We start from the raw sequence: 72,089 nt of genomic DNA, 5'->3' as shown, positions 1-72,089 counted from the left end.
GATCACGTGATCCAAATCAACTAAACCATGTCCGATCATCACGTGAGATGGAGTAGTTTCATCGGTGAACATCATTATGTTGATCATATCTACTATATGATTCACGCTCGACCTTTCGGTCTCCGTGTTCCGAGGCCATATCTGCATATGCTAGGCTCGTCAAGTTTAACCTGAGTATTCTGCGTGCGCAACTGTTTTGCACCCGTTGTATTTGAACGTAGAGCCTATCACACCCGATCATCACGTGGTGTCTCAGCACGAAGAACTTTTGCAACGGTGCATACTCAGGGAGAACACTTCTTGATAATTTAGTGAGAGATCATCTTATAATGCTACCGTCAATCAAAGCAAGATAAGATGCATAAAAAGATAAACATCACATGCAATCAATATAAGTGATATGATATGGCCATCATTATCTTGTGCTTGTGATCTCCATCTCCGAAGCAACGGAATGATCACCATCGTCACCGGCGCGACACCTTGATCTCCATCGTAGCATCGTTGTCGTCTCGCCAATCTTATGCTTCCACGACTATCACTACCGTTTAGTAATAAAGTAAAGCATTACATCGCGATTGCATTGCATACAATAAAGCGACAACCATATGGCTCCTGCCAGTTGCCGATAACTTGGTTACAAAACATGATCATCTCATACAATAAAATTCAGCATCATGCCTTGACCATATCACATCACAACATGCCCTGCAAAAACAAGTTAGACGTCCTCTACTTTGTTGTTGCATGTTTTACGTGGCTGCTACGGGCTTAAATAAGAACCAATCTCACCTACGCATCAAAACCACAACGATAGTTTGTCAAATAGACTCCGTTTTAACCTTCGCAAGGACCGGGCGTAGCCATACTTGGTTCAACTAAAGTTGGAGAGGCAGTCGCCCGCAAGCCATCTCTGTGCAAAGCACGTCGAGGGAACCGGTCTCGCGTAAGCGTACGCGTAAGGTTGGTCCGGGTCGTCTCGTCCAACAATACCGCTGAACCAAAATATGACATGCTGGTAGGCAGTATGACTTGTATCGTCCACAACTCACTTGTGTTCTACTCGTGCATATAACATCAACATCATTAACCTAGGCTCGGATGCCACTGTTGGGTTTCGTAGTAATTTCAAAAAAATTTCCTACGCGCACACAGGATCATGTGATGCATAGCAACGAGAGGAGAGTGTTGTCTACGTACCCAACGCAGACCGACTGCGGAAGCAATGACACGAAATAGAGGAAGTAGTCGTACGTCTTCACGATCCAACCGATCAAGCACCGAAACTACGGCACCTCCGAGTTCGAGCACACGTTCAGCTCGATGACGATCCCCGGACTCCGATCCAGCAAAGTGTCGGGGAAGAGTTTCGTCAGCACGACGGCGTGGTGACGATCTTGATGAACTACAGCAGCAGGGCTTCGCCTAAACTCCGCTACAGTATTATCGAGGAATATGGTGGCAGGGGGCACCGCACACGGCTAAGGAATCGATCACGTGGATCAACTTGTGTAAACTTGTGTGTTTAGAGGTGCCCCTGCCTCCGTATATAAAGGAGGAGAGGAGGGGAGGCTGGCCGGCCAAAGAGGGAGGCGCAGGAGAGTCCTACTCCCTCTGGGAGTAGGATTCCTCCCCCCAATCCTAGTCCAACTAGGATTCCTCGGAGGGGAAGGGAGAGAGGGGGGCCGGCCACCTTCTCCTAGTCCTAATAGGACTAGGGGAGGGGAAAGAGGCGCAGCCACCTTGGGCTGCCCCTTTCTCCTTTCCACTAAGGCCCATGATGGCCCATATGGCTCCCGGGGGGGTCCGGTAACCTCCCGGTAACCCGGTAAAATCCCGATTTCACCCGGAACACTTCCGATGTCCAAACATAGGCTTCCAATATATCAATCTTTACGTCTCGACCATTTCGAGACTCCTCGTCATGTCCGTGATCACATCCGGGACTCCGAACAACCTTCGGTACATCAAAATGCATAAACTCATAATATAACTGTCATCGTAACCTTAAGCGTGCGGACCCTACGGGTTCGAGAACAATGTAGACATGACCGAGACATGTCTCTGGTCAATAACCAATAGCGGGACCTGGATGCCCATATTGGCTCCTACATATTCTACGAAGATCTTTATCGGTCAGACCGCATAACAACATACGTTGTTCCCTTTGTCATCGGTATGTTACTTGCCCGAGATTCGATCGTCGGTATCCAATACCTAGTTCAATCTCGTTAACGGCAAGTCTCTTTACTCGTTCCGTAATACATCATCTCACAACTAACATATTAGTTGTAATGCTTGCAAGGCTTATGTGATGTGTATTACCGAGAGGGCCCAGAGATACCTCTCCGACAATCGGAGTGACAAATCCTAATCTCGAAATACGCCAACCCAACATCGACCATTGGAGACACCTGTAGCACTCCTTTATAATCACCCATTTACGTTGTGACGTTTGGTAGTACCCAAAGTGTTCCTCCGGTAAACGGGAGTTGCATAATCTCATAGTCGTAGGAACATGTATAAGTCATGAAGAAAGCAATAGCAACATACTAAACGATCAGGTGCTAAGCTAATGGAATGGGTCATGTCAATCAGATCATTCTACTAATGATGTGACCTCGTTAATCAAATAACAACTCATTGTTCATGGTTAGGAAACATAACCATCTTTGATTAACGAGCTAGTCAAGTAGAGGCATACTAGTGACACTCTGTTTGTCTATGTATTCACACATGTATTATGTTTCCGGAAAATACAATTCTAGCATGAATAATAAACATTTATCATGATTATAAGGAAATAAATAATAACTTTATTATTGCCTCTAGGGCATATTTCCTTCAGAGTTCATCTAGCAATGAGTGATCGGATTGCATCTACATACCTTTGTAGATCACGCGCGGAAGCGTTCAAAGAACGGGGATGAGGAAGTCGTACTCGACGTGATCCAAATCACCGGAGATCCTAGCGCCAAACGGACGGCACCTCCGTGTTCAACACACGTACGGTCAGCGTGACGTCTCCTCCTTCTTGATCCAGCAAGGGGGAAGGAGAGGTTTATGAAGATCCAGCAGCACGACGGCATGGTGGTGGATGCAGCAGTCACCGCAGTAGGGCTTCGCCGTTCTTCTGCGAGAGGGAGAGGTGTGGCAGGGGAGAGGGAGGCGCCAAGAATCAAGGGTGCGGCTGCCCCTCCCTCCCCCCTTTATATAGGCCCCCTAGGGGGTGCGCCGGCCCTAGGAGATGGGATCTCCTAGGGGGGGGGGGCGGCCAAGGGGTGGAGTGTCCCCCAAGCCAGGTGGGGCGCCCCCCACCCTAGGGTTCCCAACCCTAGGCGCATGGGGTGGGCCAAGGGGGGCGCACCGGCCCACTATGGGCTGGTTCCCCTCCCCACTTTAGCCCATGGGGCCCTCCGGGATGGGTGGCCCCACTCGGTGGACCCCCGGGACTCTTCCGGTGGTCCCGGTACAATATCGGTGACCCCCGAAACTCTCTCGAGTGCCGAAACTGCACTTCCTATATATAATTCTTCACCTACGGACCATTCCTGAACTCCTTGTGACGTCCGGGATCTCATCCGGGACTCCGAACAACTTTCGGGTTACTGCATATTCATATCTCTACAACCCTAGCGTCACTGAACCTTAAGTGTGTAGACCCTACGGGTTCGGGAGACATGTAGACATGACCGAGACGGCTCTCCGGTCAATAACCAACAGCGTGATCTGGATACCCATGTTGGCTCCCACATGCTCCTCAATGATCTCATCGGATGAACCACGATGTCGAGGATTCAAGCAACCCCGTATACAATTCCCTTTGTCAATCGGTACGTTACTTGCCCGAGATTCGATCGTCGGTATCCCAATACCTCGTTCAATCTCATTACCGGCAAGTCACTTTACTCGTACCGTAATGCATGATCCCATGACCAGACACTTGGTCACTTTGAGCTCATTGTGATGATGCATTACCGAGTGGGCCCAGAGATACCTCTCTGTCATACGGAGTGACAAATCCCAGTCTTGATCCGTGTTAACCCAACAGACACTTTCGCAGATACCTGTAGTATACCTTTATAGTCACCCAATTATGTTGTGATGTTTGGTACACCCAAAGCATTCCTACGGTATCCGGGAGTTACACGATCTCATGGTCTAAGGAAAAGATACTTGACATTTGGAAAAACTCTAGCAAACGAACTATACGATCTTGTGCTATGTTTAGGATTGGGTCTTGTCCATCACATCATTCTCCTAATGATGTGATCTCGTTATCAATGACATCCAATGTCCATAGTCAGGAAACCATGACTATCTGTTGATCAACGAGCTAGTCAACTAGAGGCTTACTAGGGACATGTTGGTGTCTATGTATTCACACATGTATTACGATTTCCGGATAACACAATTATAGCATGAATAAAAGACAATTATCATGAACAAGGAAATATAATAATAATCATTTTATTATTGCCTCTAGGGCATATTTCCAACACTCATAAATAATGATGCTATGGAAAGACCTACCAGGGTTATCAATGAGAGTTTAGATAATTTTGATGAAGATGACCCCGGAATCTTTCATTATTTGCTTGATGAATCTTTGAAAGATGCTTGGGATAGACTGTTAAGGATCCGAGCCAGCTATGTACCCCAATATCAAATTGAGATATACTTGAAAAGCTTTTATGTTGGCTTGCCCCCTTCTTTCAAGCAAGTTTTAGATTCTATCTTTGAAGAAGGTTTTCTTGAGGGGGATGCCATCGATACCTATGAAAATATGAAAACTATATTTGGGCACCCCATGAATGAGAAGGTTGAATCCACCTCTCTTTTGTGCTTTTATCAAAATGAAATTATCAAAGAGATGAAGGCTAGCTTAGATGCAAATTTCCGTCGCGTGCTTAATCTTTTTTCCTCCATTAATGGCCACGTGCTTTCTCAAAATAGAAAGATAAATTCTATAGACAACAAATTTTCTCTTTTCTTTCCCAACACCAAAGATGGCAATACCTAGATCTATTCTTGCTTTTATGCCTAGCTAGGGGCGTTAAACGATAGCGTTTGTTGGGAGGCAACCCAATTTTATTTTTGTTCTTTACTTTTTGTTCCTGTTTAGTAATAAATAAATCATCTATCCTATGTTATGATTGTGTTTTTATGTTTTAATTAGTGTTCTGCCAAGTAAAGCCTTTAGGATTTTCTTGGGTGGTTGTTGTTTGATCTTGCTGAAATAATAGAAAGTATGCGCTCACGAGAATAATTTTCAGTTTTTACCAGAGAGCGATAAAATACCAATTCCAACTACAGTAGATCAATATATGAATTATTTAGGACGTCTTAATTTTCAGGATTTTTGGAGTTATAGAAGTATTCGAAACCTACAAATTACTACAAACAGTTCTGTTTTTGATAGATTCTGTTTTTCGTGTGTTGTTTGCTTATTTTGATGAATCTATGGCTAGTATTGGGGGGTATGAACCATAGAGAAGTTGGAATACAGTAGTTTTAACACCAATATAAATAAAGAATGAGTTCATTATAGTACCTTAAAGTGGTGGTTTGTTTTCTTATACTAACGGAGCTCATGAGATTTTCTGTCGAGTTTTGTGTTGTAAAGTTTTCAAGTTTTTGCGTAAAGATTTGATGGATTTTGGAATAAGGAGTGGCAAGAGCCTAAGCTTGGGGATGACCAAGGCACCCCAAGGTAAAATTGAAGGACAACCAAAAGCCTAAGCTTGAGGATGCCCCGGAAGGCATCCCCTCTTTCGTCTTCATCTATCGGTAACTTTACTTGAGGCTATATTTTTATTCACCACATGATATGTGTTTTGCTTGGAGCGTCTTGTATGATTTGAGTCTTTGCTTTTTAGTTTACCACAATCATCCCTATTGTATACACCGTTTGGTGAGACACATATGAATCAGAATTTGTTAGAATACTCTATGTGCTTCACTTATATCTTTTGAGCTAGATAATTTTGCTCTAGTGCTTCACTTATACTTCCTCCGTCCCATAATATAAGAACGTTTTTGACACTAGTGTAGTGTTAAAAACGTTCTTATATTTTGGAGCACGGTGGTGGTTTTATTTTATAGAAATTATTAATCTCTCATGCTTCACTTATATTATCTTGAGATTCTTTTAGAACAGCATGGTAATTTGCTTTGGCTATAAAATTAGTCTTAATATGATAGGCATCCAAGATGGGTATGATAAAAACTTTCATAAAATTAGTCTTAAATCATATGAGAAGTTTGATACTTGATAGTTGTTTTGAGATATAAAGATGGTAATATTAGAGTCGTGCTAGTTGAGTAATTCTGGAATTGAGAAATACTTGTGTTGAAGTTGGCAAGTCCCGTAGCATGCACGTATGATAAACGTTGTGTGACAAATTTGAAGCATGAGGTGTTCTTTGATTGCTTTCCTTATGAGTGGCGGTCGGGGATGAGTGATGGTCTTTTCCTACCAATCTATCCCACTAGGAGCATGCGTGTAGTGCTTGGTTTTGATGACTTGTAGATTTTTGCAACAAGTATGTGAGTTCTTTATGACTAATGTTGAGTCCATGGATTATACGCACTCTCACCCGTCCATCATTGCTAGCCTCTTCGGTACCGTGTATTGCCCTTTCTCACCTCGAGAGTTGGTGAAAACTTCGCCGATGCATCCAAACCCCGTGATATGATACGCTCTATCTCACATAAGCCTCCTTATATCTTTCTCAAAACAGCCACCATATCTACCTATTATGGCATTTCCATAGCCATTCCGAGATATATTGCCATGCAACTTTCCATCGTTCCATTTATTATGACACGCTCCATCATTGTCATATTGCTTTGCATGATCATGAAGTTGACACCGTATTTGTGGAAAAGCCACCTTCATAATTCTTTCATACATGTCACTCTTGATTCATTGCACATCCCGGTACACCGTCGGAGGCATTCACATAGAGTCACATTTTGTGGTGATTTTTAGAGCAGTGTCCCATGTGAGGAAAGGATGATGGAGACTATGATTCCCCCACAAGTCGGGATGAGATTCCGGATGAAAAATTAAAAGAAATAAAAAAAATTAAAGAGGCCAAAGAAGCCCAAATATAAAAAAGTGGCCATAAAAAAGAGAAAAAAGGCCCCAAAAAATAAGAGAAAAAGAGAGAAGGGGAAATGTTACTATCCTTTTTCCACACTTGTGCTTCAAAGTAGCACCATGATCTTAGTGATAAAGAGTCTCTTATTTTGTCACTTTCATTTACTAGTGGGAATTTTTCATTATAGAACTTGGCTTGTATATTCCAATGATGGGCTTCCTCAAAATGTCCTATGTCTTAGTGAGCAAGCAAGTTGGATACACACCCACTTAGTTTCTTTTGTTGAGCTTTCATATATTTATAGCTCTAGTGCATCCATTGCATGGCAATCCCTACTCCTTGCATTGACATCAATTGATGGGCATATCCATAGCCCGTTGATTAGCCGCGTCAATGTGAGACTTTCTCCTTGTTTGTATTCTCACACAACCTCCATCATCATCATATTCTATTCCACCCATAGTGCTATGTCCATGGCTCGCGCCCATATATTGTGTGAAATTTGAAAGAGTTTGAAAAGGCTAAGTATGAAACAATTGCTTGGCTTGTCATCGGGGTTGTGAATGATGGGAGCATTTTGTGTGACAAAAATGAAGCATGGCCAAACTATATGATTTTGTAGGGATAAGCTTTCTTTCGCTATGTTATTTTGATAAGACATAATTGCTTGGTTAGCATGCTTGAAGTATTACTATTTTGATGTCAATATTAAACTTCTGTCTAGAATCTTTTGGATCTAAACATTCATGCCGCAATAAAGAGAATTACATTGAAAATTATGTTAGGTAGCATTCCACATCAAAAATTCTGTTTTTATCATTAACCTACTCGAGGACGAACAATAATTAAGCTTGGGGATACTTGATACGTCTCCAACGTATCTATAATTTTTTTATTGTTCCATGCTATTATATTATCTGTTTTGGATGTTTAATGGGCTTTAATATGCACTTTTATATTATTTTTGGGACTAACCTATTAACTGAAGGCCCAGTGCAAATTGTTGTTTTTTTGCCTATTTCAGTGTTTCGCAGAAAAGGAATATCAAACGGAATCCAAACGGAACGAAACCTTCGCGAGGATCTGATGCGTCCATTTTGCATCATGCTTTTATATTGATATTTATTGCATTATGGGCTGTTATTACACATTATGTCACAATACTTATGCCTATTCTCTCTTATTTTACAAGGTTTACATAAAGAGGGAGAATGCCGACAGCTGGAATTCTGGGATGGAAAAGTAGCAAATATTAGAGACCTATTTTGCACAACTCCAAAAGTCCTGAAACTCCACGGAAGTTATTTTTGGAAATAATAAAAAATACTGAGCGAAGAAAATAGCAGAGGGGACCCACACCCTGGCCATGAGGGTGGGGGGCGCGCCCCTGCCTCGTGGGCCCCCTGGTGGCCCTCCGATGCCCATCTTCTGCTATATGAGGTCTTTCGTCCGAGAAAAAATCATAAGCAAGCTTACGGGACGATACTCCGCCGCCACGAGGCAGAACCAATATAGGGCTCCGGCGGAGCTGTTCTGCCAGGGAAACTTCCCTCCGGGAGGGGGAAATCATCGCCATCATCATCACCAACGCTCCTCTCATCGGGAGGGGGCCAATCTCCATCAACATCTTCACCAGCACCATATCCTCTCAAACCCTAGTTTATCTCTTGTATCCAATCTTTGCCTCATAGCCTGGGATTGGTACCTAGGTTGCTAGTAGTGTTGATTACTCCTTGTAGTTGATGCTAGTTGGTTTACTTGGTGGAAGATCATATGTTCAGATCCATTATGCATATTAATACCCCTCTGATTATGAACATGAATATGCTTTGTGAGTAGTTACGTTTGTTCCTGAGGACATGGGAGAAGTCTTGCTATTAGTAGTCATGTGAATTTGGTATTCGTTCGATATTTTGATGAGATGTATGTTGTCTCTCCTCTAGTGGTGTCATGTGAACGTCGACTACAGGACACTTCACCATTGTTTGGGCCTAGAGGAAGGCATTGGGAAGTAATAAGTAGATGATGGGTTGCTAGAGTGACAGAATCTTAAGCCCTAGTTTATGCGTTTCTTCGTAAGGGGCTGATTTGGATCCATATGTTTCATGCTATGGTTAGGTTTACCTTAATACTTCTTTTGTAGTTGCGGACGCTTGCAATAGGAGTTAATCATAAGTGGGATGCTTGTCCAAGTAAGGACAGTACCCAAGCACCGGTCCACCCACATATCAAATTATCAAAGTACCGAATGTGAATCATATGGACGTGATGAAAATTAGCTTGACGATAATTCCCATGTGTCCTTCGGAGCGCTTTCCTTCATATAAGAGTTTGTCCAGGCTTGTCCTTTGCTACAAAAAGGATTGGGCCATCTTGCTGCACCTTATTTACTTTTATTACTTGCTACTCGTTACAAATTACCTTATCACAAAACTATTTGTTACCGATAATTTCAGTGCTTGTAGAGAATACCTTGCTGAAAACCGCTTATCATTTCCTTCTGCTCCTCGTTGGGTTCGACACTCTTACTTATAGAAAAGGCTACGATAGATCCCCTACCTTTGTGGGTCATCAAGAGTCTTTTCTGGTGCCGTTGCCGGGGAGTGAAGCGCCTTTGGTAGGTGGAATTTGGTAAGGAAAAATTTATATAGTGTGCTGAAATTTACTGTCACTTGTTACTATGGAAAGTAATCCTTTGAGGGGCTTGTTCGGGGTATCTTCACCCCGACCGGTAGAGCAAATAGTTGCTCCTCAACCTACTGAACCTACTGAAAATGTTTACTTCGAAATTCCTTCGGGTATGATAGAGGAACTGCTAGCTAATCCTTTTGCATGAGATGGAACATTACATCCCGACTTACACTTAATCTATGTGGATGAAGTTTGTGGATTATTTAAGCTTGCAGGTATGCCCGATGATGTTATCAAGAAGAAGGTCTTCTCTTTATCTTTGAAGGGAGATTCATTGACATGGTATAGGCTATGTGATGATATGGGATCATGGGACTACAAACGGTTGAAATTGGAATTCCATCAGAAGTTTTATCCTATGCATCTTGTTCATCGTGATCGTAATTATATATATAATTTTTGGCCTCGCGAAGGAGAAAGCATCGCTCAAGCTTGGGGGAGGCTTAAGTCAATGTTATATTCATGCCCCAATCATGAGCTCTCAAGAGAAATGATTATTCAAAACTTTTATGCTCGGCTTTCTGACAACAATCACTCCATGCTTGATACTTCTTGTATGGGTACCTTTATGATGAAGACTATTGAATTCAAATGGAATTTATTGGAGAGAATTAAATGCAGCTCTGAAGATTGGGATCTTGGCGAGGGTAAGGAGTCAGGTATAACACCTAAGTTTGTTTGTGTTAAATCTTTTATGGATACCGATGTTTTCCATAAATTTAGCACTAAATATGGACTTGACTCTGAGATGCTAGCTTCTTTCTGTGAATCCTTTGCTACTCATGTTGATCTCCCTAAGGAGAAGTGGTTTAAATATCATCCTCCCATAGAAGTAAAAGTAGTTGAACCTATTAAAGTTGAAGAAAAGACTATCACTTATAATGATCCTATTGTTCCTACTGCTTATGTTGAGAAACCACATTTCCCTGTTAGAATAAAGGATCATGCTAAAGCTTCAATTGTGGTTCATAAAAGTAATATTAGAACTTATGCACCCCCTGAGCAAGTTAAAGTTGAACCTAATATTGCTATTGTTAAAGATCTCTTGGCTGATAATATTGATGGGCATGTTATTTACTTTTGTGATGAGACTACTAGAATTGCTAAACCTGGTGCTAAAGATAAACATAGACCTGTGGTAGGCATGCCTGTTATTTCTGTTAAAATAGGAGATCATTGTTATCATGGCTTGTGTGATATGGGTGCTAGTGCTAGTGCAATACCTATTTCCTTATACAAAGAAATTATGCATGATATTGCACCAGCTGAGATAGAAGATATCGATGTTACCATTAAGCTTGCTAATAGAGATACTATTTCACCAATTGGGATTTTTAGATACGTTGAAATCTTGTGTGGTAAGGCTAAATATCCTGTTGATTTCCTTGTTCTTGGTTCCCCTCAAGATAGCTTTTGTCCCATTATATTTGGTAGACCCTTCTTGAATATTGTTAATGCTAAGATAGATTGCAAGAAGGATGTTGTTACTATTGGTTTGGATGTTATGTCTCATGAGTTTAATTTTTCTAAATTTCGTAGACAACCCCGTGATGAAGAACTGCCTAGTAAAGATGAAATTATTGGTCTTGCTTATATTGCTTTGCCTCCCAATGATCCTTTAGAACAATGTTCGCTAGACCAAGAGAATGATACGTTTATGAATGAAAGAAGGGAAATATATGAAGTATTCTTTTAACAAGGACCCATTCTGAAACACAATTTGCCTGTTGAAATCCTAGGGGATCCTCCTCCACCCAAGGGTGATCCCGTGCTTGAGCTTAAACCATTGCCTGATACTCTTAAATATGCTTATCTTGATGAAAAGAAGATATATCCTGTTATTATTAGTGCTAACCTTTAAGAGAAGGAGGAAGAAAAATTATTGAAAACTCTGAAGAAGCACCGTGCTGCTATTGGATATACTCTTGATGATCTTAAGGGCATTAGTCCCACTCTATGTCAACACAAAATAAATTTGGAGAAAGACGCCAAACCAGTTATTGATCACCAACGACGGCTAAATCCTAAGATGAAAGAAGTGGTAAGAAATGAAATATTAAAGCTCCTTGAAGCAGGTATAATTAATCCCGTTGCTGATAGTCAGTGGGTAAGCCCTGTCCATTGTGTCCCTAAGAAGGGAGGTATTACTGTCGTTCCTAATGATAAAGATGAATTGATTCCGCAAAGAATTATTACAGGCTATAGGATGGTAATTGATTTCCTCAAATTAAATAAAGCTACTAAAAAATCATTACCCTTTGCCTTTCATTGATCAAATGCTAGAAAGATTATCCAAACATACACATTTTTGCTTTCTAGATGGTTACTCTGGTTTCTCTCAAATACCTGTGACAGCTGATGATCAAGAAAAGACTACTTTTGCTTGCCCTTTCGGTACCTTTGCTTATAGATGTATGCCTTTTGGTTTATGTAATGCACCTGCTACCTTTCAAAGATGCATGATGGCTATATTCTCTGACTTTTGTGAAAAGATCCGTGGAGTTTTCATGGATGATTTCTCTGTTTATGGATCCTCTTTTGATGATTACTTGAGCAACCTTGATCGAGTTTTGCAGAGATGTGAAGAAACTAACCTTGTCTTGAATTGGGAGAAGTGCCACTTTATGGTTAATGAAGGTATTATCTTGGGGCATAAAATTTCTGAAAAAGGTATTGAAGTTGACAAAGCTAAAGTTGATGCTATTGAAAAGATGCTCTACAGGTGTCTCCAAAGGTACTTGTTGGGTTGGCGTATTTCGAGATTAGGATTTGTCACTCCGATTGTCGGAGAGGTATCTCTGGGCCCACTCGGTAATGCACATCACTATAAGCCTTGCAAGCATTGTAATTAATGAGTTAGTTACGGGATGATGTATTACAGAATGAGTAAAGAGACTTGCCAGTAACGAGATTGAAATAGGTATTGAGATACCGACGATCGAATCTCAGGCAAGTAACATACCGATGTCAAAGGGAACAACGTATGTTGTTATGCGGTTTGACCGATAAAGATATTCGTAGAATATGTGGGAGCCAATATGAACATCCAGGTTCCTCTATTGGTTATTGGACGGAGACGTGTCTCGGTCATGTCTACATAGTTCTCGAACCTGTAGGGTCCGCACGCTTAAAGTTTCGGTGACGATTCTATTATGAGTTTATGTGATTTGATGTACCGAAGGTAGTGCGAAGTCCCGGATGAGTTCGGGGACATGACGAGGAGTCTCGAAATGGTCAAGACATAAAGATCGATATATTGGACGACTATATTCGGACATCGGAAAGGTTCCGAGTAATTCGGGTATTTTCGGAGCACCGGGGAGTTACGGGAATTCACCGGGAGAAGTATTGGGCATTATTGGGCCATACGGGAATAGAGGAGAGAGGCCAAAAGGAAGGAGGCGCCCCCCCACTCTGGTTCGAATTGGACAAGGGGTGCAGCCCCCTTTTCCTTTTCCCTCTCCCCCTCTTTCCTTCTCTCCTACTCCGGAAAGGAATGGGGAATCCTACGTGACGCCCCCAAGACCGGAGCTTCAGATGCCTTCCACGTTTCCGAGTGTTGTCGGGTGATTTGTTTTGGTTCGTTGCATTATGTGCATTGCATCATGTCATCATGCCATCATTTTCTCAAAGCCAACTAAAAACTCACTTAAATAAATTGCATGGATCTTCGGTCCATTTAAACCGAGGGAAGGGTGACTTCTCTTTATAACATATCCTCCCGATATTAGGCAGCTATTATAAATATTTCCATTCTTGTGGAATTACCGTGACACACTTGCAATTTAAACTCTCAAGTATTTCTACTTCGAGTTTCTCCTCAAACCTTGCCATATATTCTTTCATCATTTTTCGGAGCTCCACCAAAAATCCAAACATTTTTGGACCTTCCTAACCCTCACTTCCTATTTGAACCATTTGAATTTAAATCAAATGAGTTTGAATTTAAACTTTCAAAAATGGCCACTCCATTTTTCTTGGATCATACACATTTTTGCGAGTCTGGGAATATTATCCCCATGCGCAAAATCCTTCCCTAACCCTCTCTTTCTTTTCCTCTCTCTAATTTATTTTCTGTTAAAGAAAATAAGTTTTTTTAAGAGAAGAGGGAGGGAGAAGGGAGCCCAGCCGCCTCTGGCCACTTGGGCCTCCTAGCAGCGCCGGCTTCCCAGGCCCATATGCCCCTCCTAAGCCCACCGAACCTTCCTAACCCTAGCGCGCACCCCACTCCCATCGATCGTTCCTTCGTCCTCCTGCGCCGCCAGAGACCACGTATGCAGCCCGATCCCCCTCGTTTCCTTCCGCTCGATCTCCTCTCTCCCTTTGTCCTCCTCCTGCGTCGCACCTACAGCAGAGGGAGAGAAAGAGAAGCTCTCCGCCTCTGCCGCCCGCTCTCCGGTCCGTCGCCGCCCTGTGCGCACGATCATGTCGGCCTCCCCGTCCTCAGTTCCTCCTCCACCTCGCCTTGGCGCGCGAACCCCGCGCCCCGCCTCCTCCTTCCACCAGCGCCTCCGGTGATGGCCGGCATCGCTGAGCCCCAACCTCTGGCAACCCCTCCTGCGAGTCCGGCACCCTGCTTCTTCCTCGTCAACAGCGAGCCACGCCGTCCCTGACCACAGCAAGGCCGCCGCTCCGGCCATGTTCTTCGTCAGATCCGGCGACCTTCGCCTTGAACCCGCCGTCTCCGTCCCATTCTGGGCCTGCTTCGCGCAGTCCCTCCTCTGCCTTGGCCTCACCAAGCCCCGGCTCACCGGAGCGCCGCCAGGCGCCTGCGTCCTCGCCAAGTCCGTCGCCGCCTCTTGCATCGTCCATCTCCGCTCGGTACATGGCGCCGAAGACCAACAGCTCTGTCCGCCTCCGTGCGCCTCACTTGTTGCATGCCTCTGTCACGAGCGCCTCGTCGAGGTCGTGGTTCGCCTGGGGCCGACCTTTCCCTTCGCGTGCACAACCAGATAGCCTCGTCTCCCTCCATTCCGCTGCTGCACTGGAACCTGCCAAGACCACGACGACCATCGACATGTACCCCTGGTCGGCTACCTCCACACCAAGTACGACTACACCATGGTGATACGTGAACGACTACACGGCTACGACAATTGTACCTCTACATCCTGGAATCGCTAAGTACCGCACCGAGACACAAGTACAACAGGGAACCTCGAAGGACTTGGATGCGCCAAGTCCCTCTCCGACACGTGTACGACTACCGTCGCCGAAAACCCATGAACCAAAAACTTCAAGTTCGACTACCGTTGCAAGGACGATATCGGCAAGTCCGAAAACCCAAGTACCACGACGCCGAGTACCCCTACGCGTGAAGACGCCAATACCGTTTCGGGATTCACCATGTACCGCTACCGATGACTCGAACATCTATGGAAACTCATGTAACTATGAACGTGAACGACTACCATCGACCCCAAGTTACTCGGATTCGTCAAGTTCCTCTTCGAAACGTGTACCACTACCGTCGAGGACCGTTAGTACCGCTACTTCCACGAATGTCCCGAGAACGTCTACTTCCCCTACACCGCATCGAACTCGAACCGCTCCGATAACGCACGCTTCGAAGGTATAACCCCAAGACGACCGCCCGTGAACGAATGCATGTGTGATGTATGAGATGCTCGTGCTTGCACCGTGATCGAATTGTCGGTGCACGTTGCCCCTCTTTTGCCTTGTCACCAACATGTGGAAACCCGGTAACCGGGATCAGCCCACCATTTTTGCATGCTCCCGTCACTTTTCCTTTCGCACCGGTATCTCCATGAGCTACCGGAACCAATATGTTGCTGTGACATCATTTTTGGATTCGTTGCCATGGCACCCCTTTCGTTTCCGCCACGATGACAAATGCTTCATAAAATGCTCTTATCAACATTTTCGTAATTTTTGCATAACACTTGAACATGTCATCCGAATCATGATAACAACAATTAAAATGGTTTAAATTGTTGTTTGCCTTAAATTGCTAAATGCATATGGGGTTTTACCGGAATTGTTGTTTAGCGTTCCGGCCTCATTTAAACTTGCCTAAATAGATAATTTCTTTATGCTTCTCCTCTTGCCATGTTTAACAACATTTAATATTGTTGAGTACCTAAACGAGAGAGAACTAAATACTTGTTGCGGTGTTTCGTCAATATGCAACTCGTTGCATATTGAGATCCACTTAATTTGTAGTATTGTTTGTGCACTTTGCCATGCCATGCCTCTTTAAACTGGACATGCATCATACTTGGTTGTGCATCATGCCATGTTTATGTGGTGGTTGTTTACTATGTTGTTTGCTTCTTTCCGGTGTTGCTTCTTCGGGTTAGTTCCGATAACGTCGCGCTGTGAGGATTCGTTCGACTACGTCCGTTTGCCTTCTTCATGGACTCGTTCTTCTTCCTTGCGGGATCTCAGGCAAGATGACCATACACTCAAAATCACTTCTATACTTGCTTGCTAGTTGCTCGCTCTTTTGCTATGCCGCGATACCTACCACTTGCTATATCATGCCCCCCATATTGCCATGTCAAGCCTCTAACCCACCTTTCCTAGCAAACCGTTGTTTGCCTATGTTACCGCTTTGCTCAGCCCCTCTTATAGCGTTGTTAGTTGCAGGTGAAGATGGAGTTTGTTCCTTGTTGGAACATAGATATTTTGTTAGGATATCACCATATCTCTTATTTAATTATTTAACGCATCTAAACACTTGGTAAAGGATGGAAGGCTCGGCCTTATGCCTGGTGTTTTGTTCCACTCTTGCCGCCCTAGTTTTCGTCATACCGGTGTTATGTTCCTTGATTTTGCGTTCCTTACGCGGTTGGGTTATAATGGGAACCCCTTGACAGTTCGCCTTGAATAAAACTCCTCCAGCAAGGCCAACCTTGGTTTTACATTTGCACTAACAACCTATCACCTTCCCTTGGGTTCTGCAGACTCAAGGGTCATCTTTATTTTAACCGCCCCCGGGCCAGTGCTTGTCTAAGTGTTGGTCCGAAACAGAGCCACTTGCGGCGCCACCTCGGGGAAACTTGAGGGCTGGTTTTAGCTGTACGTAGTGTTCATCCGGTGTTGCCCTGAGAACGAGATATGTGCAGCTCCTATCAGGATGTCGGTGCATCAGGCGGTCTTGCTGGCCTTGTTTTACCATTGTCAAAATGTCTTGTAACCGGGATTCCGAGTCTGATCAGGTCTTCCTGGGAGAAGGAATATCCTTCGTTGATCGTGAGAGCTTGTGATGGGCTAAGTTGGGACACCCCTGCAGGGTTTTGAACTTTCGAAAGCCGTGCCCGTGGTTATGGGCAGATGGGAATTTGTTAATGTCTGGTTGTATAGAACTTGACACTTAACTTAATTAATGCATCAACCGCGTGTGTAGCCGTGATGGTCTCTTCCCGGCGGAGTCCGGGAAGTTAACACGGTTCTTGGGTTATGTTTGAACGTAAGTAGTTTCAGGATCACTTCTTGATCACTTCTAGTTTCACGACCGTGGCTTTGCTTCTCTTCTCGCTCTCATTTGCGTATGTTAGCCACCATATATGCTAGTGGCTGCTGCAGCTCCACCTCACTACCTTTTCCTACCCATAAGCTTAAATAGTCTTGATCTCGCGGGTGTGAGATTGCTGAGTCCCCGTGACTCACAGATTACTTCAAATAGTTGCAGGTGCCGATGATAACTGTGCAGGTGACGCAACCGAGCTCAAGTGGGAGCCCGATGAAGTTTGTGTTCATTGTGTTGTTTCGTTTTTCAGTTGATCAGTAGTGGAGCCCAGTCAGGGCGATCGGGGATCTATTGCATTAGGGGTTGTCTTTCTTTATTTGGTTCCGTAGTCGGACCTTGATTGTATCTGGATGATGTAATGATATATTTATGTATTGTGTGAAGTGGCGGTTGTAAGCCAACTCTTTATCCCTTTCTTATTCAGTACATGGGATGTGTAAAGATTACCCCTCTTGCGACATGCCTACTATGCGGTTATGCCTCTAAGTCGTGCTCCGACACGTGGGAGATATAGCCGCATCATGGGTGTTACAAGTTGGTAATCAGAGCCTTCCCCGACTTAGGAGCCCCCTGCTTGATCGAATCGCTGGCGTTGTTGAGTCTAGAAAAATGTTTTGAGTCTTAGGATTATATATATCGGAGAGTAGGATTCTTTTTACTCCTCAGTCCCTTTGTCGCTCTGGTGAGGCTTCCTGACGTAGAGTTTTGAATCTTCTCTCCTCAAATTTCACTAAAAAAAATTTAGGATCATGCGGGTATCTTGGAATCATTTTGATGGTTTTGTGATGAGAACATTGTTCTTGGTGCCTCCTGACATTTAGGGGTTGTGGCAGTGTCCTGGGGAGTTGAGCTCCGAGGTGTCGTCGTCACAATTTTATCTTTGCAGTTCTGGAATACCTGAGTTCGCCGACATAAAAAATCTCTTTTATGCAGTTGTTTGTGAGATAACCTCGATGCCACCCAGTACTGGGGCGGGAGTTCGGGAGTATTGCCATAACTCGTATAGCGGATTCTTTTCAAAGGTTGAGGTAAATGATTTCCGAAGGTTTCTTGGTTATGTGTTGAAGGATGGATACAGCTGGATGTAGGATTTGTTAGTTTGGGTGAGATATTATGCTTCCCCTGTATCCCCAACACCTGATTGCATAACCAGAAAGTTTCAGGAGTTTATAAGTGGGAATTCAAGTAGCTCCTACAATATCTTTCCAACAGACACATGATACGATATGGGATCTATCATATGTTTGTTTCTGGCTTATCTTGCAAGCCAATCCTTATTTTGTTTTGAGTTGTGGTATTCGAGTTGCTTCAATGTCAAGTGTTGATTCCACACCTTCCCTAAACAGTGTTCTCATACTCCTATGTGAATACCAATCCTTCATGATAATCGAGATTGTCATGTCAATCCTTTTCAACCGGCATGTTTCTCTTTAAGTGGATCCGACCATTTTCAACATCCGTAAGATCAACTCAAAGTCTTCTCAACGTTATTTGTTTCATCTGTCCCTAGTTTCCTTTTGTTTCCCGCCCTCCCACCCTTTTTCTTTAAGGACTCAGATTTCTTAATCAAGTATCCATCTTATTGATGTGAAGTCTCTCCATTCTTTTTTGTCAATATTCTTATCCGGTGATTTTCATGAATATGCTCTACAAGTTCATCATTATTCGTTTTTTCTCTGGTGGATTCAACTCAAGTTTTGTTGATCATATACTTTCCTCATTTTAAATGTTTTCTCATACCGGTGCACCTTTTAATCGTTCATCTCTCACTGTTCATTTGTTCCGGAGTGCTGAAGATATCTCAGAAGGTTCGTCTTTTCATTCAAGATCCGCTCAACCTATTTCGAGGTTGTTATCTCATTCAAGCCACTTAATTCAACCAACGCAGTCTATCTTTTAAATCATCAACGGTGTTTCTTGAGTGGGCCCTAACCCATAGGTCTTTTCTCAGTATCTTACCTGACTCTTCTTATTTTCCCGGAGTTATTATCAAATTCATTTCAAAGTTGACGTAAGAATGAGTTATCATCAGTCAAATGTATTTCTCCAAGATCTGTCAAATTCTTTTCATCATGGGCTCAACCTTTCTATTTGTCATCCTGGAGTATCTCAACAATTCATGGTGGTGTTTCTCGTCGTCATTCTCGGATTTGAATACCGAAGAAGATTTTTCCTCTAAATCTTGCTCCTTTCTCTTCAAGATTCGTGGTTCTAGTTTGAGGCCATCCTCTCATAATTGTTTTTAATTGTGAGAATTCTTTTCACCTATCCGGAGCAATTCAAGATTCTTTTCAGTTTGATTCGTCCAAAGCCCATCATCTCAGAATTATTCATTCCAGCTTTCAACTCTCGTTCTCCAAATCTTACCGGTGCGTCATTCAAGTATTCTCTTATCAGCTCGTGATCTATTCATACTCATGTATCTAAATTCCCTCAAGTATCTTATTTCGTTTTCCAATTCTTCCCGGTGAATTGTCTCTTTGCTACTTTCCTTTTCAATCCTTACGGTGGTTCGTTCAAGAGTTCTCTTCATTCGTTATCATATCAATTCATTCGTTCTTTCCAAGCCTACCAGTGGATCGTTGAAGACCCTCTCAAGTTTGTGCTATATCTATCTTAATCCTTTCTACGAGAATAAGTAGTATGCCAAATCAGTTGCTTGTCATCAATCTAAATTGGTGAGGGATGAGCATAACATAATTCTTATTCTTGATTCACCCAAATGATTAATTCTTTATTCCGGAGGCTCATCAAATTCTCGGTTTCACTTGATTCATCTTTTCTTTTCTCGAAGTTCCAAGATCTCTCAATTTTCTCGTCATGAAGATCCATATAATCATTGCAAGTCTTCACCTTGTGTTTTCAACTTCTCTTTCCTCTCGTTTGATCATTCTTTTATTACCGGAGTTCTTCATGGAGGCTCTACATGTTGGTTCATCAAGGACGTAATTCCTTCTCGAAGTGGTCATCGAGATTCTTTTCAGAGGAGCTCAAGTATTATTCATCTTGCATTCCGAAGTGCAATTCTTTCTAACTTATCTTTTGAGATGGTGTTATGTCTTTCTTGACAATTTCCCTTCATGTTTCATGATTCAAAAGTTGTCAAGAATGAGATATTTAAACCCATCAATCTCTTAATTGGAGTTATCTTGTGTCTTATTTCACCTAAAGCCTTCCCTAAGGAATGTTGATATTGTGGTGCTTATCAATGATTCAAGTTATCTCTCTATCATCTTGGTGGAAGAGGTTTCCTTTTTTTCATCTCTTCTTTGTTCCCGATCAATCATTGCTTTCGGTGGCAGAATTTCTCCTCAGTTTTGAGATGTTTTCCATAAGCCCACTACAAGCATTTTCGTTTTATTGTTGGTTTCCCAACAACTCCGTTTTAACCTTCTTCGAAGGGTGCTTTCCAAGCTCATTTGTGGCAGAAGTTGTCATTTTCTTCTCCATTTTGTTATTCCAATGATATATGTTCTATTCTTCCTTCCGGAGGCATTGTGTTGTTGCTCTCTTCGTCACCTCAACTCATTTTGCCAAGATCATATTCTTTTCTAGCTAATCCATTTAACCGGAGTGTTGTCGTAATTGATCTTATCGTTCCTTGTACTTTTCGTTTCTATCGGAGTGCTTGCATGTACTTCTTGTCCATTGAAACCCTTTTCTTATGTCTGTCAACCTACAAGGTTCCCGTAATGTTCCTTGTTCCTCTTTTCTAACGGAGTATTCTAAACTTCATTCATCTCCGTTGTATTCTTTTCTCGAAATGGTTTAAACTTTCAAGGTTCTTTGGTTTCACTCGTTTGTCAAAGAAGCAACTTAGTTTTACCTCTCCTCTTCGTCTTCCATTTTCCCTCTGGTGCCATCCTAGATCTCGGGACGAGATCCTCTCGTAGTGGTGGAGTGTTGTGACGCCCCAAGACCGGAGCTTCAGATGCCTTCCATCTTTCCGAGTGTTGTCGGGTGATTTGTTTTGGTTCATTGCATCATGTGCATTGCATCATGTCATCATGCCATCATTTTCTCAAAGCCAACTAAAAACTCACTTAAATAAATTGCATGGATCTTCGGTCCATTTAAAACGAGGGAAGGGTGACTTCTCTTTATAACATATCCTCCCGATATTAGGGAGCTATTATAAATATTTCCATTCTTGTGGAATTACGGTGACACACTTGCAATTTAAACTCTCAAGTATTTTCTGCTTCGAGTTGCTCCTCAAACCTTGCCATATATTCTTTCATCATTTTCCGGAGCTCCACCAAAAATCCGAACATTTTTGGACCTTCCTAACCCTCACTTCCTATTCGAACCATTTGAATTTAAATGAAATGAGTTTGAATTTAAACTTTGGAAAATGGCCACTCCATTTTTCTTGGATCGTACACATTTTTGCGAGTCTGGGAATATTATCCCCATGCACAAAATCCTTCCCTAACCCTCTCTTTCTTTTCCTCTCTCTAATTTCTTTTCTGTTAAAGAAAATAAGTTTTTTTAAGAGAAGAGGGAGGGAGAAGGGAGCCCAGCCGCCTCTGGCCACTTGGGCCTCCTAGCAGCGCCGGCCTCCCAGGCCATTATGCCCCTCCTAAGCCCACCGAACCTTCCTAACCCTAGTGCGCACCCCACTCTCATCGATCGTTCCCTCGTCCTCCTGCGCTGCCAGAGACCACGTACGCAGCCCGATCCCCCTCATTTCCTTCCGCTCGATCTTCTCTCTCCCTTCGTCCTCCTCCTGCGTTGCACCTACAGCAGAGGGAGAGAAAGAGAAGCTCTCCGCCTCTGCCGCCCGCTCTCCAGTCCGTCGCCGCCCTGTGGGCACGATCACGTCGGCCTCCCCGTCCTCAGCTCCTCCTCCACCTCGCCTTGGCGCGCGAGCCCCGCGCCCCGCCTCCTCCTTCCACCAGCGCCTCTGGCAATGGCCGCCGCCGCTGAGCCCCCAACCTCTGGCAGCCCCTATTGCGAGTCCAGCACCCTGCTTATTCCTCGTCAACGGCGAGCCACGCCGTCCCTGACGACAGCAAGGCCGCCGCTCCGGCCATGTTCTTCGTCAGATCCGGCGACCTTCGCCTTGAACCCGCCGTCTCCATCCCATTCTGGGCCTGCTCCGCGCAGTCCCTCCTCTGCCTTGGCCTCGCCAAGCCCCGGCTCGCCGGAGCGCCGCCAGGCGCCTGCATCCTCTCCAAGTCTGTCGCCTCCTCTTGCCTCGTCCATCTCCGCTCGGTACATGGCGCCGAAGACCAGCAGCTCTGTCCGCCTCCGTGCGCCTCACTTGTTGCATGCCTCTGTTGTGAGCGCCTCGTCGAGGTCGTGGTTCGCCTGGGGCCGACCTTTCCCTTCGCGTGCACAACCAGCTGGCCTCGTCTCCCTCCATTCCGCTGCTGCACTGGAACCTGCCAAGACCACGACGACCATCGACATGTACCCCTGGTCGGCTACCTCCACGCCAAGTACGACTACACCATGGTGATACGTGAACGACTACACGGTTACGACAATTGTACCTCTACATCCTGGAATCACTAAGTACCGCACCGAGACGCATGTACAATAAGGAACCTCGAAGGACTTGGATGCGCCAAGTCCCTCTCCGACACGTGTACGACTACCGTCTCCGAAAACCCATGAACCAAAAACTTCAAGTTCGACTACCATTGCAAGGACGAGATTGGCATGTCCAAAAACCCAAGTACCACGAAGCCGAGTACCCCTATGCGTGAAGACGCCAAGACCGTTTCGGGATTCACCAAGTACCGCTACCGATGACTCGAACATCAACGGAAACTCATGCAACTATGAACGTGAATGACTACCATCGACCCCAAGTTACTCGGATTTGTCAAGTTTCTCTTCAAAACATGTACCACTAGCATCGAGGACCGTTAGGACCGCTACTTCCATGAACGTCTACTTCCCCTACAGCGCATCAAACTCGAACCGCTCTGATAACGCACGCTTCGAAGGTATAACCCCAAGACGACCGCCCGTGAACGAATGCATGTGTGATGTATGAGATGCTCGTGCTTGCACCGTGCTCGAATTGTCGGTGCACGTTGCCCCTCTTTTGCCTTGTCACCGACATGTGGAAACCCGGTAACCGGGATCACCCCACCATTTTTTGCACGCTCCCGTCACTTTTCCTTTTGCACCGGTATGTCCATGAGCTACCGGAACCAATATGTTGTCGTGGCATCATTTTCGGATTCGTTGTCGTGGCACCCCTTTCGTTTCCGCCATGATGACAAATGCTTCATAAAATGCTCTTATCAACATTTTCATAATTTTTGCATAACACTTGAACATGTCATCCGCATCATGATAACAACAATTAAAATGGTTTAAATTGTTGTTTGCCTTAAATTGCTAAATGCATATGGTGAAGGAAATATGCCCTAGAGGCAATAATAAAGTTATTATTTATTTCCTTATATCATGATAAATGTTTATTTTTCATGCTAGAATTGTATTAACCGGAAACATAATACATGTGTGAATACATAGACAAACTTAGTGTCACTAGTGTGCCTCTACTTGACTAGCTCGTTAATCAAAGATGGTTATGTTTCCTAACCATGAACAAAGAGTTGTTATTTTATTAACGAGGTCACATCATTAGTTGAATGATCTGATTGACATGACCCATTCCACTAGCTTAGCACCCGATCGTTTAGTATGTTGCTATTGCTTTCTTCATAACTTATACATGTTCCTATGACTATGAGATTATGCAACTCCTGTTTACCGGAGGAACACTTGGGGTGCTACCAAACGTCACAAGTAACTGGGTGATTATAAAGGAGCATTACAGGTGTCTCCAAAGGTACATGTTGGGTTGGCGTATTTCGAGATTAGGATTTGTCACTCCGATTGCCGGAGAGGTATCTCTGGGCCCTCTCGGTAATACACATCACATAAGCCTTGCAAGCATTACAACTAATATGTAGTTGTGAGATGATGTATTATGGAACGAGTAAAGAGACTTGCCGGTAACGAGATTGAACTAGGTATTGGATACCGACGATCGAATCTCGGGCAAGTAACATACCGATGACAAAGGGAACAACGTATGTTGTTATGCGGTCTGACCGATAAAGATCTTCGTAGAATATGTAGGAGCCAATATGGGCATCCAGGTCCCGCTATTGGTTATTGACCGGAGATGTGTCTTAGTCGTGTGTGCATTGTTCTCGAACCGTAGGGTCCGCACGCTTAACGTTACGATGATAGTTATTATGAGTTTGTGCATTTTGATGTACCGAAGTTAGTTCGGAGTCCCGGATGTGATCACGGACATGGCGAGGAGTCTCGAAATGGTCGAGACATAAAGATTGATATATTGGAAGCCTATGTTTGGATATCGGAAGTGTTCCGGGTGAAATCGAGATTTTACCGGAGTACCGTGAGGTTACTGGAACCCCCCGGGAGCTATATGGGCCTTAGTGGGCTTTAGTGGAAAGGAGAAAGGGGCAGCCCAAGGTTGGCCGCGCGCCTCCCCCCTCCCCAAGTCCTATTAGGACAAGGAGAGGTGGCCGGCCCCCCTCTCTCTCTTTCCCCCTCGGGGAATCCTATTCCAACTAGGATGGGGGGGGGAGTCCTACTCCCGGTAGGAGTAGGACTCCTCCTGCGCCCTCCTCCTGGCCGGCCGCCCCCTCCCCCTTGGATCCTTTATATACGGGGGCAGGGGGGCACCTCTAGACACACAAGTTGATCCTTGAGATCGTTCCTTAGCCATGTGCGGTGCCCCCTGCCACCATATTCCACCTCGATCATATTGTAGCGGTGCTTAGGCGAAGCCCTGTGACGGTAGAACATCAAGATCATCACCACGCCGTCGTGCTGACGGAACTCCTCCCCGACGCTTTGCTAGATCGGAGCCCGGGGAGCATCATCGAGCTGTACGTGTGCTAAGAACTCAGAGGTGCCGGAGTAACGGTTCTTGGATCGGTCGGATCGGGAAGATGTACGACCACTTCCTCTACGTTGTGTCAACGCTTCCGCAGTCGGTCTGCGTGGGTACGTAGACAACACTCTCCCCTCTCGTTGCTATGCATCACCATGATCTTGCGTGTGCGTAGGAAATTTTTGAAATTACTGCGTTTCCCAACAGTGGCATCCGAGCCTAGGTTTTATGGTTTGATGTTATATGCACGAGTAGTACACAAGTGAGTTGTGGGCGATATAAGTCATACTGCCTACCAGCATGTCATACTTTGATTCGGCGGCATTGTTGGACGAGACGACCCGGACCGACATTACGCGTACGCTTACGCGAGACCGGTTCTCCCGACGTGCTTTGCACATAGGTGGCTTGCGGGTGACAGTCTCTCCAACTTTAGTTGAACCAAGTGTGACTACGCCCGGCCCTTGCGAAGGTTAAAACGGAGTCTATTTGACAAACTATCGTTGTGGTTTTGATGCGTAGGTGAGATTGGTTCTTGCTTAAGCCCGTAGCAGCCACGTAAAACTTGCAACAACAAAGTAGAGGATGTCTAACTTGTTTTTGCAGGGCATGTTGTGATGTGATATGGTCAAGGCATGATACTGAATTTTATTGTATGAGATGATCATGTTTTGTAACCGAGTTATCGGCAACTGGCAGGAGCCATATGGTTGTCGCTTTATTGTATGCAATGCAATCGCGATATAATGCTTTACTTTATCACTAAGCGGTAGCGATAGTCGTGGAAGCATAAGATTGGCGAGACGACAACGATGCTACGATGGAGATCAAGGTGTCGCGCCGGTGACGATGGTGATCATGACGGTGCTTCGGAGATGGAGATCACAGGCACAAGATGATGATGGCCATATCATATCACTTATATTGATTGCATGTGATGTTTATCTTTTATGCATCTTATCTTGCTTTGATTGATGGTAGCATTATAAGATGATCTCTCACTAAAATTATCAAGAAGTGTTCTCCCTGAGTATGCACCGTTGCGAAAGTTCTTCGTGCTGAGACACCACGTGATGATCGGGTGTGATAGGCTCTACGTTCAAATACAACGGGTGCAAAACAGTTGCACACGCGGAATACTCAGGTTATACTTGACGAGCCAAGCATATACAGATATGGCCTCGGAACACGGAGACCAAAGGTCGAGCGTGAATCATATAGTAGATATGATCAACATAGTGATGTTCACCAATGAAACTACTCCATCTCATGTGATGATCGGACATGGTTTAGTTGATTTGGATCACGTGATCACTTAGAGGATTAGAGGGATGTCCATCTAAGTGGGAGTTCTTAACTAATTTGATTAATTGAACTTAAACTTATCATGAACTTAGTACCTGATAGTATCTTGCTTGTTTATGTTTGATTGTAGATAGATGGCTCGTGTTGTTGTTCCGTTGAATTTTAATGCGTTCCTTGAGAAAGCAAAGTTGAAAGATGATGGTAGCAATTACACGGACTGGGTCCGTAACTTGAGGATTATCCTCATTGCTGCTCAGAAGAATTACGTCCTGGAAGCACCGTTGGGTGCCAGGCCTACTGCTGGAGCAACACCAGATGTTATGAACGTCTGGCAGAGCAAAGCTGATGACTACTCGATAGTTCAGTGTGCCATGCTTTACGGCTTAGAATCGGGACTTCAACGACATTTTGAACGTCATGGAGCATATGAGATGTTCCAGGAGTTGAAGTTAATATTTCAAGCAAATGCCCGGATTGAGAGATATGAAGTCTCCAATAAGTTCTATAGCTGCAAGATGGAGGAGAACAGTTCTGTCAGTGAGCATATACTCAAAATGTCTGGGTATAATAATCACTTGATTCAGATGGGAGTTAATCTTCCAAATGATTGCGTCATTGACAGAATTCTCCAATCACTGCCACCAAGCTACAAGAGCTTCGCGATGAACTATAATATGCAAGGGATGAACAAGACTATTCCCGAGCTCTTGGCAATGCTGAAAGCTGCGGAGGTAGAAATCAAAAAGGAGCATCAAGTGTTGATGGTCAACAAGACCACTAGTTTCAAGAAAAAGGGAAAAGGGAAGAAGAAGGGGAACTTCAAGAAGAACAGCAAGCAAGTTGCTGCTCAAGAGAAGAAACCCAAGTCTGGACCTAAGCCTGAAACTGAGTGCTTCTACTGCAAGCAGACTGGTCACTGGAAGCGGAACTGCCCCAAGTATTTGGCGGATAAGAAGGATGGCAAGGTGAACAAAGGTATATGTGATATACATGTTATTGATGTGTACCTTACTAATGCTCGCAGTAGCACCTGGGTATTTGATACTGGTTCTGTTGCTAATATTTGCAACTCGAAACAGGGACTACGGATTAAGCGAAGATTGGCTAAGGACGAGGTCACGATGCACGTGGGAAACGGTTCCAAAGTCGATGTGATCGCGGTCGGCACGCTACCTCTACATCTACCTTCGGGATTAGTATTAGACCTAAATAATTGTTATTTGGTGCCAGCGTTGAGCATGAACATTATATCTGGATCTTGTTTAATGCGAGACGGTTATTCATTTAAATCAGAGAATAATGGTTGTTCTATTTATATGAGTAATATCTTTTATGGTCATGCACCCTTAAAGAGTGGTCTATTCTTATTAAATCTCGATAGTAGTAATACACATATTCATAATGTTGAAGCCAAAAGATGCAGAGTTGATAATGATAGTGCAACTTATTTGTGGCACTGCCGTTTAGGTCATATCGGTGTAAAGCGCATGAAGAGACTCCATACTGATGGACTTTTGGAACCACTTGATTATGAATCACTTGGTACTTGCGAACCGTGCCTCATGGGCAAGATGACTAAAACACCGTTCTCCGGTACTATGGAGAGAGCAACAGATTTGTTGGAAATCATACATACAGATGTATGTGGTCCGATGAATATTGAGGCTCATGGCGGATATCGTTATTTTCTCACCTTCACAGATGACTTAAGCAGATATGGGTATATCTACTTAATGAAACACAAGTCTGAAACATTTGAAAAGTTCAAAGAATTTCAGAGTGAAGTTGAAAATCATCGTAACAAGAAAATAAAGTTTCTACGATCTGATCGCGAAGGAGAATATTTGAGTTACGAGTTTGGTGTACATTTGAAAATTTGTGGAATAGTTTCGCAACTCACGCCACCCCGAACACCACAACGTAATGGTGTGTCCGAACGTCATAATCGTACTTTACTAGATATGGTGCGATCTATGATGTCTCTTACTGATTTACCGCTATCGTTTTGGGGATATGCTCTAGAGACGACCGCATTCACGTTAAATAGGGCACCATCAAAATCCGTTGAGACGATGCCTTATGAACTGTGGTTTGGCAAGAAACCAAAGTTGTGGTTTCTGAAAGTTTGGGGCTGCGCTGCTTATGTGAAAAAGCTTCAACCTGATAAGCTCGAACCCAAATCGGAGAAATGTGTCTTCATAGGATATCCAAAGGAAACTATTGGATACACCTTCTATCACAGATCCGAAGGCAAGACTTTTGTTGCTAAATTCAGAAACTTTCTAGAGAAGGAGTTTCTCTCAAAAGAAGTGAGTGGGAGGAAAGTAGAACTTGACGAGGTAACTGTACCTGCTCCCTTACTGGAAAGTAGTACATCACAGAAAACTGTTTCAGTGACACCTACACCAGTTAGTGAGGAAGCTAATGATAATGATCATGAAACTTCAGATCAAGATACTATTGAACCTCGTAGATCAACCAGAGTGAGATCCGCGCCAGAGTGGTACGGTAATCCAGTTCTGGAAGTCATGCTACTAGATCATGATGAACCTACGAACTATGAAGAAGCGATGGTGAGCCCAGATTCCGCAAAGTGGCTTGAAGCCATGAAATCTGAGATGGGATCCATGTATGAGAACAAAGTATGGACTTTGGTTGACTTGCCCGATGATCGGCAAGCGATTGAGAATAAATGGATCTTCAAGAAGAAGACTGACGCTGACGGTAATGTTACTGTCTACAAAGCTCGACTTGTCGCAAAAGGTTTTCGACAAGTTCAAGGGGTTGACTACGATGAGACCTTCTCACCCGTAGAGATGCTTAAATCTGTCCGAATCATGTTAGCTATTGCCGCATTTTATGATTATGAAATTTGGCAAATGGATGTCAAAACTGCATTCCTGAATGGATTTCTGGAAGAAGAGTTGTATATGATGCAACCAGAAGGTTTTGTCGATCCAAAGGGAGCTAACAAAGTGTGCAAGCTCCAGCGATCCATTTATGGACTGGTGCAAGCCTCTCGGAGTTGGAATAAACGCTTTGATAGTGTGATCAAAGCATTTGGTTTTATACAGACTTTCGGAGAAGCCTGTATTTACAAGAAAGTGAGTGGGAGCTCTGTAGCATTTCTGATATTATATGTGGATGACATATTACTAATTGGAAATGATATAGAATTTCTAGATAGCATAAAGGGATACTTGAATAAGAGTTTTTCAATGAAAGACCTCGGTGAAGCTTCTTACATATTAGGCATAAAGATCTATAGAGATAGATCAAGACGCTTAATTGGACTTTCACAAAGCACATACCTTGACAAGATTTTGAAGAAGTTCAAAATGGATCAAGCAAAGAAAGGGTTCTTGCCTGTGTTACAAGGTGTGAAGTTGAGTCAGACTCAATGCCCGACCACTGCAGAAGATAGAGAGAAAATGAAAGATGTTCCCTATGCTTCAGCCATAGGCTCTATCATGTATGCAATGTTGTGTACCAGACCTGATGTGTGCCTTGCTATAAGTTTAGCAGGGAGGTACCAAAGTAATCCAGGAGTGGATCACTGGACAGCGATCAAGAACATCCTGAAATACCTGAAAAGGACTAAGGATATGTTTCTCGTATATGGAGGTGACAAAGAGCTCATCATAAAAGGTTACGTTGATGCGAGCTTTGACACTGATCCGGACGATTCTAAATCGCAAACCGAATACGTGTTTACATTAAACGGTGGAGCTGTCAGTTGGTGCAGTTCTAAACAAAGCGTCGTAGCGGGATCTACATGTGAAGCGGAGTACATAGCTGCTTCGGAAGCAGCGAACGAAGGAGTCTGGATGAAGGAGTTCATATCCGATCTAGGTGTCATACCTAGTGCATCGGGTCCAATGAAAATCTTTTGTGACAATACTGGTGCAATTGCCTTGGCAAAGGAATCCAGATTTCACAAGAGGACCAAGCACATCAAGAGACGCTTCAATTCCATCCGGGATCTAGTCCAGGTGGGAGACATAGAGATTTGCAAGATACATACGGATCTGAATGTTGCAGACCCGTTGACTAAGCCTCTTCCACGAGCAAAACATGATCAGCACCAAGACTCCATGGGTGTTAGAATCATTACTGTGTAATCTAGATTATTGACTCTAGTGCAAGTGGGAGACTGAAGGAAATATGCCCTAGAGGCAATAATAAAGTTATTATTTATTTCCTTATATCATGATAAATGTTTATTATTCATGCTAGAATTGTATTAACCGGAAACATAATACATGTGTGAATACATAGACAAACTTAGTGTCACTAGTGTGCCTCTACTTGACTAGCTCGTTAATCAAAGATGGTTATGTTTCCTAACCATGAACAAAGAGTTGTTATTTTATTAACAAGGTCACATCATTAGTTGAATGATCTGATTGACATGACCCATTCCATTAGCTTAGCACCCGATCGTTTAGTATGTAGCTATTGCTTTCTTCATAACTTATACATGTTCCTATGACTATGAGATTATGCAACTCCCATTTACCGGAGGAACACTATGGGTGCTACCAAACGTCACAACGTAACTGGGTGATTATAAAGGAGCATTACAGGTGTCTCCAAAGGTACATGTTGGGTTGGCATATTTCGAGATTAGGATTTGTCACTCCGATTGTCGGAGAGGTATCTCTGGGCCCTCTCGGTAATACACATCACATAAGCCTTGCAAGCATTACAACTAATATGTTAGTTGTGAGATGATGTATTACGGAACGAGTAAAGAGACTTGCCGGTAACGAGATTGAACTAGGTATTGGATACCGACGATCGAATCTCGGGCAAGTAACATACCGATGACAAAGGGAACAACGTATGTTGTTATGCGGTCTGACCGATAAAGATCTTCGTAGAATATGTAGGAGCCAATATGGGCATCCAGGTCCCGCTATTGGTTATTGACCGGAGATGTGTCTCAGTCATGTCTGCATTGTTCTCGAACCGTAGGGTCCGCACGCTTAACGTTACGATGACAGTTATTATGAGTTTATGCATTTTGATGTACCGAAGTTAGTTCGGAGTCCCGGATGTGATCACGGACATGACGAGGAGTCTTGAAATGGTCGAGACATAAAGATTGATATATTGGAAGCCTATGTTTGGATATCGGAAGTGTTCCGGGTGAAATCGAGATTTTACCGGAGTACCGGGAGGTTACCGGAACCCCCCGGGAGCTATATGGGCCTTAGTGGGCTTTAGTGGAAAGGAGAAAGGGGCAGCCCAAGGTTGGCCGCGCGCCTCCCCCCTCCCCAAGTCCTATTAGGACAAGGAGAGGTGGCCGGCCCCCTCTCTGTCTTTCCCCCTCGGGGAATCCTATTCCAACTAGGATTGGGGGGGGGGGGAGTCCTACTCCCGGTAGGAGTAGGACTCCTCCTACGCCCTCCTCCTGGCCGGCCGCCCCCTCCCCCTTGGATCCTTTATATACAGGGGCAGGGGGGCACCTATAGACACACAAGTTGATCCTTGAGATCGTTCCTTAGCCGTGTGCGGTGCCCCCTGCCACCATATTCCACCTCGATCATATTGTAGCGGTGCTTAGGCGAAGCCCTGCGACGGTAGAACATCAAGATCGTCACCATGCCGTCGTGCTGACGGAACTCCTCCCCGACGCTTTGCTGGATCGGAGCCCGGGGAGCATCATCGAGCTGTACGTGTGCTAAGAACTTGGAGGTGCCGGAGTAACGGTTCTTGGATCGGTCGGATCGGGAAGACGTACGACTACTTCCTCTACGTTGCGTCAACGCTTCCGCAGTCGGTCTGCGTGGGTACGTAGACAACACTCTCCCCTCTTGTTGCTATGCATCACCATGATCTTGCGTGTGCGTAGGAAATTTTTTGAAATTACTGCGTTTCCCAACATATGGGGTTTTACCGGAATTGTTGTTTAGCGTTCCGGCCTCATTTAAACTTGCCTAAATAGATAATTTCTTTTAGCTTCTCCTCTTGCCATGTTTAATAACATTTAATATTGTTGAGTACCTAAACGAGAGAGAACTAAATACTTGTTGTGGTGTTTCGTCAATATGCAACTCGTTGCATATTGAGCTCCACTTAATTTGTAGTATTGTTTGTGCACTTTGCCATGCCATGCCTCTTTAAACCGGACATGCATCATACTTGGTTGTGCATCATGCCATGTTTTTGTGGTGGTTGTTTACTATGTTGTTGCTTCTTTCTGGTGTTGCTTCTTCGGGTTAGTTCCGATAATGTCGCTTTGTGAGGATTCGTTCGACTACGTCCGTTTGCCTTTTTCATGGACTTGTTCTTCTTCCTTGTGGGATCTCAGGCAAGATGACCATACACTCGAAATCACTTCTATCTTTGCTTGCTAGTTGCTCGCTCTTTTGCTATGCCGCGATACCTACCACTTGCTATATCATGCCCCCCATATTGCCATGTCAAGCCTCTAACCCACCTTTCCTAGCAAACCGTTGTTTGGCTATGTTACCGCTTTGCTCAGCCCCTCTTATAGCGTTGTTAGTTGCAGGTGAAGATGGAGTTTGTTCCTTGTTGGAACATGGATATTTTGTTGGGATATCACCATATCTCTTATTTAATTATTTAACGCATCTATACACTTGGTAAAGGGTGGAAGGCTCGGCCTTATGCCTGGTGTTTTGTTCCACTCTTGCCGCCCTAGTTTTCATCATACCGGTGTTATGTTCCTTGATTTTGCGTTCCTTACGTGGTTGGGTTATAATGGGAACCCCTTGACAGTTTGCCTTGAATAAAACTCCTCCAGCAAGGCCAACCTTGGTTTTACATTTGCACTAACAACCTATCACCTTCCCTTGGGTTCTGCAGACTCAAGGGTCATCTTTATTTTAACCGCCCCCGGGCCAGTGCTTGTCTAAGTGTTGGTCCGAAACAGAGCCACTTGCGGCGCCACCTCGGGGAAACTTGAGGGCTGGTTTTAGCTGTACGTAGTGTTCATCCGGTGTTGCCCTGAGAACGAGATATGTGCAGCTCCTATCAGGATGTCGGTGCATCGGGCGGTCTTGCTGGCCTTGTTTTACCATTGTCAAAATGTCTTGTAACTGGGATTTCGAGTCTGATCAGGTCTTCCTGGGAGAAGGAATATCCTTCGTTGACCGTGAGAGCTTGTGATGGGCTAAGTTGGGACACCATTGCAGGGTTTTGAACTTTCGAAAGCCGTGCCCTTGGTTATGGGCAGATGGGAATTTGTTAATGTCTGGTTGTATAGAACTTGACACTTAACTTAATTAATGCATCAACCGCGTGTGTAGCCGTGATGGTCTCTTCCCGGCGGAGTCCGGGAAGTTAACACGGTTCTTGGGTTATGTTTGAACGTAAGTAGTTTCAGGATCACTTCTTGATCACTTCTAGTTTCACGATCGTGGCTTTGCTTCTCTTCTCGCTCTCATTTGCGTATGTTAGCCACCATATATGCTAGTGGCTGCTGCAGCTCCACCTCACTACCTTTTCCTACCCATAAGCTTAAATAGTCTTGATCTCGCGGGTGTGAGATTGCTGAGTCCCCGTGACTCACAGATTACTTCAAACAGTTGCAGGTGCCGATGATAACTATGCAGGTGACGCAACCGAGCTCAAGTGGGAGCCCGATGAAGTTCCTGTTCGTTGTGTTGTTTCGTTTTTCAGTTGATCAGTAGTGGAGCCCAGTCGAGGCGATCGGGGATCTATTGCATTAGGGGTTGTCTTTCTTTATTTGGTTCCGTAGTCGGACCTTGATTGTATCTGGATGATGTAATGATATATTTATGTATTGTGTGAAATGGTGATTGTAAGCCAACTCTCTATCCCTTTCTTATTCAGTGCATGGGATGTGTAAAGATTACCCCTCTTGCGACATGCCTACTATGCAGTTATGCCTCTAAGTCGTGCTCCGACACGTGGGAGATATAGCCGTATCGTGGGTGTTACATCCTACTAGGACTTGGGAGTCCTAGTAGGACTCCCCACACTTGGCGCGCCCCCTCTAGGGCCGGCCTCTCCCTCCCTCCTTTATATACGGGGGCAGGGGGCACCTCTAGACACACAAGTTGATCTGTTGATCTCTCCTAGCCGTGTACGGTGCCCCCCTCCACCATAATCCACCTCGATTATATCATAGCGGTGCTTAGGTGAAGCCCTGCGTCGGTAGCATCATCATCAATGTCATCACGCCGTCGTGCTGACAGAACTCTCCCTCGAAGCTCTGCTGGATCGGAGTTCATGGGACGTCATCAAGTTGAACATGTGCTGAACTCGGAGGTGTCGTACGTTCGGTACTTGATCGGTCGGATCGTGAAGACGTGCGACTACATCAACCGTGATGTGCTAACGCTTCCGCTTTCGGTCTACGAGGGTACGTGGACACTCTCCCCTCTTATTGCTATGCATCACCATGATCCTGCGTGTGCGCAGGAAATTTTTGAATTACTATGTTCCCCAACAGTGGTATCAGAACCAGGTTTATGCGTAGATGTTATATGCACAAGTAGAACACAAGTGAGTTGTGGGCGATACAAGTCATACTGCTTACCAGCATGTCATACTTTGGTTCAACGGTATTGTTGGATGAAGCGGCCCGGACCGACATTACGCGTACGCTTACGCGAGACTAGTTCTACCAACGTGCTTTGCACACAGGTGGCTGGCGGGTGTCAGTTTCTCCAACTTTAGTTGAACCGAGTGTGGCTACGCCCGGTCCTTGAGAAGCTTAAAACAGCACTAACTTGACGAACTATCGTTGTGGTTTTGATGCGTAGGTAAGAACGGTTCTTGCTCAGCCCGTAGCAGCCACGTAAAACTTGCAACAACAAAGTAGAGGACGTCTAACTTGTTTTTGCAGGGCATGTTATAATGTGATATGGTCAAGACGTGATGAGATATAAGTTGTTGTATGAGATGATCATGTTTTGTTGAAGTTATCGGGAACTGGCAAAAGCCTTAAGGTTGTCTTTCTATTGCATAAGATGCAAGCGCCAAATAATTCCTTTACTTTATCGCTATGCGATAGCAATAGTTGGCGAGACGACCATGTGACGACACATTGATATAGATCAAGATGATGGACATCATGGTGTCATGCCGGTGACGATGGAGATCATGACGATGCTTTGGAGATGGAGATCAAAGGCACATGATGATGATGGCCATATCATGTCACATATTATGATTGCATGTGATGTTTATCTTTTATACATCTTATCTTGCTTAGTTCGGCGGTAGCTTTATAAGATGATCTCTCACTAAATTTCAAGGTATAAATGTTCTCCCTGAGTATGCACCATTGCGAAAGTTCTTCGTGCTGAGACACCACATGATGATCGGGTGTGATAGGCTCTACGTTCAAATACAACGGGTGCAAAACAGTTGCACACGCGGAATACTCAGGTTAAACTTGATGAGCCTAGCATATGTAGATATGGCCTCGGAACACTGAGACCGAAAGGTCGAGCATGAATCATATAGAAGATATGATCAACATAGTGATGTTCACCATTGAAAACTACTCCATCTCACGTGATGATCAGACATGGTTTAGTTGATTTGGATCACGTGATCACTTAGATGATTAGAGGGATGTCTATCTAACTAGGAGTTCTTAAGTAATATGATTAATTGAACTTTAATTTATCATGAACTTAGTCTTGGTAGTATTAGCATATCTATGTTGTAGATAAATAGCTCGCGATGTTGCTCCCCGTTTATTGTGTTCCTAGAGAAAAACTATGTTGAAAAATGTTAGTAGCAATGATGCAGATTGGATCCGTGATCTGAGGATTATCCTCATTGCTGCACAGAAGAATTATGTCGTTTATGCACTGCTAGGTGACAGACGTATTGCAGGAGCAGATGCAGACGTTATGAACGTTTGGCTAGCTCAATATGATGACTACTTGATAGTTTAGTGCACCATGCTTAACGGCTTAGAATCGGGGCTTCAAAGACGTTTTGAATGCCAAGGAGCATATAAGATGTTCCAAGAGTTGAAATTGGTATTTCATACTCATGCCCGTGTTGAGAGGTATGAGACCTCTGACAGTACTTTGCCTACAAGATGGAGGAGAATAGCTCAACCAGTGAGCATGTGCTCAGATTGTCTGAGTACTACAATTTCTTGAATCAAGTGGGAGTTAATCTTCCAGATAAGAGAGTAATTGACAAAGTTCTCTAGTCACTATCACCGAGTTACTAGAACTTAGTGATGAACTATAATATGCAAGGGATGACAAAAGTAATTCCCAAGCTCTTCGTGATGCTGAAATCGACGAAGGTAGAAATCAAGAAAAGCATCAAGTGTTGATGGTTGACAAATACCACTAGTTTCAAAAAAGGGCAAAGGGAAGAAGGGGACCTTCAAGAAGAACGGCAAGCAAGTTGCTGCTCAAGTGAAGAAGCCCAAGTCTGGACCTAAGCCTGAGACTGAGTGCTTCTACTACAAAGGGACTGGTCACTAGAAGCGGAACTGCCCCAAGTATTTGGCGGATAAGAAGGATGGCAAGGTGAACAAAGGTATATTGGATATACATGTTATTGATGTGTACTTTACTAGTGTTTATAGCAACCCCTCGGTATTTGATACTAGTTCAGTTGCTAAGAGTAGTAACTTGAAACAGGAGTTGCAGAATGAACAGAGACTAGTTAAGGGTGAAGTGACGATGTGTGTTGGAAGTAGTTCCAATAATGATATGATCATCATCGCACACTCCCTATGCTTTAGGGATTAGTGTTGAACCTAAATAAATTTTATTTGGTGTTTGCGTTGAGCAAGAATATGATTTGACCATGTTTATTGCAATACAGTTATTCATTTAAGTTAGAGAATAATTGTTATTCTGTTTACATGAATAAAACCTTCTATGGTTATACACCCAATAAAATGGTTTGTTGGATCTCGATCGTAGTGATACACATATTCATAATATTAAAGCCAAAAGATGCAAAGTTAATAATGATAGTGCAACTTATTTGTGGCACTGCCGTTTAGGTCATATTGGTGTAAAGCGCATGAAGAAAATCCATGATGATGGGCTTTTGGAATCACTTGATTAATGAATCAGTAGATGCTTGTGAACCATGCCTCATGGGCAAATATGACTAAGACTCCGTTCTTCGGAACAATGGAGCGAGCAACTGACTTATTGTATATAATACATACTGATGTATGAGGTCCGATGAGTGTTGAGGCTTGCGGCGGGTATCATTATTTTCTGACCTTCACAGATGATTTGAGCAGATATGGGTATATCTACTTGAAGAAACATAAGTCTGAAACATTTGAAAAGTTCAAAGAATTTCAGAGTGAAGTGGAAAATCATCATAACAAGAAAATAAAGTTTCTACGATCTGATCGTGGAGGAGAATATTTGAGTTGCGAGTTTTGGTCTTCATTTGAAACAATGCAGAATAGTTTCACAACTCACGCCACCCGAAACACCACAGTGTAATGGTGTGTCCGAACATCGTAACCGTACTTTATTAGATATGGTGTAATCTATGATGTCTCTTACCAGTTTACCACTATCATTTTGGGGTTATGTATTAGAGACAGCTGCATTCACGTTAAATAGGGCACCATCTAAATCCGTTGAGACGACACCATATGAACTGTGGTTTGGCAAGAAACCAAAGTTGTCATTTCTTAAAGTTTGAGGTTGCGATGCTTATGTGAAAAAGTTTCATCCTGATAAGCTCAAACCCAAATCAGAAAAGTGCGTCTTCATAGGATACCCAAAAGTTACTGTTGGGTACACCTTCTATCACAGATCCGAAGGCAAGATATTCGTTGCTAAAAATGAATTCTTTCTAGAGAAGGAGTTTCTCTTGAAATAAGTGAGTGGGAGGAAAGTAGAACTTGATAAGGTAATTGTACCTTCTCCCGAATTAGAAAGTAGTTCATCACTGAAATCAGTTCCAGTGATGCTTACACCAATTAATGAGGAAGTTAATGATGATGATCATGAAAGCTTCAGATCAAGTTACTACCGAACCTCGTAGGTCAACCAGAGTATGTTCCACACCAGAGTGGTACGGTAATCCTATTCTGGAGTTCATGTTACTTGACCATGACAAACCTACGAACTATGAGGAAGCGATGATGAGCCCAGATTCCGTGAAATGGCTTGAGGCCATGAAATCTGAGATGGGATCCATGTATGAGAACAAAGTGTGGACTTTGGTTGACTTGCCCGATGATCGGCAAGCCATAGAAAATAAATGGATCTTCAAGAGGAAGACGGACGCTGATAGTAGTGTTACTATCTACAAAGCTAGACTTGTCGAAAAGGGTTTTTGACAAAGTTCAAGGTGTTGACTATGATGAGATTTTCTCACTCGTAGCAATGCTTAAGTCTGTCTGAATCATGTTAGCAAATTGTCGCATTTTATGAAATGTGGCAAATGGATAAACAAAACTGCATTCCTTAGAGGCCTTATTAAAGAAAGAGTTGTATATGATGCAACCAGAAGGTTTTGTCAATCCTAAAGGTGCTAACAAAATATGCAAGCTCCAGCGATCCATCTATGGACAGGTGCGAGCATCTCGGAGTTGGAATATACGCTTTGATAAGTTGATCAAAGCATATAGTTTTATACAGACTTGTGGTGAAGCCTGTATTTACAAGAAAGTGAGTGGGAGCACTACATCATTTCTGATAAGTATATGTGAATGACATATTGTTGATCGGAAATAATGTAGAATTATTCTTCAAAGCATAAAGGAGTGTTTGAAAGGAGTTTTTCAAAGAAAAACCTCGGTGAAGCTGCTTACATATTGAGCATCAAGATCTATAGAGATAGATCAAGACGCTTGATAAGTTTTTTCAATGAGTACATACCTTGACAAGATTTTGAAGTATTTCAAAATGGAACAGTCAAAGAAAGAGTTCTTGCCTGTGTTACAAGGTGTGAAATTGAGTAAGACTCAAAGCCCGACCACGACAGAAGATAGAAAGAGAATGAAAGTCATTCCCTATGCCTCAACCATAGGTTCTATAAAGTATGCTATGCTGTGTACCAGATCTATTGTATACCCTACACTGTTTTTGGCAAGGGAGTACAATAGTGATCTAGGGGTAGATCACTGGACATCGGTCAAAATTATCCTTAGTGGAATAAGGATATGTTTCTCGATTATGGAGGTGACAAAAGGTTCGTCGTAAAGAGTTACGTCGATTCAAGCTTTGACACCAATCTGGATGACTCTGAGTCTCGATCTAGATACATATTGAAAGTCCGAGCAATTAGCTAGAGTAGCTCCGTGCAGAGCATTGTTGACATAGAAATTTGCAAAATACATACGGATCTGAATGTGGCAGACCCGTAGACTAAACTTCTCTCACAAGCAAAACATTATCACACCTTAGTACTCTTTGGGTGTTAATCACATAGCAATGTGAACTAGATTATTGACTCTAGTAAACCCTTTGGGTGTTGGTCACATGATGATGTGAACTATGGGTGTTAATCACATGGCGATGTGAACTATGGGTGTTAATCACATTGTGATGTGAACTATTGGTGTTAAATCACATGGCCATGTGAACTAGATTATTGACTCTAGTGCAAGTGGGAGATTGAAGGAAATATGCCCTAGAGGCAATAATAAAGTTATTATTTATTTCCTTATTTCATGATAAATGTTTATTATTCATGCTAGAATTGTATTAACCGGAAACATAATACATGTGTGAATACATAGACAAACAGAGTGTCACTAGTATGCCTCTACTTGACTAGCTCGTTAACCGAAGATGGTTGAGTTTCCTAGCCATGGACATGAGTTGTCATTTGATTAACGAGATCACATCATTAGGAGAATGATGTGATTGACTTGACCCATTCCATTAGCTTAGCACTTGATTGTTTAGTATGTTGCTATTGCTTTCTTCATGACTTATACATGTTCATATGACTATGCGATTATGCAACTCCCGTTTACCGGAGGAATACTTTGTGTGCTACCAAACGTCACAACGTAACTGGGTGATTATAAAGGTGCTCTACAGGTGTCTCCAAAGGTACTTGTTGGGTTGGCGTATTTCGAGATTAGGATTTGTCACTCCGATTGTTGGAGAGGTATCTTTGGGCCCACTCGGTAATGCACATCACTATAAGCCTTGCAAGAATTGTAACTAATGAGTTAGTTATGGGATGATGTATTACAGAACGAGTAAAGAGACTTGCCAGTAACGAGATTGAACTAGGTATTGAGATACCGACTATCGAATCTCGGACAAGTAACATACTGATGACAAAGGGAACAACGTATGTTGTTATGCGGTTTGACCGATAAAGATCTTTGTAGAATACGTGGGAGCCAATATGAGCATCCAGGTTCCGCTATTGGTTATTGTCCAGAGACGTGTCTCGGTCATGTCTACATAGTTCTCGAACCTGTAGGGTCCGCACGCTTAAAGTTTCGGTGATGATTGTATTATGAGTTTATGTGATTTGATGTACCGAAGGTAGTTCGGAGTCCCAGATGAGATTGGGGACATGACGAGGAGTCTCGAAATGGTCGAGACGTAAAGATCGATATATTGGACGACTATATTCGGACATCGGAAAGGTTCCGAGTAATTCGGGTATTTTCGGAGTACCGGGGAGTTACGGGAATTCACCGGGAGAAGTATTGGGCCTTATTGGGCCATACGGGAATAGAGGAGAGAGGCCAAAAGGAAGGAGGCGCGCACCCCCCTCTGGTCCGAATTGGACAAGGGGTGCAGTCCCCTTTTCCTTTTCCCTCTCCCCCTCTTTCCTTCTCTCCTACTCCGGAAACGAAACGGAAATCCTACTAGGACTTGGGAGTCCTAGTAGGACTCCCACACTTGGCGCGCCCCTTCTAGGTCCGGCCTCTCCCTCCCTCCTTTATATACGGGGCAGGGGGCACCTCTAGACACACAAGTTGATCTGTTGATCTCTCCCAGCCGTGTGTGGTGCCCCCCTCCACCATAATCCACCTCGATCATATCGTAGCGGTGCTTAGGTAAAGCCCTGCGTCGGTAGCATCATCATCACTGTCATCACGCCGTCGTGCTGATGGAACTCTCCCTCGAAGCTCTGCTGGATCGGAGTTCGTGGGATGTCATCGAGCTGAACATGTGCTGAACTCGGAGGTGACGTACATTCGGTACTTGATGGGTCGGATCGTGAAGACGTACGACTACATCAACCGCGTTGTGCTAACGCTTGCGCTTTCGGTCTAGGAGGGTACGTGGACACACTCTCCCGTCTCGTTTCTATGCATCACCATGATCCTACGTGTGCGTAGGAATTTTTTTAAATTACTACGCTCCCCAATAGGAGGTGCTGTTCTAGGTCAAAGAGTTGATAAAAAAAACTAAATGTTATTCAATATGCTAGGAAAACTCTAGACAATGCCTAGAGAAATTATGCTACTACTGAAAAGGAATTCTTAGCAGTTGTATTTGCTTGTGATAAGTTCAGACCTTATATTGTTGATTCTAAAGTAACTATTCACACTGATCATGCTGCTATTAAATATCTTATGGAAAAGAAAGATGCTAAACCTAGACTTATTAGATGGTTTCTCCTGCTACAAGAATTTGATTTGCATATTATTGATAGAAAGGGAGCTGAGAATCCCGTTGCAGACAACTTGTCTAGGTTAGAGAATATTCTTGATGACCCACTACCTATTGATGATAGCTTTCCTGATGAACAATTAGCTGTCATAAATGCTTCTCGTACTGCTCCATGGTATGCTGATTATGCTAATTACATTGTTGCTAAATTTATACCACCTAGTTTCACATACCAGCAAAATAAAAAGTTTTTCTATGATTTAAGACATTACTTCTAGGATTACCCACGCCTTTATAAAGAAGGAGTAGATGGTGTTATTAGACGTTGTATACCTGAGCATGAACATGAACAGATCCTATGCAAGTGTCACTCCGAAGCTTATGGAGGACACCATGCTAGAGATAGAACTGCACATAAGGTATTGCAATCCGGTTTTTATTGGCCTACTCTCTTCAAGGATGCCCGTAAGTTTGTCTTGTCTTGTGATGAATGTCAAAGAATTGGTAATATTAGTAGACGTCAAGAAATGCCTATGAATTATTCACTTGTTATTGAACCATTTGATGTTTGGGGCTTTGATTATATGGGACCATTTCCTTCCTCTAATGGGTATACACATATTTTAGTTGTTGTTGATTACGTTACTAAGTGGGTAGAAGCTATTCCAACTAGTAGTGATGATCATAACACCTCTATTAAGATGCTTAAAGAAGTTATTTTCCCGAGGTTTGGAGTCCCTAGATATTTAATGACTGATGGTGGTTCACACTTTATTCATGGTGCCTTTCGTAAAATGCTTGCTAAGTATGATGTTAATCATAGAATTGCATCTCCTTATCACCCACATTCTAGTGGTCAAGTAGAATTAAGTAATAGAGAGCTCAAATTAATTTTGCAAAAGACTGTTAATAGATCTAGAAAGAATTGGTCCAAGAAACTTGATGATGCATTATGGGCTTATAGAACTGCATATAAAAATCCTATGGGTATGTCTCCGTATAAAATGGTTTTTGGCAAAGCATGTCACTTACCTCTTGAGCTAGAACATAGGGCATATTGGGCCATTAAAGAGCTCAATTATGATTTCAAACTTGCCGGTGAGAAGATGTTATTTGACATTAGCTCACTTGATGAATGGAGAACCCAGGCCTATGAGAATGCCAAACTGTTTAAAGAAGAAGTTAAAAGATGGCACGACAAAAGGATACAAAAACGTGAGTTTAATGTAGGTGATTATGTATTGTTATACAACTCTCGTTTAAGATTTTTTGCAGGAAAAATTCTCTCTAAATGGGAAGTCCTTACGTTATCGAGGAGGTCTATCGTTCTGGTGCCATAAAAATCAACAACTTCGAAGGCACAAATCCGAAGGTGGTGAACGGTCAAAGAATTAAATATTACATCTCAGGTAATCCTATAAATGTTGAAACTAATATTATCGAAACCGTAACCCCGGAGGAATACATAAGGGACACTTTCCAGAACGTTTCAGACCCCGAAAAGGAATAGGTATGTGGTACGGTAAGTAAACCGACTCCGCAACAGTTCTAATGGCAATTTTTCTCCGTTTTGGAATATTTAGAAAAATAGGAAAATAAGAAGCAGTCCGGGAAGGACATGAGGCTTCCATGAGGGTGGGAGGCGCGCCCTACCCCCCTGGCCGCACCCCCTGCCTCGTGGGCACTCGTGTGCTCTCCGGACTCCGTTTTGTTGCAAGATACTCTTCTTGTTCGGTAAAAAATCATTATATAATCTCCCGAAAGTTTTGACCACCGTATCATGCAAATATCTCTTATTTTTGTTTTGAGCTATTTTTCTGACAGATCTAGGTCGTCATGTCGTCTTCAAGTGCCCCCAAGGACAAGTTCTTTGAGAAGGTCATCAACCCCTACCTCGCGGAGGTGCTGCAACACCCTCAAACCATTGAGATGTGTGAGGGGTTGTTGCACATCCGCGATGTTGAGGGACCAAGGAGGACCGGAAGCACGGAGGCAAGGCCAGAGGCATTGGAGCAACAAGTTTTCAAGTGTCAGGAGATGGTGGAGTGTGGACTAGACTCCAATCACATTATGATCACGGAGTTCAGCAACAACCACAAGCTGGACGTCAAGGACATTGGGGAGGCCATCTTCAAGCTTCATGAGAAAATCGAGCACCTCCAAGCCCAGTTCTATGACCTGCAAAATCAAAACTGTGAGTATGAATATAGATTCAAGAGGATGAGTTTGGCTGCAGATTTGAGGATTCGGGAGACTTGATCATCCTTCTATGACGGTGAGCCTATGCCTTAGAAGAGGGACGACAAGCCTACATCATCAACAACTCCACCTTCTTCACCAACAAAGAAGAACTGAGTATCTGGTATGGGCAGTCCCCTTGGCAACTGCCAATCTTGGGGGAGTGCCCAGTATCGTATCACCATCACTTTTATCTCTACCTTTTTCTTAGTTTGATCCTTTTGGTAATATCTTGAACTAGTAGAATAAAGTTTTAGTATGATCTAGTTGTGAGTTTTGCTTTATGATCCCTCTATGTAATCGAGTCCGTGAGTGATAACCCACAAGTATAGGGGATCGCAACAGTTTTCGAGGGTAAAGTATTCAACCCAAATTTATTGATTCGACACAAGGGGAGCCAAAGAATATTCTCAAGTATTAGCAGTTGAGTTGTCAATTTAACCACACCTGGAAAACTTAATATCTGCAGCAAAGTGTTTAGTAGCAAGGTAATATGATAGTAGTGATAACGGTAGCAGAAGGTAACAGTAGTAAAAGTAATTTTTTTGGTATTTTGTAGTGATGATAGCAATAGCAATGGAAAAGTAAATAAGCGAAGAACAATATATGGAAAGCTCATAGGCAATGGATCGGTGGTGGAGAATTATGCCGGATGCGGTTCATCATGTAACAGTCATAACCTAGGGTGACACAGAACTAGCTCCAGTTCCTTGATATAATGTAGGCATGTATTCCGAACATAGTCATACATGCTTATGGAAAAGAACTTGCATGACATCTTTTGTCCTACCCTCCCGTGGCAGCGGGGTCCTTACGGAAACTAAGGGATATTAAGGCCTCCTTTTAATAGAGAACCGGAACAAAGCATTAACACATAGTGAATACATGAACTCCTCAAACTACGGTCATCATCGGTAAGTATCTCGATTATTGTCACTGCGGGGTTAACGGATCATAACACATAATAGGTGACTATAGACTTGCAAGATAGGATCAATAACACTCATATATTGATGAAAACATAATAGGTTCAGATCTGAAATCATGGCACTCGGGCCCTAGTGACAAGCATTAAGCATAGCAAAGTCATAGCAACATCAATCTCAGAACATAGTGGACACTAGGGATCAAACGCTAACAAAACTAACTCGATTACATGATAGATCCCATCCAACCCATCACCGTCCAGCAAGCCTACGATGGAATTACTCACGCACGGCGGTGAGCATCATGAAATTGGTGATGGAGGAAGGTTGATGATGACGATGGCGACGGATTCCCCTCTCCGGAGCTCCGAACAGACTCCAGATCAGCCCTCCCGAGAGGTTTTTGGGCTTGGCAACGGCTCCGTATCGTAAAACGTGATGATTTCTTCTGCCTGATTTTTTTGTCCCCGAAACTCAATATATGGAGGTGGAGTTGGAGTCGTAGAGGCAACAGGGGCCCACGAGGTAGGGGGCGCACCCCCCACCCTCGTGGCAAGGTGGTGGCCCCCCTGGCCTTCATCTTTTGCAGGTATTTTTCTTATTTTCTGAAAAGTGGCTCCGTGATGTTTCAGGTCATTCCAAGAACGTTTGCTCCTGCACATAAATAACACCATGGTAATTCTGCTGAAAACAGCGTCAGTCCGGGTTAGTTCCATTCAAATCATGCAAGTTAGAGTCCAAAACAAGGGAAAAAGTGTTTGGAAAAGTAGATACGTTGGAGACGTATCAACTCCCCCAAGCTTAAACCTTTGCTTGTCCTCAAGCAATTAAGTTGATAAACTGAAAGTGATAAAGAAAAACTTTTACAAACTCTGTTTGCTCTTGTTGTTGTAAATATGTAAAGCCAGCATTCAAGTTTTCAGCAAAGATTATAACTAACCACATTTGCAATAACGCATAGGTCTCAAGTTTACTCATATCAATAGCATAATCAACTAGCGATCAATAATAATAAATCTCGGATGACAACACTTTCTCAAAACAATCATAATATGATATAACAAGATGGTATCTCGCTAGCCCTTTCTGAGACCGCAAAACATAAATGCATAGCACCTTTAAAGACCAAGGACCGACTAGACATTGTAATTCATGGTAAAAGAGATCCAGTCAAGTCATACTCAATGTAAACTAATAGTAATGAATGCAAATGACATCGGTGCTCTCCAACTGGTGATTTTTAGTAATAGGATGATGACTCGGCATAAAAGTAAATAGATAGGCCCTTCGCAGAGGGAAGCAGGGATTTGTAGAGGTGCCAGAGCTCGGTTTTGAAACAGAGGTGAATAATATTTTGAGCGGTATACTTTCATTGTCAACATAACAACCAAGAGATGGCGATATCTTCCATGCTACACACATTATAGGCGGTTCCCAAACAGAATGGTAAAGTTTATACCCCCCTTCCACCAACAAGCATCAATCCATGGCTTGCTCGAAACAACGAGTGCCTCCAACTAACAAGAGTCCCAGGGGGAGTTTTGTTTGCAATTATTTTGATTTAGTTTGCATAAAGCATGGGATTGGACATCCGGGTGACCAGCCATTTATCTCATGAGTGAGGAGCGGAGTCCACTCCTCTTGAGAATAACCCGCCTAACATGGAAGATACAGACAGCCCTAGTTGATACATGAGCTATTCAAGCATACAAAACAGGATATTTATTTGAAGGTTTAGAGTTTGGCACATACAAATTTACTTGGAACGGCAGGTGGATACCGTATATAGGTAGGTATAGTGGACTCATGTGGAATAACTTTGGGGTTTAAGGAGTTTGGATGCACAAGCAGTATTCCTGCTTAGTACAGGTGAAGGCTAGAAGAAGACCAGGAAGCGACCAGCTAGAGAGCGACAATAGTCATGAACATGCATTAAAATTAATCAACACCGAATGCAAGCATGAGTAGGATATAATCCACCATGAACATAAATATTGTGAAGGCTATGTTGATTTTGTTTCAACTACATGCGTGAACATGTGCCAAGTCAAGTCACTTAAATCATTCAGAGGAGGATACCGCCCTATCATACCACATCATAACTATCTCAATAGCATGTTGGCACGCAAGGTAAACCATTATAACTCATAGCTACTCAAGCATGGCACAAGAAACTATGATCTCTAATTGTCATTGCAAACATGTTTATTCATAATAGGCTAAATCAGGAACGATGAACTAATCATATTTACAAAAACAAAAGAGGTCGATTTCACACCAGCTTTTCTCATCTCAGCCAGTTCATCATATAACATCATAATTGCCTTTCACTTGCACGACCGAATGATGTGAATAATAATAATAGTGCACGTGCATTGGACTAAGCCGGAATCTGCAAGCATTCAATAAACAGGAGAAGACAAGGCAATATGGGCTCTTTTGTCAGATCAACAATAATGCATATAAGAGCCACTTCAACAATTTAATTATGGTCTTATCCTATCGACCCCCAAAGAAAAGAAAAGAAATAAAACTATTTACACGGGAAAGCTCCCAACAAGCAAAAGAAGAACATGAAATATTTTTGGGTTTTCTTTTTAATTACTACTACAAGCATGGAAATTAAACTGATTAAAAGCTACAACTATTTTTTTGGTTTTTCTTAAGGTTTATTAAACACACAAGAAGAATGCATAAAAAGGAAAATAAACTAGCATGGATGATACAATGAAAAAGTATGAGCACCGACATCTAGCAATGAGTGTGTGAACATGAATGTAATGTCGGTGGGAAATACGTACTCCCCCAAGCTTAGGCTTTTGTCCTAAGTTGGTCTATGGCCACGACTGGCCTGGCGGATATCCATAATAGTAGATGGGGTCGTACTGCGAGGAAGAAGAGGAAGACTCAGCTTGCCACTGGCTGACAATCATCTCCGGATCCCACTAGTAATTAGACTGTCGTGAAGGATCAATTTGTGGTTCCGGCTCTGGCTCCTCAGCTGGTGCAGGGTTCCGGTAGGCGTGAATAGTCTTCAACGGAACACGGTACATGCCTACAGACAAATCAAACAAAGAAGGAGCAGGCAGGGTAATAGTCTCAGGATGATGTTTGTTAAAGAACAATTGATATTTAAGTTCTCCTTCCCTATTCTTAACAATAAAATCATGTGCCACCATACTTTTATAATCTAAATAAACACGCGGCAGCACTTTTTCTTCCTTCTTAGAATGCCTAATAGGTATGTTAAAATGTGCAACTAGGCGTGAGGCATAGATGCCTCCAAAGATGGGGCCCTTGGTACGGTTTAGACTTAACCGTTTAGCAATAATGCCGCCCATACTAAAAGTGTTATCACAGTATAAACCTTGGAGCAAAATAATAATATCAGGGATACTAAGGTTTCCGCAATTTCCGCGACCAATTAAGCAACGACTAGCAAATAATGCAAAGTAACATAAAATAGGAAAATGTATGCTAGTGATGCGTGCATCGGAAACCTTCCTTGTTTCCCCTATAGTGATAGTATCAATAAAACCCTCCACATTATCACGATGTGGTTCTTCTATCTTGCCCTCAAAAGGGACTAGACAAATCCGACAAAAATCATAAAGTGACATCTCCTTATGCTCATCATATAAATGAAACTCCACCGTAGGTGGTGAGTTCCTAGAATGAAAATGAAAGTTTTGCACAAAGGTATTTGTGATACTGGTCGCATTGGTCGTGGAGGAAAGCGGTGAGGCCTGCGTTATGAGCCAATTCATTAAAATCTTCATAAATCTCAGCTGCTCTCAAGAAATCCTGGGAAGGCCATTCACACGTCCGAACCTCCGCGGTGCGAGGCAGATTATACTTAGTCTTTGGTGCCTTTTCCTTCGAGCTTTGGCTCGATGAGACCCTCAAAAGTCTCCTCATCATTTTCTAAAAAATTCTGAAATTTTTAGTAACTTCAAAATAAAAGTAAACCAAACTCAATAATATTGATAGCAACTACTCCTACAAGTGCCTAGGGCCTATATCATGCATCAAAACTACTTTTGACCATATAAATTTGACATGCAAGCTCAAGAACAGGGTCACCTAAGCAACACAAATTTGCAATAAATAAAGCACTAGAACAAAAACTAATTGGACCAATGGAGGAGTGACATACCAAGGAACAATCCCCCCAAGCATTTTTGTGAGAGGTGCTTTGAGCAAGGAGATCGAAAATGGCAGCAAGATGAGCTAGAACTCGTGCTTGAGCTGGATATTCGTGTTTGTGGGGGGAAGATGAAGTGTGTGGGTGCAAGAATAAGTGGAGGAGGGCCACCATGGGCCCACGAGGCAGGAGGATGCGCCCTCCACCCTCGTGGGCAGGTGGTTGACCCCCTGGTGTGTTCTCAGTTCCATAAATCCTCAAATATTCTAGAAAAAAACATATTTAAATTTCAGGGCATTTGGGGAACTTTTATTTTCGAGGTATTTTTATATTGCACGGATAATCAGATAACAAACAGAAAAATATTTATTTCTATTTTATTTAATATAAATAAAAGAAAATAAAAGTGGGGTACAGAAGGTTGTGCCTTCTAGTTTCATCCATCTCATGATCATCAAAAGGAATCCACTAACAAGGTTGATCAAGTCTTGTTAACGAACTCATTCTGAATAACATGGAACCGAAGAAATTTCGAATAACACTAAGTTACCTCAACGGGGATATGCACATCCCCAATAATAAGAATATCATATTTCTTCTTGATAGTAGGAAGAGGAAATTCAAAACCTCCAAATATAATCGATGGCATTTTCCCAATAGAGTTGATACTATGAACTTGAGGTTGTTTCCTCGGAAAGTGTACCGTATGCTCATTACCATTAACGTGAAAAGTGACATTGCCTTTAGTGCAATCAATAACAGCCCCTGCAGTATTCAAAAAGGGTCTTCCAAGAATAATAGACATACTATCGTCCTCGGGAATATCAAGAATAACAAAGTCCGTTAAAATAGTAACGTTTGCAACTACAACAGGCACATCATCACAAATACCAACAGGTATAGCAGTTGATTTATCAGCCATTTGCAAAGATATTTCAGTAGGTGTCAACTTATTCAAATCAAGTCTACGATATAAAGAGAGAGGCATAACACTAACACCGGCTCCAAGATCACATAAAGCAGTTTTAACATAGTTTCTTTCAATGGAGCATGGTATAGTGGGTACTCCAAGATCTCCAAGTTTCTTTGGTATTCCACCCTTAAAAGTATAATTAGCAAGCATGGTGGAAATTTTAGCTTCTGGTATCTTTCTCTTATTTGTAACAATATCTTTCATATACTTAGCATAAGGATTCATTTTGAGCATATCAGTTAATCGCATACGCAAAAAGATAGGTCTAATCATTTCAGCAAAGCGCTCAAAATCCTCATCATCCTTTTTCTTGGATGGTTTGGGAGGAAAAGACATGGGTTTCTGAACCCATGGTTCTCTTTCTTTACCATGTTTCCTAGCAACAAAGTCTTTCGTATCATAACATTGATTCTTTGATTGTGGGTTATCAAGATCAACAGCAGGTTCAATTTCTATATCATTATCATTACTAGGCTGAGCATCATCATGAACATTATCATTAACATTATTACTAGTTTCAGGTTCATTACCAGCTTGAGTTTCAGCATCAGAAATAGAAATATCATTTGGATTCTCAGGTGATTCAATAACAGGTTCACTAGAAGCATGCAAAGTCCTATCATTTTTCTTTTTCTTCCTTTTAGAAGGACTAGGCGCATCTATATTATTTCTCTGAGAATCTTTCTCAATTCTCTTAGGGTGGCCTTCAGGATACAAAGGTTCCTGATTCATTCTGCCACCTCTAGTCATAACTCTAACAACATTATCATTATTCTTACTATTCAATTGATTAAGCAAATCATTTTGAGCTTTAAGTACTTGTCTTACTTGAGTGGTAACCATAGAAGCATGTTTACTAATAAGTTTAAGTTCACCTTTGACATTAGCCATATAATCACCCAAGTATTCAAGCATATTTGAATTGTATTTCAATTGTCTACCAAAATAAGCATTAAAATCTTCTTGCTTAACCATAAATTTATCAAACTCATCTAAGCATGGGCTAGCAAAGTTAGTAAATGGGATTTCAGCTTTATCATATCTATAGAGATAATTTACCTTTACTACCTGTGTTGGGTTATCAAGACCATGAGTTTCTTCAATAGGCGAAGGATTAAGATCATATGTTTCTTCAACAGGCGGTAAATTAAGACCATTTATTTCTTCAATAGGAGGTAAATTCTTAACATATTCAGCTTTAATACCCTTTTCTTTCATAGATTTCTTTGCCTCTTGCATATCTTCAGGACTGAGAAATAGAATACCCCTCTTCTTCGGAGTTGGTTTAGGAATAGGCTCAGGAGCTGGCTCAGGAGGTGTCCAATTATTTTCATTTGTCAACATATTATTCAATAGAATTTCAGCTTCATCCGGTGTTCTTTCCCTGAAAACAGAACCAGCACAACTATCCAGGTAATCTCTGGAGGCATCGGTTAGTCCATTATAAAAGATATCAAGTATTTCATTTTTCTTAAGAGGATGATCAGGCAAAGCATTAAGTAATTGGAGAAGCCTCCCCCATGCTTGTAGGAGACTCTCTTCTTCAATTTGCACAAAATTATATATATCCCTTAAAGCAACTTGTTTCTTATGAGCAGGGAAATATTTAGCAGAGAAGTAATAAATCATATCCTGGGGACTACGCACACAACCAGGATCAAGAGAATTAAACCATATCTTAGCATCACCCTTTAATGAGAACGAAAATATTTTAAGGATATAAAAGTAACGAGTTCTCTCATCTTTAGTGAACAGGGTAGCTATATCATTCAATATAGTAAGATGTGCCACAACAATTTCAGATTCATAACCATGAAAAGGATCAGAGTCAACCAAAGTAATTATATCAGGATCAACAGAGAATTCATAATCCTTATCAGTAACAAAGATAGGTAAAGTACCAAAAGCAGGGTCAGGTTTCATTCTAGCATTTAAAGATTGCTTACTCCATTTAGCTAATAATCTTTTGAGTTCAGTTCTATTTTGGCACGCTAAAATAGCTAAGGAAGCTTCTTGATCAAAAACATAACCCTTAGGAATAACAAGTGATTCTTCATCATCACTTTCATGAGTATCATCAGATTCAATATTTTTGATTTCTCTAGCTCTAGCAAGTTGTTCATCAAGAAAATCACTAAGTGGCATAGTAGTATCAGATATAGAGGTAGTTTCATCATAAGTATCATGCATAGCAGAAGTGGCATCATCAATAACATGTGACATATCGGAACGAATAGCAGAAGCAGGTGTAGGTGTCGCAAACTTACTCATAACAGAAGGTGAATCAAGTGCAGAGCTAGATGGCAGTTCCTTACCTCCCCTCGTAGCTGAGGGATAGATCTTGGTTTTTGGATCTCTCAAGTTCTTCATAATGATAAGCGGATATATATCCCAAGTGACTCAAAGAATAGAGCTATGCTCCCCGGCAACGGCCCTAGAAAATAGTCTTGATAACCCACAAGTATAGGGGATCGCAACAGTTTTCGAGGGTAAAGTATTCAACCCAAATTTATTGATTCGACACAAGGGGAGCCAAAGAATATTCTCAAGTATTAGCAGCTGAGTTGTCAATTCAACCACACCTGGAAACTTAATATCTGCAGCAAAGTGTTTAGTAGGAAGGTAAGATGATAGTAGTGATAACGGTAGCAAAAGGTAACAGTAGTAAAAGTAATGTTTTTGGTATTTTGTAGTGATGATAGCAATAGTAATGGAAAAGTAAATAAGCGAAGAACAATATATGGATAGCTCGTAGGCAATGGATCGGTGATGGAGAATTATGACAGATGCGGTTCATCTTGTAACAGTCATAACCTAGGGTGACACAGAACTAGCTCCAGTTCATTGATATAATGTAAGCATGTATTCCGAATATAGTCATACGTGCTTATGGAAAAGAACTTGCATGACATCTTTTGTTCTACCCTCCTGTGGCAGCGGGGGGTCCTTACGGAAACTAGGGATATTAAGGCCTCCTTTTAATAGAGAACCGGAACAAAGCATTAACACATAGTGAATACATGAACTCCTCAAACTACGGTCATCACCGGTAAGTATCCCGATTATTGTCACTACGGGGTTAACGGGTCATAACACATAATAGGTGACTATGGACTTGCAAGATAGGATCAAGAACACTCATATATTGATGAAAACATAATAGGTTCAGATCTGAAATCATGGCACTCGGGCCCTAGTGACAAGCATTAAGCATAGCAAAGTCATAGCAACATCAATCTCAGAACATAGTGGACACTAGGGATCAAACCCTAACAAAACTAACTCGATTACATGATAGATCCTATCCAACCCATCACCGTCCAGCAAGCTTACGATGGAATTACTCACGCACGGCGGTGAGCATCATGAAATTGGTGATGGAGGATGGTTGATGATGACGATGGCGACGAATTTCCCTCTCCGGAGCCGCGAACGGACTCCAGATCAGCCCTCCCGAGAGGTTTTAGGGCTTGGTGGTAGCTCCGTATCGTAAAACACGATGATTTCTTCTCTCTGATTTTTTTCTCCCCGAAACTCAATATATGGAGGTGGAGTTGGAGTCGTAGAGGCAACAGGGGGCCCACGAGATAGGGGGGCACGCCCTAGGGGGGTAGGCGCGCCCCCACCCTCGTGGCAAGGTGGTGGGCCCCCTGGCCTTCATCTTTTGCAGGTATTTTTCTTATTTTCTGAAAAGTGGCTCCGTGAAGTTTCAGGTCATTCCGAGAAGGTTTGCTCCTGCACATAAATAACACCATGGTAATTCTGCTGAAAACAGCATCAGTCCGGGTTAGTTCCATTCAAATCATGCAAGTTAGAGTCCAAAACAAGGGCAAAAGTGTTTGGAAAAGTAGATGCGTTGGAGACGTATTAGTGAGCTATATAATAAAGATTAGTGTTGCGCCAAGGGCTTGATTATCTTGCTATGATTATTAGTGAATAAAAGTAAAACAAAGAATAAAAAGAAATAAAAAGAGATCATATTGATCTTATGGAGAGTAATGACTTCACATATAAAGAGTATGATGATTAAAAGTTGTTGAGAGTTGACAAACATAGTTTTGGTCATCGTTGCAATTAATAGGAAGTAATAAAGAAAGAGATGTTTCACATATAAATATACTATCTTGGACATCTTTTATGATTGCGAGCACTCATTAAAATATGACATGCTAAAGAGTTGATGTTGGACAAGGAAGACAATGTAATGGGTGATACGTCTCCAACGTATCTATAATTTTTGATTGCTCCATGCTATATTATCTACTGTTTTGGACATTCTTGGGCTTTATTATCCACTTTTATATTATTTTTGGGACTAACCTATTAACCGGAGGCCCAGCCCAAATTGTTGTTTTTTGCCTGTTTTAGGGTTTCGAAGAAAAGGAATATCAAACGGAGTCCAAACGGAATGAAACCTTCGGGGACGTGATTTTCTCAATGAACAAGACCCAGGAGACTTGGACCCTACGTCAAGACACAAAAGAGGAGGCCACGAGGTAGGGGGTGCGCCTACCCCCCCCCCCCCAGGCGCGCCCTCCACCCTCGTGGCCCCCCTGTTGCTCCACCGACGTACTCCTTCCTCCTATATATACCTATGTGCCCCCAAACGATCAGATACGGAGCCAAAACCCTAATTCCACCGCCGTAACTTTTTGTATCCACGAGATCCCATCTTGGGGCCTGTTCCGGAGCTCCGCTGGAGGGGGCATCGATCACTGAGGGCTTCTACATCAACACCATAGCCCCTCCGATGAAGTGTGAGTATTTCACCTCAGACCTACGGGTCCATAGTTATTAGCTAGATGGCTTCTTCTCTCTTTTTGGATCTCAATACAATGTTCTCCCCCTCTCTTGTGGAGAACTATTCGATGTAATCTTCTTTTTGCAGTGTGTTTGTTGAGATCGATGAATTGTGGGTTTATGATCAAGTCTATCTATGAACAATATTTGAATCTTCTCTGAATTCTTTTATGTATGATTGGTTATCTTTGCAAGTCTCTTTGAATTATCAGTTTGGTTTGGCCTACTATATTGATCTTTCTTGCAATGGGAGAAGTGCTTAGCTTTGGGTTCAATCTTGCGGTGTCCTTTCCCAGTGACAGTAGGGGCAGCAAGGCACGTATTGTATTGTTGCCATCGAGGATAACAAGATGGGGTTTTCATCATATTGCATGAGTTTATCCCTCTACATCATGTCATCTTGCTTAAGGCGTAACTCTGTTTTCATTAACTTAATACTCTAGATGCATGCTGGATAGCGGTCGATGAGTGGAGTAATAGTAGTAGATGCAGGCAGGAGTCGGTCTACTTGTCTCGGACGTGATGCCTATATACATGATCATACCTAGATATTCTCATAACTATGCTCAATTCTGTCAATTGCTCAACAGTAATTTGTTCACCCACCATAGAATACTTATGCTCTCGAGAGAAGCCACTAGTGAAACCTATGGCCCCAGGTCTATCTTCATCATATTAATCTCCCAATACTTAGTTATTTCCTTTGCTTTTATTTTACTTTGCATCTTTATCATAAAAATACCAAAACTATTATCTTATCATATCTATCAGATCTCACACTCGTAAGTGGCCGTGTAGGGATTGACAACCCCTTATCGCGTTGGTTGCGAGGATTTATTTGTTTTGTGCAGGTACGAGGGACTGGCGCGTAGCCTCCTACTCGATTGATACCTTGGTTCTCGAAAACTGAGGGAAATACTTATGCTACTTTGTTGCATCATCCCGGGGAAAACCAACGCAGTGCTCAAGAGGTAGCAAGAAGGATTTCTGGCGCCGTTGCCGGGGAGGTCTACGCAAAAGTCAATATACCAAGTACCCATCACATACCCTTATCTTCCACATTACATTATTTGCCATTTGCCTCTCGTTTTCCTCTCCCCCACTTCACCCTTGCCTTTTTATTCGCCCTCTCTCTCTCTATCCTCCCTCTCTTTCTCTATTTGCCTCTTTTTGACTGCTTGCTTTTTGTTTACTTGTGTGTTAGTTTGCTTGCTTATCACGATGGCTCAAGATAACACTAAATTGTGTGACTTCACCAATACCAACAATAATGATTTTATTAGCACTCCGATTGCTCCTCTTACCAATGTTGAATCTTGTGAAATTAATACTGCTTTGCTGAATCTTGTCATGAAAGATCCGTTTTCCAGCCTTGCTAGTGAAGATGCCGCTACCCATCTAAATAGCTTCGTTGATTTGTGTGATATGCAAAAGAAGAAAGATGTGGATAATGATATTGTTAAATTGAAGCTATTCCCTTTTTCGCTTAGAGATTGTGCTAAAGCTTGGTTTTCGTCTTTGCCTAAAAATAGTATTGATTCATGGAACAAGTGCAAAGATGCTTTTATCTCTAAGTATTTTCCTCCCGCTAAGATCATCTCTCTTAGAAACGATATTATTAATTTTAAGCAACTTGATCATGAACATGTTGCACAAGCTTGGGAGAGAATGAAACTAATGATATGTAATTGCCCTACTCAAGGTTTAAATTTGTGGATGATTATACAAATTTTTTATGCCGGATTGAATTTTGCTTCTCGAAATCTTTTAGATTCGGCTGCGGGAGGCACTTTTATGGAAATCACTTTAGGAGAAGCTACTAAACTCCTAGATAATATTATGGTTAATTATTCTCAATGTCATACTGAAAGATCTACTAATAAAAAGGTGCATGCGATAGAAGAAATTAATGTTTTGAGTGGAAAGATGGATGAATTTATGAAATTATTTGCTAGTAAGAGTGTTTCTTCTGATCCTAATGATATTCCCTTGTCTACTTTGATTTCGAATAATAATGAATCTATGGATGTGAATTTTGTTGGTAGGAACAATTTTGGTAACAACGCGTATAGAGGAAATTTTAATCCTAGGCCTTATCCTAGTAATCCCTCTAATAATTATGGTAATTCCTACAACAATTATTATGGAAATTATAATAATATGTCCTCTGATTTTGAATCTAATATTAAAGAATTTATTACTTTGCAAAAGAATTTCAATGCTTTGATTGAAGAAAAATTACTTAAGAATGATGAGTTGGCTAGGAACGTTGATAGAATTTCTCTTGATGTTGATTCTTTGAAAATTAGATCTATTCCACCTAAGCATGATATCAATGAGTCTCTCAAAGCCATGAGAATTTCCATTGATGAGTGCAAAGAAAGAACCGCTAGGATGCGTGCTAAGAAAGATGCCTTTATAAGAGCGTGTTCTTCTAGTTCCTATGAAAATAAAGATGAAGATCTAAAAGTTATTGATGGGTCCCCTATTAAATCTTTGTTTTGCAATATGAATCTTGATAATGATGGGACTGAATATGATCCACCTTTACCTAGAAGGCGTTCCAAGAATTCGGCATTTTCTGATCTTGATGCTAAAATTGATAAAAGTGGGATTGAAGAAATTAAAACCCTAGATGTTGCTAAACCCACTATTATGGATTTCAAGGAATTTAACTATGAAAAATTGCTCTTTGATTGATTGTATTTCCTTGTTGCAATCCGTGCTAAATTCTCCTCACGCTTATAGTCAAAATAAAGCGTTTACTAAACATATCGTTGATGCCTTGATGCAATCTTATGAGGAAAAACTTGAATTGCAAGTTTCCATCCCTAGAAAACTCTATGATGAGTGGGAACCAACTATTAAAATTAAAATTAAAGATCATGAATGCTATGCTTTATGTGATTTGGGTGCTAGTGTTTCCACGATTCCAAAGACTTTGTGTGATTTGTTAGGTTTCCGTGATTTTGATGATTGCTCTCTAAACTTGCACCTTGCGGATTCCACTATTAAGAAACCTATGGGAAGAATTAATGATGTTATTATTGTTGCAAATAGGAATTATGTGCCCGTAGATTTTATTGTTCTTGACATAGATTGCAATCCTTCATGTCCTATTATTCTTGGTAGACCTTTCCTTAGAACGATTGGTGTAATTATTGATATGAAGGAAGGAAATATTAGATTCCAATTTCCATTAAGGAAAGGCATGAAACACTCTCCTATAAGAAAATTAAATTATCTTATGAATCTATTATGAGAGCCACTTATGGATTGCCTACCAAACATGGCAATACCTAGATCTATCCTTGCTTGTTATGCCTAGCTAGGGGCGTTAAACGATAGCGCTTGTTGGGAGGCAACCCAATTTTATTTTTATTCCTTGCTTTTTTCTCCTGTTTAGTAATAAATAATTTATCTAGCCTCTGTTTTTGTTGTGTTTTTTGTGTTTAATTAGTGTTTGTGCCAAGTAGAACCGCTGGGAAGACTTGGGAAAAGTCTTGTTACACTTGCTGAAAAAAAACAGAAACTTTAGCGCTCATGAGAACTGCTGCCATTTTTATTTGGAAAGTGATATTTAGATAATTCCGGTTGAAGATGATTAATAGATAAATTCCTCACGTCCAGAAATTTATTTTAGAATTTTTGGGGTTCCAGATCTTTCGCTAGATACATATTATTACAGACTGTTCTGTTTTTGACAGATCCTGTTTTTCGTGTGTTGTTTGCTTATTTTGATGAATCTATGGCTAGTAAAATAGTTTATAAACCATATAGAATTGGAATAAAGTAGGTTTAACACCAATATAAATGAAGAATGAGTTCATTGCAGTACCTTGAAGTGGTCTTTTGTTTTCTTTCGCTAACGGAGCTCACGAGATTTTCTACTTTGAGTTTTGTGTTGTGAAGTTTTCAAGTTTTGGGTAAAGATTTGATGGATTATGGAACAAGGAGTGGCAAGAGCCTAAGCTTGGGGATTCCCATGGCACCCCCAAGATAATCTAAGGACACCTAAAAGCCAAAGCTTGGGGATGCCCCGGAAGGCATCCCCTCTTTCATCTAGTTCTATCGGTAACTTTACTTGGAGCTATATTTTTATTCGCCACATGATATGTGTTTTGCTTGGAGCGTCTTCTATGATTTGAGTCTTTACTTTTTAGTTTACCACAATCATGCTTTCTGTACACACTTTTTGAGAGAGCCATACATGATTTGGAATTTGTTAGAATACTCTATGTGCTTCGCTTATATCTTTTGAGTTATATAGTTTTGCTCTAGTACTTCACTTATATCTTTTAGAGCACAGTGGTGGATTTGTTTTATAGAAACTATTGATCTCTCATGCTTCACTTAGATTATTTTGAGAGTCTTAAGTAGCATGGTAATTTTCTTAACATCCTAATATGATAGGTATTCAAGATTAGTAAAATTTTCTTATAAGTGTTTTGAATACTAAGAGAAGTTTGATGCTTGATGATTGTTTTGAGATATGGAGGTAATAATATCAAAGTCGTGCTAGTTGAGTAGTTGTGAAATTGGGAAATGCTTGTATTGAAGTTTGCAAGTCCCGTAGCATGCACGTATGGTAAACGTTATGTAACAAATTTGAAACATGAGGTGTTATTTGATTGTCCTCCTTATGAGTGGCGGTCGGGGACGAGCGATGGTCTTTTCCTACCAATCTATCCCCCTAGGAGCATGCGCGTAGTGCCGAGGTTTTTGATGACTTGTAGATTTTTGCAATAAGTATGTGAGTTCTTTATGACTAATGTTGAGTCCATGGATTATACACACTCTCACCCTTCCATCCTTGCTAGCCTCTTCGGTACCATGCATTGCCCTTTCTCACATTGAGAGTTGGCGCAAACTTTGCCAGTGCATCCAAACCTCGTGATATGATACGCTCTTTCACACATAAACCTCCTTATATCTTCCTCAAAACAGCCACCATACCTACCTATTATGGCATTTTCATAGCCATTCCGAGATATATTGTCATGCAACTTTCCACCATTCCGTTTATCATGACACATTCATTATTGTCATATTGCTTAGCATGATCATGTAGTTGACATAGTATTTGTGGCAAAGCCAGCGTTCATAATTCTTTCATACATGTCACTCTTGGTCCATTGCATATCCCGGTACACCGCCGGAGGCATTCATATAGAGTCATCTTTGTTCTAGTATCGAGTTGTAATCATTGAGTTGTAAATAAATAGAAGTGTGATGATCATCATTTTCTAGAGCATTGTCCCAAGTGAGGAATTACAAAAAAAGAGAGAGAAAGGCCATGAAAATAGAAAAGGCCAAATAAAAAAATGAGAGAAAAAAAGAGAAGGGACAATGTTACTATCCTTTGACACACTTGTGCTTCAAAGTAGCACCATAATCTTCATGATAGAGAGTCTCTTATTTTGTCACTTTCATATACTAGTGGGAATTTTCATTATAGAACTTGGCTTGTATATTCCAACAATGGGCCTCCACAACTGCCCTAGGTCTTCGTGAGCAAGCAAGTTGGATGCACACCCACTTAGTTTCTTTTGTTGAGCTTTCATACATTTATAGCTCTAGTGCATCCATTGCATGGCAATCCCTACTCCTTGCATTAACATCAATCGGTGGGAATCTCCATAGCCCATTGATTAGCCTCGTTGATTTGAGACTTTCTCCTTTTTGTCTTCTCCACATAACCCCCCTCATTATATTCTATTCCACCCATAGTGCTATGTCCATGGCTCGCGCTCATATATTGCGTGAAAGTTTATAGGTTTGAGATTACTAAAGTATGAAACAATTTCTTGGCTTGTCATCAGGGTTGTGCATGATGAGAGCATTATTGTGTGACGAAAATGGAGCATGACTAAACTATATGATTTTGTAGGGATGAACTTTCTTTGGCCATGTTATTTTGAAAAGACATAATTGCTTAGTTAGTATGCTTGAAGTATTATTATTTTTATGTCAATATGAACTTTTGTCTTGAATCTTTCAGATCTGAATATTCATACCACAATTAAGAAGAATTACATTAAAATTATGCCAAGTAGCACTCCACATCAAAAATTCTGTTTTTATCATTTACCTACTCGAGGACGAGCAGGAATTAAGCTTGGGGATGCTTCATACGTCTCCAACGTATCTATAATTTTTGATTGCTCCATGCTATATTATCTACTGTTTGTACATTATTGGGCTTTATTATCCACTTTTATATTATTTTTGGGACTAACCTATTAACCGGAGGCCCAGCCCAGAATTGCTGTTTTTTTGCCAGTTTTAGGGTTTCTAAGAAAAGGAATATCAAACGGAGTCCAAACGGAATGAAACCTTCGGGAACGTGATTTTCTCAACGAACAAGACCCAGGAGACTTGGACCCTATGTCAAGACACAAAATAGGAGGCCACGAGGTAGGGGGCGCGCCCCCCCAAGCGCGCCCTCCACCCTCGTGGGCCCCATATTGCTCCACCGATGTACTCCTTCCTCCTATATATACCTACATACCCCCAAACGATCAGATACGGAGCCAAAACCCTAATTCCACCGCCGTAACTTTCTGTATCCACGAGATCCCATCTTGGGGCCTATTCCGGAGCTCCGCCGGAGGGGGCATCGATCATGGAGGGCTTCTACATCAACACCATAGCCCCTCCGATGAAGTGTGAGTAGTTCACCTCAGACCTACGGGTCCATAGTTATTAGCTAGATGGCTTCTTCTCTCTCTTTGGATCTCAATACAAAGTTCTCCTCGATCTTCTTGGAGATCTATTCGATGTAATCTTCTTTTGCGTTGTGTTTGTCGAGATCCGATGAATTGTGGGTTTATGATCAAGTTTATCTATGAACAATATTTGAATCTTCTCTGAATTCTTTTATGTATGATTGGTTATATTTGCAAGTCTCTTCGAATTATCAGTTTGGTTTGGCCTACTAGATTGATCTTTCTTGCAATGGGAGAAGTGCTTAGCTTTGGGTTCAATCTTGCGGTGTCCTTTCCTAGTGACAGTAGGGGCAGCAAGGCACGTATTGTATTGTTGCCATCGAGGATAACAAGATGGGGTTTTCATCATATTGCATGAGTTTATCCCTCTACATCATGTCATCTTGCTTAAGGCGTTACTCTGTTTTCATTAACTTAATACTCTAGATGCATGCTGGATAGCAGTCGATGAGTGGAGTAATAGTTGTAGATGCAGAATCGTTTCGGTCTACTTGTCACGGACGTGATGCCTATATACATGATCATACCTAGATATTCTCATAACTATGCTCAATTCTATCAATTGCTCGACAGTAATTCATTTACCCACCGTAATACTTATGCTCTTGAGAGAAGCCACTAGTGAAACCTATGCCCCTCGGGTATATCTTCCATCATATTAATTTTCCAACACTTAGTTATTTCTTTTGCCGTTTATTTTACTTTGCACCTTTTTCTCTTTATCATAAAATACCAAAAATATTATCTTATCATATCTATCAGATTTCACTCTCGTAAGTGACCGTGAAGGGATTGACAACCCCTTTATCGCGTTGGTTGCGAAGTTCTTATTTTTTTATGTAGGTGCATGGGACTTGAGCGTGATCTCCTACTGGATTGATACCTTGGTTCTCAAAAACTGAGGGAAATACTTACGCTACATTACTGCATCACCCTTTCCTCTTCAGGAAAACGAACGCAGTGCTCAAGAGGTAGCAAGAAGGATTTCTGGCGCCGTTGCCGGGGAGATTCACGCCAAGTCAAGTCAAGATTTGACTCCCGACAACGAGCCATTTCTGGCACCGTTGCTGGAGTCTACGCACAAGTCAAGACATACCAAGTACCCATCACAAACTCTTATCCCTCGCATTACATTATTTTCCATTTGCCTCTCGTTTTCTCTCCCCCACTTCACCCTTGCCGTTTTATTCGTCTCCTTTCCCATTTGTTTTCTTGTACCATGGCCGATTCAAAAAGGGCTAAGGGTTCTCTCTCGGGTTTTACCTTGGATAGTCCTTCTGTCCTCTCTAAGGTCATAAATAATGATGCTATGGAAAGACCTACCAGGGTTATCTATGAGAATTTGAATAATTTTGATGAAGATGATCCCGGAATTTTTCGTTATTTACTTGATAGGCTATTAAGGATCCGAGCTTCACTACAAAAAAATACACTTCCGTGATGATACGTGTTTGTCACAGTAGGTCGCTTTTTTTGTCATGCATGTACATCCATGACAAATTTATGATAGAATCAAGATAGTCATACCTGTGCTGTTGTAGAAGTGTTCCATGACATTACCAAAATTATCATCACGGAAGTGTCCACTTCCATGACGATAAATCGTGCGTCATAGAAGTGCTTTCATCAAGGGTGACCGACACATGGCATCCACCGTAACGGAACGTCGTTAAGCTATCGGGTCGGGTTTTGGATCTGATAACCCGTTAACAGCACCGACCAATGGGGATTTTCCACGTGTAAAATCATCATTGGCTAGAGGAAACACGTGTCGGCTCATCGTTGGGACAGATGTCATCCACTCACTGGACAGAAGGCGCCTATGATACGTCGACACGTGGCACGACCCAACAAGTTTAAATGGGCCGGCCCAACTAAAGGCCCACAAGATTTTGCGAACCATAATGGGCCGGCCCAGCTAAAGGCCCGCGTGATTTTGTGGACCATAATGGGCTGGCCCAGCTAAAGGCCCACAATATTTTACGGGCCATAATGGGCCGGCCCAGGTAAAGGCCCACAAGATTTTTGTGTGCCATAATGGGCCGGCCTAGGTAAAGGCCCACAAGATTCTTGCGGGTCATAATGGGCCGGCCCAGCTAAAGGCCCACGAGATTTCACTGACATTAATGGGCCGGCCCAGCTATAGGCCCACAAGATTTTGAGGACCCTAGTAGGCTGGCCCATTAACTGTGCCATGTTTTGGGCCAAATGTCGGCCCATATTTGATCCGGTCCATTAATGGCCTGCCACGCTCCGCGCCTAATAGTGGCCCATATGAGATCCGGCCCGTTAAAAGCCTACCACGTTCTGGGCCAAATTACGGCCCAGATCAGGTCCGGCCCTTTAAGAGGCTTTGGGCTCAATTATGGCCCATATCAGATTCGGTCCGTCAACTTGACACTATGCTTTTGGGCCCACTTGCTAAAGCCCACTTAGTAATTCGGCTTGATATTAGTTTTGGCCTGTTAAGGGCCCATTTAACATTTTGGCCCTATATTAATTTTGGCTTGTTAAAAGCCCGTCATGTAGTTGGGCCTAACTACGTCCTGGTTTGCATCCGGCCTGCTCGCAGCCGATATCTGATTGGGCCAAACAAGGACCCAGACAATTTTGGCTTGTTAAAACCCCGTGATTTGATTCGCACAATCATGGGCCGGGGTTCATTTCGGGATGCTGCGTAACTAGTAGGAATTAAGAACAAACCTACTCTATATAATAAAGAAATTACGTCATGGTAACTAAGAATAAACCTACACTACACAATAAAGGATTTAAGGTATATTACATCCACTGGGCATCAAAGTCCGCCACCAGTGATCATAAAGCGCAACGAAGAAGCAGGTTACAAAAACTGGGCACCATTGCAGCGTAACAAAATAATACTGAATCGAGACCACTTCCAAGACAGTTCAAGAAAGGTTAGCCTTGCGGGGGAACTGCTGCGCAAGCTGCTGAGCAAGGCTGTGAGACCGGCCTAGCATGTCGGTCATAGCTTCCAGGTGTAGCTGTTTAGCGATGAGGTTCTCATTGGTGTTCTCCGCAATCTTTCTTAGAGATAGGACTTCAAGTCGAAGTTGAGTTGCAGAATGCCTTTCTGCTAGAACTTGGGACTGAAGAAGTCGAACTGATTCAGACAATGAATTCTGTGAGCTTGTCTGACTGTTAGTCTCAAGTAACTTGAACACTGCATCAAGACAAGACTTTTGGGTTGTCTCGCTATCTTCAAGATGTTTTGCCTTCTTTGCTGCAATATATGTTGGGTTTGTCTCACAGCCTTCAGCAGACTTGTGCATGCCATCAGGCATATCACCTTGAAACAAAGCAGAGAGATGACAGGTTTTGCACGTGTATAAACAAAGATGATAACTGTTCTGTCAATTCTATCCAATTTCAAATTAGAAACTAAAGAGTATGTTCAAAATATCAATAGCATAATTTGGCATTGTTCATAATGCGGGGAGCTTCACCACACTACTGGATTACCATGTCAACATAACAAGCATAGATGAAGGGCAAAGAAAATCATTGTATCTATTTTGGATAATGTGCATGGCATGTTGTTCATATCATCATCCACATTAGTAAGATAAAACAGGAGATGACAAGGTGCAAACGTGGGCTGCTTCACCACACACTGGATTATAGATCCACAAAAACAAGCATGTATATAGGGAGTATTAAGTAATGTGCATGGTATGAATAAGGAATTTGGTTTTACAAGTAAAACTTAGAACTTACGGTTCTTATGAACATGCATTTTGGTAGAAACAACAGTAAATGATAGGGAGTATGAGCAAATTAAACAGCAGTTGAGGATAAAGGCTTTAGAAGGACTGACTTACATTAACAGTTAACACCGGCTTTATAATGCCCTTCTCCATGGCAAGGGAAAGATAACTCAAGAATTTCAGCACAGAATCTTCTTCATAAGCATTGCCTGTACTCTACATTTTGTAGAGAGTAATTATAGATATGATAATACTGGAAGGGATAGAGGATAATGAAGATAAGATGTAGATTGATGCTACATAATCAACTACCAATCCCTGGAAGTACAAGCGTTACAAGACAAAATGTACTGACAAGAGCAATGGGCTACACTTCTACACTGGCATTGTCTGTGTATTCTACTTGTTGGTAAGATTAAATATAGATCTGATCTTTTTTAGTAAATGGTGGGCGAGGGAGATAAGATGCAGAATGCTACAAAATGAACCAATCCCTCTTCCCATAATACAAGAGTGTTTTGAACACTGGTGTACTGTACAAAACATTCTTATATTATGGGACGGAGGGAGTAGCTGTTAATGTAAGTACAGTGATAGACCACGTTCAGTCCTTACAAGAGGAATGCAGAGCTAAACCTCTTCAAAAGCATTGGGTTGATTCTAAATTTATGTAAGAGTCCATATGGATCTTATAATGTCCACCAAATGGACAATTACGAGGCTAACATGTCCAGTGATGCTACATAATCAAACAGCTATGAAAGTAAGTATGGTCATACAGGGCAAGAGGTACTCACAAGAGCAATGTAGTGTGCAGTATAGTTGCGAGATTCTGTGGTCCCTTGAGAACAAGTGTTCTTCTACTAACAGTTTTCGTACAAGTGAGACATTAAGGCAAATGCAGAAATGTAGTTCAAATTGTGATGTGATATCATAGACAATACATTACACTATAGCCGAGACCAATGCGTAACAAGATTATTCCAGTCGCCATCGGATAAATGTAGCATCGGAGACTTTACAGAAATTTCGTTCAGAGGCTTGCCATCAAAGTGCGCTTGCCTCAGGTAGGAACGATACTTCATCAACGAGTGCTTGAAAAGCGCAACCAACCCTTGCTCGTCATCACAATCCAGTTTGCGCCTCGCCTATTTAAAAGAATGAAATCTTGTGTCTTCTGTCAGCAGAAACATATGCAGTAATGACCATGAATAACATTAGTACATTACTTACGCGCAAGTTGCGGAGGAAGACTGGAAATTGTTCTGTGTCTGCAGTATAATCTTTCCATGAAGGAAAGATGCGCACAAAGTTCCTGACAACAACATAAGCCTCGTCTTCTAAACTGGGAAGAAATGGAACAGGGGTCCTATTTGCTGCAATCAGGGCTCTCTCTGATTCGAAAAGGGATTTGGCAACTGGATTTGGTGTACTCTTTGCTGGAATGGGGGTTTTGCGTCATACAGCTGGTGCTATGTCAACTGGCATAATCATACTGTTTGTTGCAGTTGGGGTCTGCTGAGTTAGGGCATCAGAAATGACTAGTCTAGTAGGGCTAGAGTCTGCTAGAGTTGGGGTATTTTGTGGGTCAGGTGATATTGCAACTACACCTAATGGGCTATTTGATCTATCAGGTGCCACTACCTTTTCCAAATACTTTGCTTGTGCTCCTCCATGATCAACAATCACCCTCTTCCTTTTGAACGTCTGATACACAAGAACAACATTTGAATGGATAAATATGGTATGATGATAGATGGAATATGTACTGAAAATGGATAGGCAGGGCGTATTCACATACACGATGTGTAAACTAAGCTAATGGCAGTTCAACAAAGTAGAAGCAATGCAAAGCATCAGTTGCAAGATATGTGCGAGCAATGTAACCTTGGAAAGTTAGAGCAAGTACCTTGATGGGTGAATAAGATAGGGCATCTTCCTCTGACTCCTCCACTAGGGAGCTACATTGACTTAGGTCTCCCTCTAGCTCAGAATCACTGTTAGGATCATATTCTGAGCATGAATCTGTAGGTGGAGAGTGTTTGCATTGCATTGCATCCAGACTTGATTTTAGTCCCTTAATGCCAAGTTTGAAAGCCATGGCATTGTTCTGCTTTATTCTTTTCATGCGCGCAAGCTCATAATCATTATGATGCTGTTCAGAATCTGAGATTCATGAAAACATAAAAAGTAGTCAGATTATCTATGGAATGCATTGCGATTTCAACTCAGAGAGTGTCTCCCTATAAACCCCTGCATATGCAAAGTTCACCTCCCCAACCGTGTTGACCAGACCACACACAGAGATACACACCCGAGCGGCGAACATGCATTTTCGAAACTAATTTAGGAACATTTAGCTGACCAATTAAACAACTCTATTTTAATAATATCAGATTCATATTTGAACAACTAAGCTTGTTTAGCTTGATGGGTGGAGTAGTGTTATTATGACAAGAAGCATGTATTCTGATCGTATAGTGATCATAAAAGGGGGAAACTCTAAGCATATATTTTTTAGCAAAAGAGGGTTTCCCCTCTGATTTCTATTAAAGAAACCACCACGGAACCAACATGATCAATTAAACCCTAAGCATGATCAATTAAACCGTATTATCGTTGTGCCATGGCAGATTTGAAGCTGCAAACCGAAGAAATGATATTTAGCATCCATTGTTTGCTTCGAACTAAGAACTAAATTCTAAGAGCTGAAAAGAAAGTAGAGTAAACAAGTTAAGATCTATTTTTTGGTTGAGATCAAAAAGTTGAGGAGATATGAAGTACCACCTCTCTTGCGGCGCCGTGTAGGCATCGAGGGTGCGATGGCTGTCGGTGGCGTTGAAGCAGATCTGCGACGGTAGACGGGTGCATCGAGGGATAAGTCTCGTTGCGGTGGAAGAGAAGGTCGTGTGAGCGGCCCTGGCAAAGAGGACGACGGCGTCGATGAAGCGAGCGGACGCGATGCAAGGCTATTGGTCCGTCGCCGTGGATGAGAAATGTCCATCTCTAGTAGTGGACGATGCGGTCTTGGTAGGCGCTCCGGCATGGTGGATGACGGTGGCGATGGATGTGGTGGACGATGATGACGATGGATGGGGTGGCGGACGGAGGCTGGTGTGGGAATGGGGTGTTCTAGCGCGGACAGTGTATGAATGGGAAAATGGAGGGAGAGGTACAGGGAACCATGTTTTTGGGATGCGCCTGTCTGAAATATGGGAAAGTTACGAACTTATCCCCCGTTTCAAATTTGGACGTCTCGTCGGTTGGGGATAGGACGGTAATCTCGCATCTCCCAAATATTTGCCGGTAACTATTTCGGGTGAGGAGAGGGTGTTTTGCCGCCCACGGTTGGCGCCCACGGTGTATGAACGGGGCTGACAGGTAGGGCGGTTGTGTCACGTTTGATGGAAGTTACACATCTGCCCCTATTTAAAATATTAGCCTACATCGATTTCGGGCGAGGAGAGGGTGTTTTGTCGCCCACGGTTTGCGCCCACGGCGTATGAACGGGGCTGACAGGTAGGGCGGTTGTGTGACGTCTGATGGAAGTTACACATCTGCCCCTATTTAAAATATTAGCCTACATCTATTTCGGACGAGGAGAGGGTGTTTTGCCGCCCACCATGTATGAATGGGAAATGGAGGGAGAAACAGAGGTCTTTCGGACGAGCTTGAATCAAATGAGTTTTGCCGCCCATGTTTGATGCCCACCGTGTCGGAATGGGCTCAGAGGCGGTCGTGTCATGTCTAATTGAAGTTACCAACCTACCCCTATTTAGAGCAGTGGAAATCGGGCCGATGGATTGTGCGTGTAATGGGTAGACAGTAATTTACATCTCCCAAACACTTGGCTTCGGGCAGCCGATGCGGGAGTGGACATTTTGTTGTTTCTTTCGAATTTTGGGACAATAAGCATCCACGTTTACACTGGCAACTAAATTCGAATCCATTTTGTATTCCTATATGAATCTTTATAAATCATTCTATGTGTTTTTATATATCTTCAAAAGGACAACAAAGATGTATTCTACTGTCATATATGAATATGGTTTACAAATGCCGATACTCAAATTCAGAAACTAGAATCCAGTTTAAGGTGAATTCGAATATTTGGAACACTTCATGTCCAACTCAAATGTCACACGCAGCATAATGTGTACTCCCATTTAGATATGTACACAAGCGATGTATCAAGATTCAAATACCGAGTCAATCAACCAAGAATGTACAGAACTAACAGACATATAAACACTTATAGAGTATATGGATCAGTAATATCAACTAACATACATAAGCCAGGCCGCTGTACTTTTTTTTGGCTACAACAACATCCTTTTTTAGCCAGCATCTTGGCCCTTTCCGATGCGTGCCACTTATGGTCCATCTATACTACTATTGTTGAATGCACATTCAGCCCGATTGGCATATTTGTAGGTCTGGCACAGCAATCCAAATGAAATGTCTCCAATTCTTATCAATTAATATAGACTTGTGCTCAAATAAAATTACAAACAAAAAAACAAAAAAACAATTATTACATGATCTCTAAAACAAATGGTTTGATTGATTACATGAACAGACAACACAAAGGTTATTCAACTATGGAAAGAACATTTCACCTATGATTTACCAAGTAGGAATTTAATTTCCTTTTTCCCTTCAGGACCTTAACAATCTGGTCAGTCTCAGCTTGCTTCATTTTGAAATCCACCAAATATTTAATGGTTGTCTTGAGTACTGCTTGTGATTGTGCTGTTTGCTTCCTCAACATGTCAACTTCATCTCTAAGTGCAGAAGTAGAATCTCTTTCTACCACTAGTTTAGCCTCTAGAGCATCAGCAGTTGGCAATTCATAATGCACGATTTGGCCGGTGCCACTGCTGTGGGATGATGCAACGTCCATGGGGACCTTGCTCTTTGATCTTGGGCTAACCTGTTTTGCCATTAAAGTTCCGATTGGTTTCAGAAAAGTTGAAGTTAGCAAAACATCTCAACTGGGAGTTATAACAGCAAACCAGTTAAACAAACAAGGAATTAAAGATTTTCAATTGGATGCTGAAAAGTAGTTATTAACATCATTGTAACCCGCTGTTGCAGCAGCAAAGCAGTTAAACAAACAAGTAGATATTTAAGTTAAGGCAAACAGGTAATTCTTAACAATAAGTATCAAACATTAACAGGCTGTGCCATTATGTAATCAGTAGCAAACTAAATTAAGCCAAGCAACGTAATTGAACAATTTTGCAATAAGTGGCTAACTAAAATTCCGAGAAGTAGGTAACTGAACTTACGCTAGTTCTTTGTACAGACACACTGCAACTTCTTTTTCGCTTACAAGGTTGTACGAAGGAGTCCATGGCATCAATTGCTTGGATACGCAGTCCCAATACTTCTTTCTTCCCACACTATATGGGTAACTCGAATGGTTAATCTGGTAAGATGGTGTGTCCTTGATATGTTATATGAGGACGTGTAGTCAGACTAGTTATAGCCAAACACATCACACTGGCTTTTACTGTATATTTCATGCGATTACTTTTGGCATATCGAGATCTAAGCAATCTACAATAGGATGAAAAGACTGGCATCCTTCACATTATTGGCGAACTCAGTTCATAGAAACAAGCAATTCAACCATTCTGTGGGTAAATCAAAAGCGTCATTGGAATATTTTTCACTATCCAATCATACACGCAAATAGGGGCGACGCCACCATAGGGGCTGGTATGGGCGGCCGCCTCAGGTGCCTGGAAAGTGTGCACCTAGTTTGAGTCGTCCAGGTTGGCCCACGCTAGTTTTGTTCGTCCCAACGCACAAGCAGGCAATGTAAAAAATGAAGAAAAATGTTTCAATTTGGATGGGCCAATAACATAAGTGCAAGGCAGGCCCTATAGCAGGCTCGCGGCCCAAACAAGCGCCTCCCATATCGATCGACACCGGGGAAAATCCCAATTCATTCGCTCCAGCCTCCAGTCTGGTTCGCTCCTAACCTAGCCGCCGCTGGACAGACCGACACAGCACTTCCTCACGCCCTCGTTGGAGGGCGGTCGCCGGGCTTCAAGCGAACGGAAGGACAAGAAGATGAAGATCCAACCCTGGGTGTAGCCTGCGTGGGAGGCAGCGGCGGCAGCACGGGCATGGCATCGAGCTTGTGCAAACGGACAGTCGCAGCTTGCAAGAGTAGCATGCGCAACGAGCAGGTACATCACATCCCTGATTATATCTAATTCAACTCTTCAATTTCTGGCCAATAGGTAAACCTAACGGTGTTGTAAAACTGCTTGTATGTAGGGAATCTATGAGAAAATGAAACCAATTTCTACTTATTTTATAACTCCCCCAATCAATACTAAACTGACTGAATCTGATGTATCTAATCAAGTTTCCGGTGCAAACATACAAGCTCATGTTGTTCTTGAGCCTGAAGTGTCTAATGAACAGACTGCTAATGAAGGATTTGATGCAAACATTTTACATGCTCCTGGTGATGAACATATAGTGTCTAATGAGGGATCTAATGCA

The sequence above is a fragment of the Triticum dicoccoides genome, chromosome 6A (assembly GCF_002162155.2).
Source record: "Triticum dicoccoides isolate Atlit2015 ecotype Zavitan chromosome 6A, WEW_v2.0, whole genome shotgun sequence".
Taxonomy (NCBI): domain Eukaryota; kingdom Viridiplantae; phylum Streptophyta; class Magnoliopsida; order Poales; family Poaceae; genus Triticum; species Triticum dicoccoides.
The sequence above is the reverse complement of the archived record's forward strand: the minus strand, read 5'-3'. Positions refer to the sequence as shown.